The sequence below is a fragment of the Podarcis cretensis genome (genome assembly GCF_951804945.1).
Source record: "Podarcis cretensis genome assembly, chromosome: 13".
Classification (NCBI taxonomy): Eukaryota; Metazoa; Chordata; class Lepidosauria; order Squamata; family Lacertidae; genus Podarcis; species Podarcis cretensis.
This window is the reverse complement of record NC_137182.1, coordinates 28,043,926-28,115,529: the sequence shown is the minus strand read 5'-3', so window position 1 is coordinate 28,115,529 and position 71,604 is coordinate 28,043,926. Positions and strand designations below refer to the sequence as shown.

The 71,604-nt window shown below is 44.2% G+C and overlaps 2 protein-coding genes across 10 annotated transcripts in view; one reads left to right on the top strand and one right to left on the bottom strand.

Annotated features, from left to right (window-relative positions):
- The window catches only part of LOC307200345 (myelomonocytic growth factor-like), a gene marked incomplete at its 5' end in the record, with an annotated part of 13,706 nt that extends 3,708 nt beyond the window's left edge, over positions 1 to 9,998 (top strand). For 2 of the 4 annotated variants that reach the window (XM_079948908.1, XM_079948909.1), the window contains 4 exons: positions 583 to 734; positions 2,544 to 2,651; positions 5,810 to 5,956; positions 6,908 to 9,997. In XM_079948908.1, coding sequence (XP_079805034.1) covers positions 720 to 734; positions 2,544 to 2,651; positions 5,810 to 5,956; positions 6,908 to 7,060 — 423 coding nt within the window. In that variant the 3' untranslated portion in view covers positions 7,061 to 9,997. Of the gene's footprint in view, positions 1 to 548; positions 735 to 2,543; positions 2,652 to 5,809; positions 5,957 to 6,907 lie in introns of those variants that run through there. The other 2 variants (XM_079948907.1, XM_079948906.1) reach the window with 2 other exon arrangements.
- Positions 9,999 to 19,328: 9,330 nt separating this feature from the next.
- Positions 19,329 to 70,948, bottom strand: MED24 (mediator complex subunit 24). 6 transcript variants are annotated; one of them, XR_013832357.1, is made up of 27 exons: positions 70,845 to 70,948; positions 67,868 to 68,009; positions 62,770 to 62,852; positions 61,655 to 61,693; positions 58,962 to 59,035; positions 53,893 to 54,116; positions 53,212 to 53,323; positions 52,951 to 53,101; positions 51,075 to 51,188; positions 47,999 to 48,046; positions 46,632 to 46,714; positions 44,117 to 44,203; positions 42,921 to 43,032; positions 41,257 to 41,399; positions 37,789 to 37,826; positions 36,107 to 36,189; positions 35,498 to 35,676; positions 34,823 to 34,922; positions 34,205 to 34,380; positions 33,077 to 33,341; positions 31,588 to 31,769; positions 29,924 to 30,017; positions 26,732 to 26,846; positions 23,714 to 23,794; positions 22,649 to 22,797; positions 19,596 to 20,466; positions 19,329 to 19,558 (listed from the first exon to the last, which is right to left on the bottom strand). XR_013832357.1 is itself a non-coding variant. In XM_079948676.1 (26 exons), the coding sequence occupies exons 2-26, from the start codon at positions 67,998 to 68,000 to the stop codon at positions 20,350 to 20,352; spliced, it is 2,982 nt and encodes a 993-aa protein (XP_079804802.1). In that variant the 5' UTR covers positions 68,001 to 68,009; positions 70,845 to 70,948; the 3' UTR covers positions 19,329 to 20,349. The 6 variants fall into 6 exon arrangements, 5 of the variants coding, with proteins under 5 accessions (XP_079804802.1, XP_079804804.1, XP_079804805.1 ...); XM_079948676.1 differs by having other exon boundaries at positions 19,329 to 20,466; XM_079948678.1 differs by having other exon boundaries at positions 19,329 to 20,466; positions 23,714 to 23,791.
- Positions 70,949 to 71,604: the final 656 nt, after the last annotated feature.

Below are 71,604 nucleotides of genomic sequence, written 5' to 3'. Positions count from 1 at the left end.
AAGATTCCTGCGTTGCATGGGCTTGGACTAGATGACCCTCTGGGTCCCCTCCAGCTCTACAATTCTATGATCCAAATACTGTACAGGACTTCTCCCTCTCCTCCTTGCCTAGTGTGGACCAGCCCTTTGGGGACCAAACTCCAGTTAAAATAGAATGTAGGTTTGCGTTTTAATAATCTTGGAAGTATCAACCTATAGTGGGCAGGATACTTGCTGTATCACGCTAGGCCAGCCAGCAAAAGCCTTTCCTTTTGTGTCTCTTATTAAGTTGAAAGCTTAAAATTCAGGCCAGGGGTGCTTGGAACTTCTCTGAGGGCCAGGATTTATATTTTTGGGAAACAACCATGTGTTTCTAAATCATGCTTTCCTTGAGCTTGTTTGAAAGGTATTCCTTCCTGTCATGTAGGAAAGTGAAATGTCCTTAAAAGTGGGAGTGGGAGCCTGGGAGATCTGACCTGCAAGATGCAGCCCACTGGGAAGTTTTCTTGTACAACCTCATGGAGCCAGTGATACTAGTGAAACTATTCTTCCATTATTCCACTGACTATATGACCTCATTCATTCTCTCTCTCCCTTCTCCAGGTGTTATTTTCCCCCTGATCAGCATTGCACTGTGGGGGTTGTGCTCAGCTACACCCCTGCCAGAGACTTCCGGGTACCCAGACTCCGTCCTCGACAATTTGGAATTTGTGCTTAGGATTAGGAAGGATGTTGCTAAAATGAAGAATGATCTGGTGAGTTGTTGCGAGCAGAAGAGGAAAATGCTGGGCAAGGAATATTGCAGAGATGAAGGTATACAGTTTGTCTAGAGCAGCCTTTTCAACTTGGTGCCCTCCGGGTGTTTTGGAACTACAAATCCCATCAGCCCCATCCAAGTGTGGTCAGGGGTGATGGGTGCTGTAGCTGAACAACACTCAAAAGCCAACAGGTTGGATTAGGCTGCTCACGATCAAAGCCTAAATCCACAGCTTATGCACACTGGCAGAAGCTGTGGATTTAGGCAGCTATCTAAAAGGGATTCCTTGGTCAATGATATAAAAAGCTTCCTGAGACATCCTGAAGGACCAATTCCAGTTCTCCGTATTATATCCCTTATTTACCCACCTTTTAAAAAGGTGTCAACTCCTTGAAACTGCCACTGTGAATCTCAAAAGTACAAAGATCGACTGATGATCCCCCCCCAAATATTGTGCCAGGATCGGTTTGAGCAAAAGGTGGAGCCCGGTCCTGAAAAACTGCCTAATTTATCCTGTATATAACACACCTCCCCAGTAACATAACAACTTGGAAAGTGATTGTGCCCTGACAGTTATTATTTTGCAGCTCTTGGCTTTGAACCACTGTAAACTCCAGTACAAATAACTTATTCCCATCGAGCTGAGTTCTCGGATAAACAAAATAGTTGGCAAGTTGTTCTGATATGGGACTCCGTTCCCGGCATTTCCTTGAAATTGCAGCTTGCCCCGGAGACTTAACCTCATAGATGCGTAGCTTTCTCCCTTCTAGTGTTGTGGAAGTCTCTCCTGGCCCTGGCCCCATTTAATCTGAACAAATGGCATTGATCCTACCTTTCCCAGCATTTGTGAGGTTGTGCCAACCTGGAAAGGTCACCTTCCCTCAGTGACAAAAAGATAAAAATTGTTTGCAGACAGTGAATAAAGCTTTGGCATTCTCGTTGGCTTCCCTCAGAGGGCGGAGGGGCTAGTTTGACTAGATCTGTCAAATTATCGTAAAAATGCATTTAATCCTCCTCTTATCCAAGCCTAACTTAAACCGCTGTGATGAATGCCAATATTTGCTGCTCAGTCTGCCACCCTTTGGCTAGAATCAGATTCTTTGGTTTGGGTTTTGGGTGTGTGATATTTGCGTGTTGCTGCTTTCAGTAGTTTCAGTGTGGCATAATTTACTCCAATTTTGTTATGAAAAAAGGCAGAGGTTTCTGCAGGTCTCTAGAAATAGTATTCATCAGTCTCTTCCTCTGACTTCTGAGAGTTCATGCACTTGAGAGCATAACTTAGCTTCCTATCATAAGGACTGGAAACTTGGTGGTTTGCAAACGCTGCACTCATAAGTTATAACCATTCTGCACTACTGTAGTGTTCCTATAGAATTCACACCTCCCTTTATTCTATGAAATAATTTACTGCTGCATTCCAAGTGATCCCATAGATGTTGATCTGTCTATTGACATGTAGTCCTTTACTATGGACTCCTTATTCAAGTGAAGACACTAAATAACAGGGCACGTTAGGTTCTTGTGAGAGCAGGGCAGAGACAAGGTCTTGCATTAACAGAATGAGTAGATAAGGTTTCTGTACTCTTACGAACTACAAGGCTGGGTGGTGGGCAGCAAGTATTGGGGAGCCCTTGCCTTCCTGGTAGTATCACCAATTCCTTTTTAAAGTACTGTAAAATTTACAGGTGGTGGGAGCTCATGGGGTTGCCAGTAGGGAACAAGCAAGCTATATGTCTGTATTGTCTACTGGGGCCTTTGTCTCTTCTGACTTCAACTCCTTGTTTCTCCCTCTGCCTGCTGCCCACAGCGTAAAGAATTCAGGCTTGGCAGTGACAACGAACTGCAACTGGTGCAGGAAATCCTGCGCATTGAGCAAGTTGATTATTCCCATTGTCGGAAAGACCTCTGTAACAAGGTGAGTAGAAGCCACCGTCCAGTAACAAGCCCTAAGCAGTTCCTGTTAACGTGCAATTGTATTTCCCGCCTGTTCCCGCCGCCCCAGAAAGTTCCAGGTGGGAAAACAACAATTCAATAAGGTAGGAGGGAGCTTTGCAATATCTGTTTACAAATAATGCAGGCAGCAACAGATGGAAGGAAGCCAGAACCAAAAGGAGTGTTGGGTCCTCAAAGAAGTGAGCAAGCGGCTTCCTGCCCGCCTACCAGCTTTGGAAACTTCTTGCCAGGCTCCACACCTCCAGCTTCTTCCCACATTCATTTCTCATGTCTGCTATGAGAAACAGCAAGCTGTAGGGAAATGCTTAGAGAACTGAGGCCATTTCATTTGGGGGACAAAGTGATAGCACAGTTATAACATGGACAATGGCCAGTTTATGACACCCTCTGTGAGCCCCATCCTTGAGTGAGCCTGCCTCCTCGTTGCAATAGGTCTAGGGGGCTCTTGCTAATGCCCCCCACCTTGCTCTGGGTGTGGTCCTTCAGCAAATGCCTGACTGCCTCCAATGCAAGGAGATGTGTGTGTGGATGAGCAGGGTCTGTGGCAATAATTCTGTGTTTTGCATGCCTTATCCTTTATGTCAAAATCTTGGTTAAGATTGGCAGTCCACGCCTGATGTAGTAGTTGCCTGGCCGACTGCCAAAAATACACTTTTGAGGGTTAAGGGGGAATTCCTGTTGGTAACCAAACCAGATGTCATCCATTTCCCCTGGTGCTGCAATCGTGACTCGGCGCATTTGCAGGTTAAGCAATGAGCCAGCAAAGTAAAGGATTCTGAGTGGATAAGATTAGCTATGTACTTAACAGGGACGCAGGTGGCGCTGTGGGTTAAAGCCTCAGCGCCTAGGGCTTGCCGATCGAAAGGTCGGCGGTTTGAATCCCTGCGGCGGGGTGCGCTCTCGCTGCTCGGTCCCAGCGCCTGCCAACCTAGCAGTTCGAAAGCACCTCCGGGTGCAAGTAGATAAATAGGGACCGCTTACCAGCGGGAAGGTAAACGGCGTTTCCGTGTGCGGCTCTGGCTCTGGCTCTGGCCAGAGCAGCGATGTCACGCTGGCCACGTGACCCGGAAGTGTCTCCAGACAGCGCTGGCCCCTGGCCTCTTAAGTGAGATGGGCGCACAACCCCAGAGTCTGTCAAGACTGGCCCGTACGGGCAGGGGTACCTTTACCTTTACCTTTACTATGTACTTAACAAAAGGGCTTGCTCATGAGAAACAGAAGGATCTGCCTTTTCTGATTGCGAAAGGGTGGGGTTGGCGGGAACATAACTTTAGAAGAGGAAAGAATCTCAGGGGCATCTAGACAGCCATGTGAAAAACTGTAGCATTACGATTTCCAGGGGGTAGCTCTGTTTGTTGGAAGCAATAACATGAGTTTTATGGCACATTTAAAGTATGCTGTACTTGACTAATTTTGGACAAACTAGTTATGTGGAGGTGAATCTTTTTAGGTGGCAGTGTGATGCTTTGCCAGGGTGGGGGCTCCTCATTCTGGGCGTAGCACTGGACCTCGGCCCCCAAAGTCCAGCCCTGATGGCTTCACTGCATTTATAATGGCACAAACTTTTGTGGATTAGAGCCCACTGTACCAGAATATCTAGCATTAGTATGTTCACTGATATATTGGACAACTTTATTACAAATCAACTAGGAGCATTACAAATCAACTAGGAGCATTCTCTCTACTGACTTATAATAATGACTTCCCTCGCCACCCACACAATAAAATTGCTGGTTATAGGTGCAATCTTAGTTTTACACACACACACACACACACACACACACACACACCCCTCTTCCAAAATGAATGCCTATGTGCCACATGGATTCTGTTTATATTCAATACATGCTTTCTCTTTAGAACTACATATGCACATTCAGTTGAGCATGGACTATGAAATTGGTAGCCACCAGCAAATTAAAACAAATTACACTTTAAGGCTAGCTGTTAAAAATCACTGAGGCTAATATGTATCTAATCTAGAAGCCCTGCCCACTCATTACAAAGTTTGGTTATAGTTAACCAGTGGCAAAGGAAGAAGACTCCATACATGCTCAAATACCCAAATACTCTTCCCTAGGTCGCCTCCTTGCACTCAAAATGAGTTCTGAGGCTGATCACGGGCTCAAATGAAGTTTGGTGCGGGGTACCCTTTTTCAGGGGATGTTCAGGCACACCTCTGTAACATGTTGTGTATTCAACTTCACAAGAAGAGAGGAATATTACCAAATAGCCAAGTATCCCTGATAAGAGCATGCAGAGAAAAAAAATCCCCTTCATGTTTTCTTAGCACACAGCAAATATTTCTTAACAATCTTATTGCTGCCGACCTGCTCAGCGAAAGCTTGAGCAATAACATAGATGTTAGACTGCTATGCCTCTGTACATAAGGAGTGTCAATGTCTTGGCTTGCCTACTATGGGAAAACTTTTTCTCCTCTTGGCACTTCTTCTGAGGGACCCTCTTCATTTTCCCACCTTAAGTTAATATTTAAACCTGTAGCCTTTTTCTGCTTTCTTCTCTGGCAGGGGAAACTGAGCCTTTTCCTTTATACCAACTTGAATTGTTCATTTGTTCTTCTGCTCTTTCTCCCCACCACATATGATCAAACTGAGCCACTTCTACTAGCTCATCTCACACGGTTTTACTTACTCACAACACACCCTAAATTGGGTTGCTGTGTATAGTGTTTTAAGAGTTTAAACTGGTTTGAGAAGCACTGCTTTCAGTGATCCATATCAGGTGTGAAGAAATTTGTGTCCCTACTGAACTACAGTTCCCATCATCTCTGGCCATTGGCTGTGTTTGCTCGGGTTCATGGGAATTGTAGTTCCATAAAAGATCCTCATCAGCCTACCTGGAAGCACATTTCTGCCTTGCTGTAAAGATCTTGCTCTGTAGATGCAAAAATGGATTGACTGTATCTTAACTGCCCTGAGAATGAATGTCCTAAATAATTTAAACAAGCCCCCTTTTTAAAATACTGTCAACACTCTGGATGTGAAAAATGGTGGTCTCCAGCCTAAATGGGAATCAGGAAAATTTGTGTGTGCGAGCGAGAGATCTATCCAGACAAAAGCTGTAACCCTTCTTCCCCACCCTTAAATCTTGTTCTTGCAGGAAGATTGCTTCAACCAGATACAGACAGGCCTCAGCACCTACCAGCACAGCCTCTCACACGTTGCCCAGATCCTGCCAAGTTTCTCTGAGAAAGTGACTGGCCTCCAACTGGACCTCTCAAACCTCTCCACCAACATCCACCGGCAGGTGAGAAGCTGGCTTACTACTTGCTCAGCTTGGGCTGAGGGAGGGGGCAGAACAGATGGGCAGGAGGTGAGAAGAAGCCCTTGCATGCTTGCACCAAGTTCTGTGGGAGCAGGAATATCCGTAGCCATTTTAGCAGGGTCTGTTGCCTGCACTTCATAGTTGCTTCCCCTCCTGGAACAGTGGGGATGCCCCTAGTGGTGGCAGCAGCAGTTGCACCAACCCAGATGCATATTCTGGCATGGCTTGTCTTGGCTGCTATTGTATCAGTGTCTGTTCCACCAAATTCCATGGGCAACACAGAGACAGAATATGGAAGACTAACTGCAGAGATGAAGACTGTTTCTGAGACAGGCAGCTCATTCCCTCTGCTTCCCTTGGCCTCATTCCTTCTTGATTTCTTTTGGAACATATTGATTAGCATGTCAGGGTATTAATCTTAGATACCTCTAGCTGTCATTGTGTCCTTTCTTCAAGGAACACATGATTGTTAAAGGGCATAATTGTTTAGGATAATTCCTGCTCATGGAAATCGATGATCCACAATCCCCTCATCCTTAAGACACAGCCCCAGGAACTTCAGTTCTTCTCCCCTTCTCAGTGTTCCCAATTTGCAGGCATGGGGAGCTTTGTAGCCCTGAAGATGCAGTTCCCATTATCCTGGACCGCTTGCCATGCTGGCTGAGGCTGATGGGAATCCCACCCTGATCTAGAGTTCTCTATATTTAATGTTGCGAAGACTGGTACTCTGTATTTCAAGGAATGTTTGATCTCCCTTTAGAAAGCTTCTTAGCTTCTCTAAGCTCTGGGGTTGCAAGGTGCAAAAAGGGTACCAAGTTAGGCCGTCCAGCTGTCCAGAAAAAATGATCCTCTAAGCACTTAGCAAACAGCTGCATTTCAATAATGGATGTGATTTCTCTTCTCCCCACCCCACTTTCTATCTTCCTACTTCAGATACTTGAGAGTGTGGTGACCACCGTCACCTTCCCCCAGGGAGAAACCCTGGACTTGCAAAATCAGAGAGCTATCGGAAGCTATCTTGTCGTCCGCAACCTTGAGAAATTCATGGAAGCGATTGCCCGGGCATTGAGGCATTGTTATTCATAATGTGAAGGGCTAGAGGATTCTCCCATAAGACCCTGGAATGGAAGGGTCCTGTGCATCCTAAGGAGGACCTAATAGGTGATGATAAACTGAAACAAGAGGATGTACTTCTTGTGCCTGGGCCCCTCCCAAACTACAGAATTCCAGCCTCCTAACTTTTTATTATTTATTTATTGTATTTATTATAAAGTTTTAAAAGCCGCTTGTTATCATGCAAAAGCAAGAAAAACAAAAGGCACAAGAATGTTTAAAGAAGCAGCAGAACACCATACGCATCGTTTTTAAGAAGTCACTCTGTGCCCAGTTTGATGTTCTGCTGCTACCAGCAGGAAATAACTCTTGTTAACTGAACTAATCTTTATCTTTTTTATAATCAAAAGTCAAGTAGAGCCCCACGTTCTGATGTCCCTCCAAATTAATTGGACAACCTTCTCCGTGTTTCGGCATTTAGCATTTCTGTTTGTGCCAAACTAAATTCCTTGGGAGTTTTTTAAACTAGCCTTTTTAAGAGACTGATGCAGGACATCTTTAGCAATCGGGTGTTGTTGTTGTTTTTATCATAGTGTTGACATGAGACTCCTGCAACAACTCCATGGGTGAACTATTGCTATCCTCCAGATGTTGGACTCCAGTTCCCATCAGCCCTAGCTAGCATGACCAATGCTCGGGGATGATGGGAACTGGAGTCAACCCAAGACATTGGCTACTTCTGGAATTGGCTCATCTCAAGCATTTTGTAGAATTGCAATTTTGGATTCGGCTTGTAATGAAATGTACTCTTCCTGCGATGCCAACTTGACATTTGTATGGAAAGATCTTGTTTGCTTTGCTGGATTTCTAGTGAAATATCCTTAAGAGTCAATTCCTACAACTGTGCGTTTTTAATTTATTGTGCTTATTTATTTTATTTTTTTATTTATTGTATCTTAAAAACAACAAATGTTCTGCATCTTAAAATTTGCCCTCAGACCTTTAGTCATTTCTCTGGTATTAAGAGTATTTATTACTTATTTAATATTTATACCGATAACTGTCAGATTAACTGTTTGATAAGAACCTTTGTTTATCAAAGGCAAGGGAGTTTCAGCAAGTTTTACGTGTGCATCTTGCAACACTTACAGCCTTGCTGTGGCACACATGTCAAGATGTATGCAATGTTAAATCACTGTTTAATATTTAAACATTAAGAGTACTGGCTATTGGTAGTCGGACCGAACTGCAGGGGGGTGAACAATAAGAGTATCTAGTTCCCACCTCTGGCAGTCTTCTGGGTACATGCTGGGCTGTGCATCTTCTTGTACTTGTTATAGATAAGTAACACTGAATATGAACCATAAGCACACATACCTGTTGTTGGAGCAGCACCAGTAGATGATAATTCTGAAACTGCTACGAACAGTTGCTGTATAATCAGTGGATCCCTGATTTGGCCAGAGGCTGCCATCTAAATTTCCCACAATCCTCGTGTTGGCGGTATTGTGAGAAACTAAAATGGCAGCTAGACTCCGCTGCCTGGTGAATCATGTAGTACTGGGCCGTAAAATAAAGTCAACACAAACATATGTGCATCAGCCCTTGCAGTTGCATGAAGCAACCCACTTCACCCTGTTGAATGGTAGGGCTGGTCCTGCCTTCACACCACTGATGGGGAACCTGTGGCCAGTTACAGGCTGCTGGACTCCAGCTCCCATCAGCCCCAGCAACTGTAGTCAATAGTCAGGGTTGATGGGAGCTGTAGTCCATTAAACCTCTGGAGAGCCATATGTTTCCCCACTCCTGCTTTAGACAGAGAGATGTATCTAGAAACCAAAGCATTAATTGTTCGTTTGCTATGTGATTTATTCCTGTAACGTTCTATGCTAGAGGATCTTTTGTTTTTACTGAGGTTTTTAATAAATCTTAACTTATGATTGTAAACTCTTTTTGTTATTTAAATGAACTTGTTTTACACCAATGTAGATCATCGATCTGTGCAGAATTCCATTTTGTATTTTGTTTAAAATCGCTTTGCAGTTTGCTAGAGAGGTACAATGTTGCTTGTAGATTTTAGTCCGCCACCGATGCTAACTGTTTTTTCCTTGAAAACTGGACCAGAACTCTTGCTAGCTTCACATTCTTCCATTACAAGCCTCTGCAACAGAAGGCAGCTGGAATGATATGACTTGTAAATGTCATGAGGTGATAAAGAAATATCTGGAATTTGGCTAAGAGCCTAAGCTCAGCTGAAGCATTCCAAAGCATTTATTTTTGAAGCTGTTTAGATTTTCTGTCGCATCACTGTAGTTGTGCTTTCATTGTAACTGTAAACTGCACTGAACACCCCACACGATTAGAAAAGGCAGGATATAAATACCTATTTATTTGACAATGATGCTAAATGGAATGGACATGGTACTTTTAAATTTTATTTATATTTTTTATTTTAAAAGGTAGAAAAAATTGGCCACTGGGTCATTGATTAGTGCTTAATATTTCTATTTAGAGTCTCTCAATGCTTCCATTGTAATACCAATCAGGTTTTAATTCTGTTACTACTTCTTCCGAAAATGAATTTTATTTATTTTATTTATTATGATATGGTGTGTGCAATTTCTGAGTAGAAATAAAAATTAACATTTGTTCAATCAAAAATGTGGTGTTGAAGTTTATTAATGTGTTGAGACCCAACTGAAGCATGAATGAAAGCAAATGAAGTATTGAAGTAACTAATTCATACGAGGCGAGGTATAAGTTGGGGGAGCTGAGATGTCCCCGGTTAAAAAGTGACATTGTTCACATGCCAAAGACAGGTCTTATGTCTAGTTTCCCCATCTGTAACCTAGGAATAATCATAGGCCACCTTATCATGAAAACAACTGCAATGATGGATTGAATCCAAAGGCTGGAATTCTACATGCCTGTAAGCCCTACTGGATTCAATAGGATTTACATCTGAGCAGAAATGTTTTGAAATAGATAGACTTTGGAAATTGCCCACCCTGTAGCTCAAGACCACCCCAAAAAACATCATACATACATCACAGAAGGAGGCAGTCTACAGCAGGAGGCGGTCTACAGCAGAAATCCTGTCTCCCAGGATACCTGTTAATGGTCACTGATTGCTTTACCTGGGCAGTCCAGCCATTCCTTTGTGATGGGTAATAGTTTAGTTCCTGAATCCAGGTCACAGGCTCACCCTATTCATACACAAGTACGCCCTTGAGACAGGATTTGTAAGCAAACAACAATGGGGAGGCTTTCCCATTTCCTTTCTCCTTGCAGAGAAATATTTGAGGTCACCAGGAGAGTCAAAATGGCTTCAGGATTGCTCTCCTGCACTATTTCAGACATGTGGTTTATATACTTATGTATATGCTTGCCTTGTACATTTAATTTAGATCAGAGACCTTAGAATTCTTATAACACCAGAGGCAAAAGTGAGCAGAGAAACGGATGCAACTCTGACCTTTGTACCAAAGACAACATTTCAGTTACACAAAAGCAGTAAGTTTCTATGCACACCCTACACATATCTCGCTATACAGGAAACCCAGAGGCATTGTCACAGTCGAACACTTTCTAGCTAGGCAAAAGTGCCTCAGGGATGTGTAGGCATGATCCCGTGAGTGGCTGTGGCCTGAGGAGGCTGTTCTCAGGCTTTGCTGAATTGGCTTTATCCTGTGAGCTGGTGCTTCTGTGTTTTATTTTGCCCTTATATGGCTTTATTCTGGGAAGCAGTCTATAAATTTGTACACAATTAATATGAAAAATAAACAGAGAGGCCTAGAGGGCTACACTGGGCCCTCAGGTTTGAGGCGTCTTACCCCTGCCATTAAGGTCCACTTAAAGAAGATGCAAAATAGACCTCAGAGGAAGAGATTGGCACCATATGGTTAAAAGACATTTATACTACTATAGCAGTCTTGGCTGGGAACTGTAGATTAAGGGTGCTGGGGGTTGTAGCTCTTTGAGGTGTAAACTACAGTACCCGAGATCCTTGGGGGGAAAGTTATGACTGTCAAAGTTTTAAATGTATGGTGCGGATGCAGCTGATACCAAAGGAGTGGCACATAACAAGCCACGTCCCATTTTCCTCTCTGGTTTGTAGTAGTGTAGTATATATAATTCAGGCTGTGTACATGCCATAAATCCATTTATTTATTGGGTTTATATTTTCCTCCTTCCCTCTTGAAGGAGCCCAGGACCGCCAACTGATTCCAAAGCAAAAACATTCTAAAACAATTACATTTAAGGCATTAAAAACAGTGACCGCTATTCCTTCTGGTGATCCCAGGATTGCCAGGAAACCAAATTCTTCAGTTACCAAATGCCTGGGTAAATTTAAAGAGCACTGCCCCAGAAGAATTGTGGGAACTGTAGTTTGTTCCTCACAATTCCCAGCATGCTTAGAGAGAGCTACAGTTCCCAGGGTTCTTTGTGAGGGTGGCTGGGGATGTACTTTAAACATATGGTATGTACACAGCTTTATTTTGGTTCTTCAAGTTGTGTTTGGAACATACCAAATATACGAAGGGGCACTATTAAAAAGGTGTGGCTGAAGAGAAGATGGCTGCAGGGCCAAGGATGTTTATTATTGTTGTTGCTGCTGCTAAATTTATTACCCACCCTTCACAAGCAGGTCCCAAGGTGGGTAACAACAGTATAAAATTCAAAATCAAAACCAGTTAAAATAGAATTGTCAAGATTTTCCTCCCTACACATGACCCTCATTTGATGGCTAACATGAAATGTGACAGAAGAAGCAGGGCTGGCCCAAAACATTTTGCTGCCTGAAGGACGAAATGGTGCCCCCACCACCACCTAAAGAGGCTGACTGGAGCAGCAGCTGCAGCTTTACCACACCTGAGCGCAGTAAGCTAGCTTAGGGCAGGGACTCATCCCTGACCATTGGCCATGCTGGCTGGGGCTGATGGGAACTGGGAGTCCAGCAACTTTTTGAGGGTACCATGTTGGCTACTTCTGGCTAAAGAGATGCAGGGCAAGGCACTGTGGCACATGCCCCTCCCAACACCTCGCTGCCATTCCCCGTCCCCAGCACTTGCCATTTTAGGCAGCCGCCATTTTAGGCACACCACAGTTGTCCACACATAGCAATGAACACACCCACAAGCTGCCTCTGTACATGTGCAAGTAGTTGTGTGAAAGGATGTACGCCTGTTCATTTGTACCACTCGGATGTTGTGTACATTTGGTGAGTGTTACATGTGAAGATGGTACAGGCTCAATTATTTGCAGATTATACATGGATTGTGAACTAACAGTCGATTCCTCAACTGTTAATAAACTGCAGAGAGAAATCAACAGTCATGATAAGCTGTGCTGGGCCACCTTTCTGCAAACTACGGAAGAGAAAATGGGAATCCTTACACGAACACACCCTGCAACATTTTTTTAAGCTCCAGATAGTCAAGGCAAGAATAAGAAGAAACACCTTCAAGTCGCTCTCAGACATGTTCTAGACTAGCTGAACCTACTCTGAAGGCAAACAGAGTAGCACTTCCTGGGTGCTGAGTTATCAGCTGGATGGCTGCCAGGGCCATCTTGCTCCTTGAGGTGATGGGGCTGCTGTGGAATGCGTCCAGACTTAAACCTGAATTTGTCACACACCTGAAATAGATTTCCAACACCACATTTAGCACCGCATGTAGCTACGCCCCAATAACAGCAAAAGAGGAGGCGGTTCCACCCACAAACTTCTCCAGGTTTCTGATATAGTCATCTTAAAATCTTATTGACTTGATTTGAAGGGAGGAGGACCCATGACTCAGCTCTCCCACTGCTTTGTCTGCAGGCTTACAATCCCAGTTTCTGACTCTGACCACAGATCTCAAGTCACACAGACACCATACCTTTAAAGCACATCCCTCCCGCTCCCAGAATCTTGGGAACCAGGGCTGACCCAATATATTTTGCCACCTGAGGCAAATCAGCGGTGGCAGCAGTCAAGCCCCCTGCCCAGATCTGGGTGTGGCCGTGCTGGTGGCCAAGGGTGGGAGAAGGGGCAGCAGCTGGGATACTGAGAATTGTGAGGAGGTCTATATTAGATAGATAGCTAGATGATAGATAGACAGATAGATATCTTTATTGTCACTGTCCCATACAGAACAATGAAATTGAAAAACTACATAAACCATTCCAAAACCCCTAAAAACTCTGAAATCCCATTTTAAAATACACTATACTATACTATACTATACTATACTATACTATACTATACTATACTATAAAAACCCCTAAAAACTCTGAAACCCCCTTTTAAAATTCACTATTCTAAACTATAAAATACACTATGCTATAAAATATACTATACTATAGAGACCCCTTATGCTGCGTTTAGAACCAGAATTGCATTTGCATAGAAACTGTTTCTCAGGCGGCTAGTCCTGGCCTTTATAACCCTATACCTTCTTCCAGAAGGCAGAAGCTGAAAGAGATATTCCCTTCACAGAGCTACAACTGTCAGTTTCCTGTAAGGAAGGATTGATTGGTAGACCAGTCCTAGAACTGTAGCTCTGTGGGATGAATAGGGGCCTCCTAACCATAAAGAAGGCTGATCGCCGAAGAATTGATGCTTTTGAATTATGGTGCTGGAGGAGACTCTTGAGAGTCCCATGGACTGCAAGAAGATCAAACCTCTCCATTCTGAAGGAAATCAGCCCTGAGTGCTCACTGGAAGGACAGATTGTGAAGCTGAGGCTCCAGTACTTTGGCCACCTCATGAGAAGAGAAGACTCCCTGGAGAAGACCCTGATGTTGGGAAAGATGGAGGGCACAAGGAGAAGGGGGCGACAGAGGACGAGATGGTTGGATAGTGTTTTCGAGGTTACCAGCATGAGTCTGACCAAGCTGCGGGGGGCAGTGGAGGACAGGAGTGCCTGGCGTTCTCTGGTCCATGGGGTCACGAAGAGTCGGACACGACTAAACGACTAAACAACAACAACAACTCTTAGCATCCTTAACAAACTGCAGCCCCCATAATTCTTTGTGGTGAAGCCACGACTGTTGAAAGTGGTATCATACCACTTTAATTGTATGGTGTGGGAATGGCCTGGGCCTTTCAGAAGTGCAACACATTCACGTATGGTTCCTGAGGCAAAGAAACTTTTGCACTAGGATTACCCAAACTCGGTCACAAGGTCAGATCTCTGTCGAAGCTTGTTGGTTCATACCTACTTTTCCACTTCCTGGGCAGCTTGCCATGACATATCAGCCCCAGACCAGAAAGTTTTCCAAAATTGCTACATTATTCGGTGGCACTTCCTGCTTGCTGTTTGCCTAGGACCAGAGAGGTGCAGAAAACGAAAGGTTAAGAGCTTATTGTTGGAAGGTTAAGACCAAATACTGGAAAAACAGAAAGAAAGGGGGGGGGGACAATAAGGAGAGTGGGAAAGCAAACAAGGAAAAAACCCTTAAAATGCAAAGCAGAAAGGGGAGGTGGGGATGGGGAAGCTTACTTGTTTCCAAACATCAGGATTTAGCATTATGTTGAATATCCTAAGTATGTAATCCAGACAGCTGTGCAGTTATAAGCAATTTGGACTTTGGACTTAATGGTCGGGGGAGGCTCTTTACTTACGGCGGGTGCCTTTAAATGTTAACATGTACTACTTCACTCACTTCAACTGATTTTGAACCACCAAAAAAATTGCCCAAAAGGAGGATGTGTTCCGACTGTATTGGGTCTGGCATTATTCTTATTTCAAGCTGCTGGCAATCTTTTCATCCTGACAGTGGTGCTTTCCGAGTTTTGTGGTTGGTCACAAATTATTTGAAGGGGCCAGTGGAATGTTTAAACTAATTGACTGTTATGAATGAAGGAACATGACTTTGGTTGAGGAGGCAAGGAAAGCTGGATTTCACAGATATGATCCAACATACAACCACTCTAGTGGGTTAGCAGAAGTTGAAAAGTTGGGTACCGTGAAGTTGTTCACTCTCCCTCGTTCTTAGCTTCCTGCTTGAAATTTGCGCACCAAAATTTGGCACCAAAATGAGCATGACACCCCACCCTACTTTGAGGTCCCTCAGACATCTGTGGGATTCTTTGAAGTCATTCCTCATTGTTGCCAAATTCTGACTTGATGACGTATTCTGCTAGGCCAAGTTCTTAGAAAGCGAAAGGATTTCCTTCTGCTTTTCACACGTTCAGACAGATCACTGCAGAAATCACATTTTCCTAACCTCGGTTTTGACAAGCACATCAGCTTGACTTAGCTTCAACAGGCTGGGCCAAGGGAAGGAAAGTCTTGAGTTGCAAAATGTTGAGAAGTATCTGAAGCTACCAACAAAAAGGACTGAACTTCTCAACAGGAGAGGTTGGTTGTCCCACAAACCAACATTGCTTTCAGTTTGGGTCAACTGGTCAACCGGACAAGCTTGCGACTCTGACCATGAATTTGGATTAAAAAAGCAGTTTTCGAAAATGTGCAAGTTTCACACTGGCTTGGAATACTCCTTAGTTATCCATTTCTATTTGTGTTGACTATTTGTCCCAACTTCATGAAATCTTGCACAGAGAGTCTGCACAATGGCAGCTGTAAGATGGTAAAATTTGAAAATGTTTGGATTTTGAATGAGATAAGACATTTAAAGAGTTTTTGCTTGCAACTGTCACCTGTTTCTCCTCAGTTTGTGTGTGTCAGTCATCTCTAGTTTTACCTTTTGATGGCTTAGAGTGTATCCAAATGCAAGGGAAATAAAACAGCTGCTGGACTTTCATATAATTTTGCCCCTGTATCTTCAATAAAAACATGCAATACACTATAGAAAAATAGAACTCAATATAACATAGTATCAGGTGCTACTTCTGTAATCTGAAAGCATACACTGTTCTGATTACAAAACAATAAACATGTCCCTGTTTTGAGATGTAGCTATTTTGGCAGCTGTTTGGATTTTCAAATTTGCTAATTTGCTGGGGGCGCATGCAGATACAGCCCACAGGCTACGCACTTCTGCTGTTGGGCCACTGCAGTCTCTAACAGGAAGCTGGGGAGAGAGAGGGGCTGGTAGTTTGCTTCATTTGGGCTATGTTCTTTTCACATTCTTATCACACCCTGTCATGCTAGAGCCTAGCCTCTGCAGACGTACTTTCCGCATGCCAAAGGCCTCCATCATATTTCAACTCCCTAGATTTACAACTATGGCCTCTGTAGTCCCTTGGTCTACCAACGTCAATCAACTGCTGTCACAGGCAATAGACCTTGATCATCCTCTCCCTGGGCTGTGGGATTTATGGCCCACTCTTTCGTTTTGAAGAAGTCACTCCAACTCTAGGGGGTTACATAAGAATTGGACGACCACTCATGCTGCTATTTATATCTTGTTCACAGGAAATAAGAAGGGGGGGAAACAGACATAAGCACTCTCCAATACAGAGTGTAACCACTTTACTTTGAGTCACCCTGAGATTTATTTCATGCGTACTTGCTCCAGTGCAAATCCTGGCAACCAGCAGTGTTCTGGGGTCAGTTGTTGCTTCCTCATCCAGCTAAACAGGAAGGAAACATAACCCAGACTCCAAGAACAGCATCAAATCCAAATCCACAAGGGTCCCTTTTACATGTTTCACCAAGCCAACCAGGCAAAAGGCTGACCATCCTACCGAATTCAGATCACAATTCCCATTAAAATTTGTATGGACTACATATCAGCAGAGTCCAGTTTGCAGCGATTGGTTGGCAATCTCTTTCAGGCTAGCTGTGCGCTGGCTGTGTGCCTGTGTGTGATTGAGACATGGGGGTGTTGCCATGCGCCAGCCAAACAAATAGTCTAGAATCTGATTGGAAACCCTGCTCGTTTCCAGTTTTTCCTTTGCCGTCTTCTTTGTACATCACAGGCAATTCCCACAAGCATGGCTTGCAGGTGGCGAGGTTTCCTTACCTCATGCTTAGGTCCTGCTAGTGTCCAGAATGCCTCACTCTCTGCGGTTTCATGATTCATATTGGGAAACGCTTGACGCAAATGTGCAAGAGCTGCTATGACACCCAGGATATCCTGAATGAAACGGCTTTAGGAATACCTGTAAATTACACTCAGATATTACTGGATCCAATGGGAGATCAGGAAGGGCTTACTGAAGATCCTGGGAATTTCCCTACCCCTCCCTTTAAGGTATCAATAATATTTGGCTCTCATACAGAAGGACAGAGGGCGGGGTGGGGAAAAGAGAATGCATGAGTGACTCTTCTTTCCATGCCTGTGGGTTATGTCCAGTGTGATGATTTGGCATCTTAGCTGTGGGAACATGCACAAGTTTTAGATGTGCATCCAGCTCAGGCTTGGTCTACACATGCAGCACAATGAGGAAGGAATGAGATGGCAGAATGGATTGTATCACTTTAGACTGCGGGCTATATGGATGCATTCATATAGATAGGTAATATGTAGCTTTCATCGGTCCGTTTCAGGAGACAATGGAGGAATGCGCCTTTGGGGGCAGGTTGCAGTGCCTGCCATGGCTGTAGTAGAAGAAGAAGAAGAAGAAGAAGAAGAGTTTGGATTTGATATCCCGCCTTTCACTCCCCTTCAGGAGTCTCAAAGCGGCTAACAATCTCCTTTCCCTTTCTCCCCCACAACAAACACTCTGTGAGGTGAGTGGGGCTGAGAGACTTCAGAGAAGTGTGACTGGCCCAAGGTCACCCAGCAGCTGCATGTGGAGGAGCGGAGACGCGAACCCGGTTCACCAGATTACGAGACTACCGCTCTTAACCACTATACCACACTGGCTCTCCACTGGCTGTAGAGAACATAACTAAATATTAAGCCCTCTGCAACATCTTTCTGCAGGCGAAGCAGCCGGAGTCTGATGCTTTGGATGTTAGCTGGAAGTGTCGGAATAAGTTTCACAAGATACTCTTTTCGGCCCGTCTGCACTGACACTGCTTTTAGCAAACAAATATTGGCTCAGGACAGGAATGGTACTTGTGGTGGGAAGGAACTGTCACCCCATCCCTCAGGTTGGACCGTTCAGTGGGGAGGGGTTTTCATGCACCTTCACCAAGCAACTAGAGCTTCATTCACTTGCTTGAATTTCCTGCCCATATTTCTTCTGTACGCACTTAATTAACCAGTTTTGATCTGAAGGGAAAACCACTTCCTTACAGAACTGGGACAATTGAATTCCACCCCCACCAAATGAGCAAAGCCCATTCATCTCCATGAATGGATTCTGGACAACTTTTCCCTCCACCCACAAGTTGCTTGAGGCTAGATGGGAGTCTATCTGACATGGCTGCAGTTTTGCCAGGATGATGCCACCCTACAATGCGTGTGGAAGTAGGGTGGGGCCAACGTCATCACAAAGTCTTACTGTTTTCGGCTTTTGAGTTTCACCCAGCATGAATGGTTGGGTTCTAGATCAGCAACCCCACCACTTTCATGAGCAAACTGTCCCGGCTGTGTGGCATATAAGTGCATGACACGAAGTCTCTGGCAGAGTCTGTTGGTCAGGCTCTTCTTCCCCAATTTGTAAGCCACCCAGCTCTCTGACATCCCATGTCCAACTTGTTAGAACTCAAACGCAATCTGCTACACACTGGGAGGCAGGTTCAAGCCATGTCACAAATAACTCAACTGGTGGTCGCAATAATCTTTACAGCTATCTCCTTAATGATCCTCACCAAGTCTTCCATGGTATATTGCAAGGAAACAATTCCAAAGGTAATTTAAAAAAAACCCACCACTCCTTGACCTTGTCACAAGGATCAGAAGGACTGCAGGATGAACTGCCTATTACTCATGGGTGCAATAAAATAAGACAAATTGTTTACAATGAGTGATCACATTCACAAATTCTGGAATTTCCAGGAAACCATAGGCGTTAGTGGCACTTCCTCATCTATAGCAATCCTAGATCAGGACTGTAAAGGCAACCAATTTTAAGGCAAACATTTTTCCAGAAGGGTAACCAGGTTAGGCTGCTGTAGCAGAAAAATCAAAGTCTAGTGGCATCTTAAAGACTAACAAATTTAATATGGTATAAGATTTTTTCGATGGTAGGCTCCATAATAAAGCTAACACAAGACTCCCTGTTAATTTTAATGTACTGAGGGCGAAATAAAATGAGGTTGGGGGCCCTGCTCAATAGTCCAACACTATCCTATCTAACTTCCTGGGATTCCCACCAAAAACAGCCTCCTTTTCAAAGCCTATTTTTGCATCCATAATGATTAGAAATTTGCTGAGATTCCCAGGATGTTCAGCTATGTGTGCAATCCCAAACTCTCTGCTTCCAAGGTATGATCATGGAACCAGGGGATAAACATAGCTCTGTGTTTCACCATATGAATTTATTAAGAGGGGACAATAAGGATTCTCCCCAGTATTTATACAAAAAAGCAACTGAAATTGTCTAAACTTATATACACAAAGACAAGGAGGGGAAGCATATAGGATTGTCAACATTCTCCTGTTTGCAAAATTCAGCCTTTATATTCCTGAAGAGGAAAATAGTGGTATAGAATAAAGCTATTTGATAAATCAAGATTACAAGATATTTACCTCTGTGCTAGCCAATCATATAAAACACTTATTATACAAACTGGTTGCCCCAGACCAGGCTGGCTTTTTTCCATGCTGAAACATAATGGACCTAATTAGAAAATTGTTGAATGTAATTATAACGATGTCTTGATCAGAAACTTTTAAAATTTGTTTTTGTATTTTTTAGATTGAGAATACATGTTATATATTGATAAACTGCTATATTGTTGAAAATGAATAAAAACTATATATACATATACATACATATATAAAAAAGAATATAGCTGTTTTCATAATGATTTCTGTAACTTTTTTAAACATACTGCTAAAATATCAAAAACCATGGCACTTCTGAGACACCTTGTAATGGGATGTGCTGCTTGTAAATGTAGCTTTGTTCAAGTATTTGACCATTAAAGAGAAAAAGATACACCCAGGCATTTATAAAACAAGACAAACAAAAGGGGGGGGGGAGTATTAGCAAAAACTGATGGACACATTCAGACGTCACAGGTGTGAGAAGTGGAAGTGTGGCTTCAAAGACTTGGAACGCCAAGGATCCCTGGAAAAGCTGGGATGGCAACCATGAGGACTCCAAACCAATCTTGAGATGCCTTGGAAACCGACTCAGGGGTCTGCCCTGGCGTATTTTCTCATCACAGCAATGCTCACTTCTGTAGAGCATGTACACAATTCAACGCACGCCACGTGGCAGCTTCCTTGGAACAGAGAGTGTTCTCCATTATCCCATCGGTGGGATTTTGCTCTTAGGGTTCCCCGTCTCACCCGCAGCAAGGCCCACGGGATGCTCATAAGGCAGCGATGGCTTTGGCTGCCACCCTGCGTCCCAGAGGCAAGCTGAGATCCGTGATGGCCAGCACAATTCTTGGGCTAGACATGGTGGATGCTTTCACCAACTCCGACACCTGCCCAGAAGTAAAGAAGGGGAAAGAGGTCAAGGAGGACACATCAGTGGCAAGTAGATGCTAGCAGAGTGAGCTCTGGGGTGTAGTGCAGGTTCCTCTTTGAAGCAACCCATTTCCCTCCATGGCAAAGCAACAACTCAAGAGAGCTTGTGGCACTGGTCCAGATGCACTGCCTAGCCTGTGTCTCATACCGCGTGTAGGGGTGTTTATATTTATTTACTGCACTTGTAAATATTAGCAGACTTGGGCATGATTCATGGATTTGTAAGCTATAAATAGCTACAAAAGGTCAATAAAAAAACTTTATTGTCTTTCTGCCAAGGCATTCTGGGCAGTAAACAAATTTGAAATACAGGGGATAAGGAGAGTTACAAGAGAACAGCAGGCGTATCTCAGGCTACTGGAAGTTTGTTCAGGAGCTGATGACCTAAACTCCCTGGCCTGGGCTTCTTCCTTTCTGCTTTTCCTCAAGGCATGAAAAACTTTATTTGGCCTTTACACAACCCTCTTTTCCCAGAGTCTTTTGGATGCTGAGGAAGCTGGAAATTCCAGGGTGGTGAGGGAGTAGATTTCCCCATGAGATCTTTTTCCCTTTAAGAAGAGGTTGATATTGAGAATTTATACCTTCTGGCCTAGGCACTCCCAGCATAGGATTAACAGTAGCTGAGGAGATACTGGAACCTTACCTGTTATGCTCAAAGTGGAATAACAGGTAAAGCAGAATAACAAGTACAGCAGAAGTTCAGCTTGAGTCTAAACCAGGAGCAGGAACTTGTGGTCTTCTGTTGATGGATTACAAGTCCCATCATCCCCAGTTTGGCACGCTGGCTGGAGCTGATGGGAGGTGGAAGACCACAGGTTCCTGAGCCCTGGTTTAAATATTAAAAGGATGCTTTTAAATATAAAAATGACAACAGTTACTATTATTATTATGTTCCTTTCAACAATTGTTCCCTCTCAACTGTTTTTCTATACACTGAGCCCCTGACACATGATTTGGTTGGTTTTGAAAAGCCTGCAGGATTACATTCTACATCAACCCCAACATTCTGTAATGTGCAAACTCAATAAAGCTTTAAAAATATAGTTTTACATGCACACAACAGACACCATCAAAAGCTGGGGACGATTCCCACCTTCATATTTCTGCAAAACTCACATCTCTAGTGTTTCTTCAAAGAGGAAGGTATGTGCATGTACAAGTCAGAGAAAGGGATCAATTATGTTCTCTCAACCTAAGACATGTTTTTAACAGTACATTTCTATGCAAGCAGTTAAGTTCCACTATGTTCAATGGGCTTTACACCAATTAATTGTACACAGGATTGCAGCTTAGGGTGACCCTCACTTACTCCTCTGTCATTGTCTCTGGAGCTGTCAATTCCTGCCAACAGACTCCCTCTAGTGTTTGCCTTTCCTAACAACAGAGAACCAGAGACTTGAACTCTTAGGATTCATATGGATCATCTGTACCAGCCTTCCTCCATATGGTGCTCTCCAGATGTTCTATACTATGTCTCCCACCAGTCTCAGCCAACAATGCCAATGGTAAGGGAAGATAGGAGCTGCAGTCCAGCAACATCTGGAGGGCACCAAGTTGGAGAAGACTGGTCTACATGCATTGGGGAACTGCAAAGGGAAGATTTGCTTGTGCCTTTCTGGGCCAGGTCATATGACTGTTGGGTACTTAGAAGGCATCCCCACCCCCCACACCTAGCTCATAGTAACACTTTTGCTGGCATATAGTGCATCGTCACCACACACAAAACCCACATGTTTTGTACACCACTGTTTAGCCACTTTGGAAGCAAACACCCCTAACATTACGTGGTTCTCTATCTGTTAAATTCATCCAAAACTGAAGTCTGAAGTGCAAAGAACCAACTAGGACCAACTAGGTGACAGTTCTTTCCGCACGGCTCAGAAATTCAAGGGGCTAAAATAGGGCACCCAAAGGTATGGAGGTGGCTTCCCTTAATGATTCCTTACTTTCCAGGGGTCATGCTGAATTGTGACTGCTGAGTGAGCAAAACTGCAGGGAATGGGCCTTTACTCAGGTCACATGGAAGAAGTCTGCCTGCAACCCCCTATAAGCCAAAAAGCTTTCCTAGAGAGCAGCAATGGACCAAGAGCCCAAAGAGAGACTACAGAAATCTTCAAGAGGAAAATGGGAGTCGCTCACCATGGTGAAGGGCATGAACTGGAGGATGCTGCCACGGCTTCCTTGCTCCAAGCAGTCTACGCACTCCTCCATGAACCACTGAACAAACTGTGTGTGTGTCCCGGCTGTCTTGGCTCCCAAGATGGAAGAAATCAGCAAGAAGAGGTTGGCTGGGGAGCAGAAGAGGGAGAAACTAAGCATTGTCTCCTCTAAACCCCTATTTTGAGGTCTTTTCAGTTTTTAAAAATACAGTCATACTCTGGTTTTCGAACACCCTACTTCTCAAACATTTTGGCTCCTGAATGATCGAAACCCGGAAGTGACTGTTCCGGTTTCCAAACGTTCTTTTGGAAGCTGAATGTCCAATGGGGCTTCTGTGGCTTCCGATTGGCTGCAGGAGCTTCCTGCAGCCTATCAGAAGCTGCGCTTTGGAAGTTGAATGCTTTGAAAGTCGAACGGACTTCCGGAACGAATTCCATTCGACTTCCAAGATACGACTGTAATAATGTTAATATCAATATTCACCATACATACATGCATCTATATCTATAGAAAGAATTTCAAGTGAATCTTTTCTCTGTGATCCTTACAAGAACCCCACAAAGTGCTATGGTTGCAGTTATATCTCCAACAGGTTTTCGTTTGGCAGCCACAAGATCCCAGATTCAGTTTATGCCAACATCAGTAACCGCACGCCGGCAGGCTGTGGCTTGCCCAAGGCCACCAAGCAGGGAGTTCATGGTACTGGAGAGATTTAACATAGTGCTGCCTGACAGTGGAACAGACTGCCTCAGGAGGGGATAGGTTCCCCTGCTTTGATTTAAGCGAAGTCTAGATGACCACCTGGCAGGGATGTCGTCGTTTTATTCTACACCACAGATCATGCATTGATAAAGGAGGGGTTGGACTAGATGACTTCAAAGACCCCTTCCATGAAACGTTCAAAAGCAGGTTTCACAGCTGAGCCCCTAGTGATCATCAAATGAAGCCCCACATAAACTGAGCTACATTTCAACCAGGCCAGCTGGGTGCCTGGCCTGCTTCTATAACTTTCCCCTCCACTTAGGTAGGACTGAAGAGGCTTACCTAGAACTCTGTTGAGAGGATCTCTCATGCTGACTGTGTGCAGCTGCGAGGCGGACAGCGAAGTGCTCATCGTGCGGTCTGCTGAAAGTAGAGAAAATACCAGAGTTTGGTGAATGGTACCTCAGCATGCAAGGTTAACTACTTGGGTCCCAAACAGGAAATGCCTTTGAATTGGACCTTCCTTCCCTTTTCTAATGGTTGCCTGAGGGGCTTGGGATGGCAAGAGGGCAGCAGCAGCAGGTTTCTGGCAAGTCACTTTGATCATGTTGGATCACCATCCTAAGGTTCAACAACATTACACTAAACTAACAGCACCACAATTTAGTATTTCCAAGTGTTACCTCTACAAGGCCTCAAGCCATTTTCTCTCGGGCAATAGCCCCGGATCTGCAATATGGGGATAACAGCACTGACCTACTATGCACGACTACTGGAAGGATTACAACATAGAAGTGTAAGTGAAAGAATCTGGGCGTATGAAAGCAGTCTGTCAGGGTTGGGGAAGCTCCAGCCTGCAGGCATAATTAGGCTTTGCCAGCCCACTGCCCCCAATTTGTTCTGTGAGGCCGTTTTGGACAAGCCCTGCACACCTGCCCTATGCCTGATGTCAGGTATGGGATGCATAAAGACCTGGCTCAAGCCAAATGGGGGTTTGCAGGATTGGCAATCAGCCGATTGGTGGCACCAGCAAAGCCCTGCGCACAGGGCTTTGCAACATTCAAGAATCAACTGATCATCGAGTCCTGTGAAGAGTTTGTCAAGAACCAGCAAGATCATCTGGTCTTCCAGAGCAGTTTGCAAGGGGATTCCCAAGATCCGAAGATCAGTTAATCACTGGCACTTTGAAGGCTATCCCTCTGCCAGCACATTGATTTCAAACCATGTGGGCAAATAAGGGTCACTTGATGTCATTGTGTGATGTCAGATGAATGACAGGTGGTGGCCCTGCCCACTTGTCAAATGTGGACCTGGCTGTTGGTAGAGAGAGGGAGAATGATCTGGCCCGCTAGTTATAACCAGTTCCCCACCCCTGCACTATATAAATGTAAAGATTTAATTTCATCTTACCACATTGCATGTTAGAACACTAAAAAATGAACAAGGTGTGATTGAGTACCTACTGCAAATATCCCAAGAGGATTAGAAACTTCTTCTTTTTTTAAGAAGAAATGAACACAGAGATTGGTCAACTGTTAAATCCAGTGCCAATTGAGCCCAGATCTTCTTCTACATGGCATAACTGAGGAATGTACAAAGATATGCTACAAAATCAACTGCACCACCAAGTGTTTAAAAGCTAAGCAGTCCAGCCTTGGATGGTGGGTTTCACAGACCTTCTCTATCCATTTCCACAATTCTGCCATGGAATTGCCCTGAGAGTGGAATCAGATGCAATGATGCTGCAAGAAAGGAAGTTAAATTCCAACACTCCCTCTGATTCATAGCTGGATCAAGGATAGAGGCTTGGTTGTAAATAATCTCGTATGCAAATCAGAAAGGAAACACGGGTGTGCCAAATCACTGCTATGACAGGAGGAATTAGAGAGAGAAAACTCCCCAATTGCATTGTTATGTAGACAAAAGTAAAACCACAACAAAAGGATAACGAAATAAAGGGAAATCACAGGCCGCGAGAGCAATGGAAATATACAAAAACAAGATTGCTGAATCACCGGGCAAGAATCCAAGGTGATGAGCAGTGATGTTCTCCATATGCATAAACAAGAGGACACCAGTTTCCCCTACTGACAAAGTTACTGATCATTTGATCTCCTGGTTCTCACCTGTGAGCTGATAACTGGAGCTGCATAGGAAAGTGGCCTTTCTCTTTGCATGTGGCTCTTGGTCCCCCAGAACACAGAAAGCCCAAATGGTATTTGTGGCATGAAGCACCTTTTCCTAGCTTTTACAGCTCCTACTGGACACAGCCCACCCAGGTCTCAGTTCTTTCTAAGTAGTTTTTACTTTTAAAAAAATATTTAGTTTTTCAGTTTAAAGTATTACATTCCAGCAACCAACATAAAAACAAGATTCCAAAGAAATTCCTGAACTTCCTTCCTCCCCTTTGTGGGTCCTTGTGTTAACCATTTCCTCCTGCATCTTTTATAATAACCCAAACCTTTTACATCTCCATTATATCCAAAACTCAACATTAAACTACAAGTGCTATTCCATCCTACTAATGATTTTAGCTGCTTACACAATTTCAGATAAATTATACATTGTCCCCATTCCTTATTGAAATTTTGGTCTTCCTGATTTCTGATTTCTTCCGGTCATTTTTGCCATTTCAGCATAATCCATCAACGTAACCTGCCATTCTTCTCTGGTAGGGACTTTTGTCTTCCTTCCATCTAGTAGTTTTGGGTTTTTATTTCCTGCGCCATGTCTTCCTTCATATCAAGAGATTCTTCCATCCGAGTTGGAGGCCTACGCTGAGCCAGACTCCGTTTTGGACACTTCCACTGCCGACAGTGTTCTGTGCCGCGCCGCTATCCTTAACTTTTTAAAAGTCAGCAAGGTAGGAAACTTTACCTTTACTTGCTTCTGGTAGCATACCCTCCCGGGGGCACAGTTACAAATCAAAATGATGTGTAGAAGCCTCCAATAAGGGCCAGAATTGCTAGATAGCTGAAGAGCTGCATTGGCACGTGATCTACATTGAGCTCTGACGCCTCCACCCATTCCAAACAGCACACCTAAATTTCCCCCAAAGCAAACAAAGTAACCCCCACATTCATTCCCTGCGGCTTATACCTATTTACTTATTATCTTGGAGGAAGCACAGTTCACAATAAATAACTTTTTTTAAAAAAAGCAAAATATTAAATGTTTTAAATAGATCCATCTAATCTGAATCCTCCTAGATGGAGAGACGTTGTTGTTTTGATGCGATTAAAAGGAGAGAGAGAGGAAGTGGAATGAGCTTTAGTCAGGTTTAGAATGGATTCAAGATTGGCCAGTCTTTTCCAGGGAGCCTGTTTGGACTCATATTAATTCCAGGAAAAGCTTTCTCACCATGATTCCACTTACTGGGGCTAGACAGGATGCTGGTGTCTTCCTCATTGGAGCTGAGCAGGCGCATCAGTTTGGAAGGCTGGGTATCATCCAACGGGAAGAGACTGGTGTAATCCTGGAAGAGGAACCGAAAGGACAGAAAAGAGTCCATCACGGTTACTGATATACACAACCATGAATAAGGCAGGCAGTCTGGTCCTGATTTTGTCATTCATGTATGGACTTGTACTGTCTCACCTTTGCCTCTCTCAAAAAAAAGGATGATTCACATACTCTATTTCTCATCAACATATTTAAAAGAAGGAAGTAGAGGTGCCAGAGAGCCATTGTAGTCTGATGCCTGAGACTGAACTGTGACCCACAAGCCCCCAATTCAAACTCCAGTTCTAACCTACCTCACAGGGCTAAGCTACTCCACAATGGATGTGACACACTGCAGAAATGAAATGCTATCCCTCCTCTTGTTTGTAAAATGTCTGTTCCATTTGCAAATGTGACAAGCTGCTTTTGCACACTGATCTCACGGAAACAGGAATAATAATAGTAGTAGTAGTAATAATTTAATTAATTTATACTCCACCCATCTGGCAGGGTTTCCCCAGCCACTCTGGGCGGCTCCCAATAGAATAATAATAATAATAAAGCGATAAAACATCAAACATTAAAAACTTCCCTAAACAGGATTGCCTTCAGGTGTCTTCTAAAAGTCAGATAGTTGTTTATTTCCTTGACATCTAATGGGAGGGCATTCCACAGGGTGGGTGCCACCACCGAGAAGGCCCTCTGCCTGGTTCCCTGTAGCTTCATTTCTCGCAGTGAGGGAACCACCAAAAGGCCCTCAGAGCTGGACCTCAGTGTCTAGGCTGAAGGGTGGGGGGTGGAGATGCTCCTTCAGGTATACTGGGCCGAGGCTGTTTAGGGCTTTAAAGGTCAGCACCAACACTTTGTGCTCGGAAAAGTGCTGGGAGCCAATGTAGGTCTCTCAGGACTGCTGTTATATGGTCTCAGCAGCCACTCCCAGTCACCAGCCTGGAAGCTTGCTTTGTACCAAGGTCAGACTGTTGGTCCGCCTAGCAGAGTATTTTCTACCCTGACTTGCTGTGTCTCTTCAAGGATTCAGGGAGAAGCCTTTCGCAGCCCAACCAGCAGATGCTGAAGACTGAAATTGGGGCCTCCTGTAACCCAAGTATATACTCTTACTGAACTATGGTTTATCTCCTTCACTGGATCAGCTGAAGAAGAACCCAGGGAGAAAGTGAGGGATAGAATGAGGAAAAAAAGACTTTCCTGTTTCCCTGTGCGCCACAACACTTGTTTTCATACAGAACTTTTATTCTCTGTGTGTACTCACTTAATAATGATTGTTTTTGGAATTTCTGACACTGCAGAGCCACGTTATCTGATGCATGGACTCTAGTGAAGTTCCCAAGAGCAGGCATAGGTAAACTCGACCCTCCAGATGTTTTGGGACTACAACTCCCATCATCCCTAGCTAACAGGACCAGTGGTCAGGGATGATGGGAGTCGTAGGCCCAAAACATCTGGAGGGCCAAGTTTGCCTATGCCTGCCCAAGAGCTTAGCGAACATAGGAAGTCACTTTGGTATCAATAAAAAGTTTCATATCTCAGGGGTCTGCATATTTTTTTTTTAATGCAAGCAAGTAAGGAAAACTGAAGTCCGAAATTGTTTCAGACAGGGTTGCATGCAGTCTGAGATGCTACACAAACAGTCTGCATGTGCAAAACATTTCAGCTTCCATTTTTACAAAGGCAACAAGTTTCTAACGCATATGGCTTGAAAGTGAGCTGGCTGGGCCTTGTGAAATCTCAGAAAAGGAGAGCTGGGTAGCACTTACATGATAAGGGAGTTGCCTGTTGATCCTTCACATAAGGAAACAGAAAGCAGACCAAACTAGCAATATAAGTCAACAGGCACACACCACACAGTGTGTTATTTAGTAAGTCAAGGAAGTTGTGAGCTGAGCAAAAAGATAGCTAACCACAGAATGGCAGAATAAACTGATGGACTATGTAGAAATGGCAGAAATGGCCAGAAGAATTAGGAATCAAGAAGACCAAAATGTCAATAAGGAATGGGGAAAATACATACCATAATTTACCTAAAAAATCATTGCAAACAATTAAAACCATTAGTAGGACTGGAATGACGCTGTACTTTTCCTTGTATAAGACAAGTTTTTTTACTCTAAAATAATGCTGAAATAATCTTATACGTGGATAGTGCACAGGGGGGACGGTTGATTGTTTGCAGCTGCGAGCTGCAGCTTGTCAGGAGCGATTTTGTGGGTGATTGTTGGCTGGTGCTGTGGTAATTGGGTGGGTGATCGGTTACTGCGTCAAGGGCTGCTGTTGACTGGCTGCCGCTGTGGCAACTGGGCATGCGATTTCTGGCTGCTATTGACAAGCGATTGTCAGGATAGTGATTTACTGCATCCCCCCCCCCAAAAAAAAGCTCAACAACATTGAGAAATCTTCCCCCCAAAAAGCTCAACAACTCCACGCCATCACCCTCCATTTTATTAATTTTGAGTCCCCCAAAATAGGGGGCATCTTATACATAGGGGTGTGTTATACACGGAACAATACGGTATATATAGTGTCATCATCATGAATAAAGCCAATATGGCAATATCAGAAGGGGGGTGGGGGGAGATAGCTAACCACGATCAGACCACCTTATTGAAGGATTGACAAATTCATGAAGGACACGTCTATCAACAGCTGTTAGTCATGGTAGTGAAAAAGAACCTCAATACCAGTTTGATTTTGGGAACATAAGTTGAGGGAAGGTTGCCACTTCCATGCCCTGTTTCTGAGCCTCTCGGAGGCAACTGACTGACTGTTTCTGGAAACGAAACGCTAGTTGATTTGAATCCTTGGTCTGATCTAACAAGGTGTTGCTGGTTTCTAATGTTCTTAGAGGTCAAGAAAAGACAATTCCTTTGCTACAATCTCAAAGCTTACAATTTAAAACTGTGATTAAATTTTTTTAAATGAAAAATCATAATTAAATTTTACAACTGAAAATTGTACAAGTTTGCATTTTTGCATAATTCTCCTTCCCCCATTCATTCCTCTCGCCTCTTCAAATCCAGCCACTCCCATTGCACTTATCAATCCACTGCGGCCTGTTTTCCTTTTCCCAACATCCTTGTGGGAACAACAGTTTACCTCTATATCTTCTCGGTGCCTCTTGCGCTGCCAAGCCGAAGTCTGCCCCTTGTTGTGGGAGGAGTAAGAGCTGGAGGCACACCACACAGACAGCCTAATGGAAAAAGAAACATACATCAGCTCCAAAGAAGGACAAGTGATTTTTAATTTATTTATTGCTTTTTCCTACATGGTTTTCATGAACCACGACATTCTCATACCGTATAAGGAGTACAGGGAAACTAGCATCATATTTGGAGGAGATCAGTAATCAGAGAATGTCTCCTTAAGTTTACATCAATAAATGCATTCTTCCACTCCCACTCCACTCCCTGGACCCCATCATCCCTGGTACCCCAGCACACAAGATGTCACGCTAAGCTTGTAAGGCGGCCTCAGTGGGGGGGAAACAACATATTGCTGGGGCAATATGAGAAAAGCCAAGCTTGTGTTTAATAGAGTGAACCCTAGAAGCTTGCATTTGGGTTGTGAAACTGTGCCGTTTTTACTGCCTTCATGCATAAAGATATGTTTCTTGTTAGTGTTTGTGGGAATTCAGCTTTGAAGTTCTAGGAGGGCCTTGGAGATGGGCTGGGAGGACTCCCATGTTTCATTCCTAAAGCTTGCCTCTAACAGCATTTGCAATTTGTGGTCATTTTTTAACTTCCCATGTCTTATTGCTTCTAGCTTTCAGCTATCATTATTTGACATGTTTTAAGGTGCTCAGCAAAATGTTTTCACAAGAAAGAAAGAAAGAAAGAAAGAAAGAAAGAAAGAAAGAAAGAAAGGGAGGGAGGGAGGAAGGGAGGAAGGGAGGAAGGGAGGAAGGGAGGGAGGAAGGAAGGAAGGAAGGACTCTAGTTTTCATGGCTTGAAAGGGTACAGGGCAATAATAATAATTTATTACTTATACCCCGCACATCTGGCTGGGACGTGGGTGGCGCTGTGGGTTAAACCATAGAGCCTAGGACTTGCCGATCAGAAGGTCGGTGGTTCAAATCCCCACGTCAGGGTGAGCTCCCATTGCTCGGTCCCAGCTCCTACTAACCTAGCAGTTCGAAAGCACGTCAAAGTGTAAGTAGATAAATAGGTACCGCTCCGGCGGGAAGGTAAACGGCGTTTCCGTGCGCTGCTCTTGTTCGCCAGAAGCAGCTTAGTCATGCTGGCCACATGACCCGGAAGCTGTACGCTGGCTCCCTCAGCCAATAAAGTGAGATGAACGCCGCAACTCCAGAGTCGGTCACGACTGGACCTAATGGTCTGGGGTCCCTATACCTTTACCTTTACCATCTGGCTGGGTTTCCCCAGCCACTCTGGGAGGCTCCCAAATGAATATTAAAAACTTCCCTGCCTTCAGATGTCTTTTAAAAGTAAGATAGTTGCTTATTTCCATGAAATCTGATGGGAGGGCATTCCACAGGTCAGGTGCCACTACTGAGAAGGCCCTCTGTCTGGTTCCCTATAACCTCACTGGTACCTGGTAACTACGGAATGCAGGATTCCCAGGAAGCTGGAGACAGAGCTTCATCACTCAATATTTTTCCCTTTCTCATGGCAACCAGAAACTGAATAAACTCTGCAAAAAAAATGGCACCGGTGTCCTTAACATTACATCAAGTTTTGGCTTGTGGATTTCATACCGGCACAGAATTGGGGCTCATTAACACCTGTCTGCTCATCTCTTACTTGGCAAGAGCCTTGCCCGGAGGATCCATCAGCATATGCCACTTGGAGGAGTCTGTGAGCAGATTGGGCAGGATGTGTCCCAGGAGCGTGAGCGTCAGCTGCTGCATGTCCAGGCAGAAAATGGAGTAGAGCAACTCCACAGCCCGCATTGCGTGCTCTTTCCGTGTCTCTTTCAGCAGCTCCTGGGAGGGAAGAGAGGACAACAGAAAGTGACAAGAGGATAGGGGCAACGAGCAGCGACATTTGCTCCTCACTTAATGCCATGAGTGCCAAACTACTCTGGGAGCCTATGGCAGAAACTCACACAGACTCTCTCTCGCCCACGCTTTGTCAGTGGTCAGAAACAGCTCCACAGAAAAGCACTGTACAGCTAAACACAGCAGAAGAAACATTCCTCTTGCAGTATCCCCAACAGAAAGAAGTGGAGGGGGTAGGTAGAGAGAGAGGCATAATTTTGACCCACATAAGCCCACCTCCCAGATGGTTAGGAGCAGGGAATATACTTAGGAGGCATTCAGTTCACTACATGCAGCTACAAATACCTCCAGGGCTGTGTCTGTCATGGTCCTGAACCTTTGGAAACTGTCTGCTCTGCAGTTCCACCTGAGTCCATCACTGTCGACATTTAGTCTCTGTCTCCATCGTTCAGCCTGGACAATGAGGTCCAGTTCCGAGGCCTGTCTGGAAGCTTCCTCATTGCGAAATGTGAAGCTACAGGGAACCAGGCAGAGGGCCTTCTCGGTAGTGGCACCTGCCCTATGGAACGCCCTCCCATCAGATGTTCTGAAGACATCTGAACACAGCCCTGTACTGGGAAGTTTTTAATATTTGATGTTCCTCTTTGCTTTTTTATATTCTGTTAGAAGCTGTTCACAGTGGCTGAGGCAACCCAGTCATATGGGTGGGGTGTAAGTAAATAATAATAATAATAATAATAATAATAATAATAATAATAGGCAATGTAATGGGGGGAAGTGAGCTTAGAATTATGTGACTTGACTATTCCTAATTAGCTCACAGGTCTTTCTCAAATATGCATATAGGAAGGCATGCAGCTGAGGCCAGGCATCAAGAGACTGCAATTCCGAGTAGCCTCATCTAGGCTGAATGTAGCTGCTAATGAGCTACGGTAAGGCCAAGAATGCAAATCATGGCGTCATTGTGAAAATCCCTTGGGTGACTTAGAGGCAAGCCACTCTCTCTCTGCTTCAGTCTTGCCTCACCCAACTGGGAATGCAGAAAGAAAACTTTTCTGCCTCGTAGGAGAGTGGGTGAGGGTTTTCAGAACATATTCAGAGCCTTTTGACCACCTGTTTTATGAAAAGCAAAGCTATTCCACTTATTTATTAAGCATTTACAACCCACATCTTCTACTAAAGCATGGCACCCACAACAATTTCAGGAAAACCATTTACAACGTAATGCCTCCAATAGGTGAAGTCTTTTTTCTAGCTGTTGGAAAAGTACAGTACTCGCATGTGCCCTATACCTTGACAAGGTTGTTGCAGAACCAGTAGACTCCGCCCATGTGCAGAAGGGTGTCGAAGATGTGGATGGAGCGGCTGTCCACCCAGCCTTTCTCCAGCACTTTGGAGAAGATGCCCATCAGCACCTCTTTGATTGGCTTCTTGGCAGGAAGGAAGTTCCAGTAGGGCATAGTGACGACCCCTGTGGCTGAGAACTTGATATTCGCAGCTGTCTGCTGCAGGACATCAGCACACATGTGCTCAAGGATTGAACTCATGATCACCACTCTGGATGGGGGGCAGGGGAGAGAAAAAAGGGTAAAGTATGACCACCCTAAACCTGCATCCTTATCAAGGCTTCTTCGGCCGCTCCAAGTTGCTGATGCCCCCAAATTCCAAGCAACGTAACTAAAGGCATTGAGTTGAGGCTCTAAGGAATGTGCTGAAGCAGTCTTTGACCAGAGCTTAATATTTGCAAAATGACCCTTCATAGCAGCAGTGATTGAGGAATAACAGAATTATCTTAGCGCTGCTGTGTAAATCTAACACTCGCACTGGGACAGGAAACCATTGTCTCCATTCAGACCCAGATGAATGAGTGGCAATTCAGGCAGCTTCACATTGCAGGTTCCCTCTGATGCTCTTTTTGTCCCAGGATGGCCACCTTAAGAACAGTGGCAGTGCAGCCTGGTAGCCAGAGTAGCCAGAGTAGCCTGATCAACTGCTCACTGCCTGTACTGCCTGTGAAGCCATAGAATCACAGAATGGTAGAGTTGGAAGGGACCCTGAGGATCATCTAGTCCAACCCCCTTCATTGCAGGAATATGTAGCTGTTCCATAAGGGGATCAAACCTGCAACCTTGGCGTTAGCAGCACCATGCTTTAACCAAAGAGTATTCAAACTTTTTTTTTCATGCAGCAAAAAGCCTGGGCCGCCTCCCAGTTATATCTGATCTTTCACGATGCTTAAGTCAGTGTTTTTTATGAGACACATGATATCAGCATGGAAATCATACAAAAAAGCAGAACACACACCAGGGGCACAAAGCAGAATACAAGCAGGTAAACCTGCCCTGCAGATGCAGCCTTTACCCCACATTTTAAACCCTTAGCTTAACACCCTGTTTTCTGCTACCCAGACTCTTACTTGCCTCTCACTGTAGAACTGCAGGGTGTTTTCAGCATACAGGGGAGTTGCCAACTGCCGGATCATCTGCAATGACTTCTCTCTCTCGTCCAAGCCCAGCATACGGACGTGAGCTACGAGCCAGGCCACAGCGCACACGGCCATGCTGCACACCTTCCCCTTGATGTTGTCTGTGATTTTCTGGGGAAGGGAGGAGGAGAAGAAGGAGGGAAAGTAAGGCAAGAAGACAGCTGTTGAGACTCTAGAATTTTTACTTTTCATTCATTGAGGGATGGTTTGGATACCAAACATACTGCAACTGCAGCAGTAGTTCTAAGATCACTTCCAACTCTCAATTCTATGCATCCCATATGTACCAACGCAAGAGAAAGAACAAGCCTAAAGCACCAAATCATCAGGACTGTGCAATGAGTTTGTTGCTACAGTTTTCTCTTTTCAGAGAGGTTTTCTATAAAAGGAGAAACACGCAGCCTCCCTGTTGCATGGCACAGCCCAGAATGTTTTTGCACCAATCCCAATTTGGATTTTTGCTTCTGAATGGTGGTGGGCTTTTAAAAGGTGAATAGCAACACATCTCCTTTGTATACAAGGCTTACTAGAAAAGCCTGCTCTCTGTCATTACCTGGACGGACTCAAAGGTGAGAACCCCGTTCTCCCAAGCGTTCAGGATCTCCAAGATAGCAGCAGAGATGCTCAGACATGCTTCTTGCCATTTCATCTGCCTGTTCAGATGCAAAGATATATAGGGAGGGAAAGAATTAAGGAGGAAACTTGTCAGGATTATAGGAGATCATTAGCCATTCCCTCCCTCCATTCCAAACCCGCCACCTTTTCTCTTGAAAGTGTATTAGCGATACCTGCTAAAAGCTCAAAAGCGAGGGCTGAGCAAAGATTTCTAAGTGGCAGAGGGCTGAGCGCCAGTCTCTCCCTCCCCCAGTAAACAGAATTATGCACCATTTGCAGGTTTTGTTGGCACCAAACTTAAATGTTGGTGAAACCATGTATACAGGATAAGGAAGGAGGCAGGAGTAGCATGGGATGCACAGAAAGTCCACATCTTAACTATCAGAGAGCTCTGTTGAGACTGCCTGCTCTGTGTTCAACCATGAGGACTAGAAACCTGCTTTAAGAAATCGAGAGCCACGAGGTTCAGGAATCCGCTCTACAGCATGGACAGAGAAAACAACGAATAGCCCTGCAGCATGAAGAAAGCAACTGGCGCTCAGGAGAGAAGGGAACCTTCAGCCCGCTATTTTTATGACACCAATTCCTCAGCTATTCTAGTATAGTTACTTACACCAACTTCATTTCTGACGAATTGTTGAGCAAAGCAACTAGAGACTCCACCTTGGTGGAATCGGGCCGGAAGCAAGGGTGGTCAGGGTTGAGGATCTTCCCTTCCTCTGGCATGCAGGTCTGCATCCAGGTCTCAAAGAAAGGCACTTCCCCAGGTGGACCAGCTTCAGAAAGGATCACCTGAAAGAGAGACGGCCAAAGGAGTTGGGCAAGGTAGAGACATCATGAAGCCCTCGACCACAGCAACAGCGCCACCTAGTGAGTGAGAGGTTAGGGACAACACATGCAGGCCATGAACATGGGGCCTGGTTTCCCGTGCCTGGAATAAGCTCTCGCTTTCAGGATTCTGGCCACCCCATTTGTTTATTTATGGCATTTTCATGGCACCCTGTTGCCAAGTTCTCAGGGTGGCTTACGACAAAACTCAAAGCAAATTAAAAATATTCCTCACAGGTGGAGGGGAGAAGAGAGTGGAAAGCTCAGAACGTACACTGCACGTGTTCAGAGAAGAACCCCATTTTACTTACATCTCTGTGCCTATGCAGACAACCTCTCCACCACCATTACCTCTCCCTTGCCCCCGTATTGTACAGCGTAGAGAAGACCCTACCTCAGAGCCGTAGGTCTGGGCGACATGGCACAGCATGAGGAAGGAAATGTCGAAGAGAAGCGCTCTGACTGACGCCGCTTTGGCTAGAGAAGTGGGAGGAAACCCACAATGATAAGTTCACACAACAACAACAAGAGATATATCAGTAATTTATGATGACCATTAACGACATCTGGTGCATAAGAAGTGCCCTGCAACTACATTCTCGTTCGTTGTATTGACAAAAGAGGAGTTCTCTCGCTCTGTGTTTTTTCGTTTCTTTCCATTCCTGAGTCCTTACGTCCCACATGGATCACTGACAGCCTCTGATGGGGCGCTTCTGGCAGTCCCTCCTCCCATATGCCTTCGCTGCGCCTTTAGCCTGGGGCTGGCCCTGTGGAACTTCTTGCCAAGAGAAGTCCGGCAGGACACGACCTTACTTTCTTTTAGACATCTTTTGAAAATGGTGCTGTTGACTAGGCTTTTGGTACATGCATCTTTCTTCTCTGCCTTTCCTCCAAACATGCATATATAAATGACACCCCCCCCAAAAAAAAACATGTATCTATCTATTCATTTAAAAAGGACCCCCTGGACGGGTAAGTCCAGTCAAATTCGACTATGGGGTTGCGGTGTTCATCTCGCTTTCAGGCTGAGGGAGCCAGCGTTTGTCCACAGGCAGCTTTACGGGTCATGTGGCTGGCATGACTAAAATGCTTCTGGCGAAATGGAACACCGTGACGGAAACCAGAGCACATGGAAATGCCGTTTACCTTCCCACCGCAGCGGTACCTATTTATCTATTTGCACAGGTGTGCTTTCGAACTGCTAGGTTCGCAGGAGCTGGGACAGAGCAACAAGAACTCACCCTGTCGCAGGGATTCGAACCGCCAACCTTCTGATCGGCAAGCCCAAGGGGCTCAGTGGTTTAGACCACAGCGCCACCTGCATCCCTATCTATTTATTGGCCTTATAGTAATCATAGAAAGCAGCAAGAACAGAGCAATGGACATCCCTAATGAAAATCGGACTCAGGCCCCTCTTTCCAGCTCCTCACTTTTTATCAAACCCTTTTGAGGGTGTGACCAAGATTAACAGTTTCAAAGCACTCCAAACATCTTGAAAAATGAACAAAGAGGAAACAAAAACTGCCAATGGCTAAAGAGAGCTCCCTTTCCCATCAGTCCAGTGGAAGGTCAGAGGGTCTTTTGTGCATTTAATCACATGCAAAACGCATTCAGAATCCTTATCTTGGGTTAAGTGGGATTCACACACATCACTCCATCCAAAGGACTTGAGCTGTATGGGCGCTCAGAGGACTGTGGGGAGGAAAGGAAGGGGAGAGGAGAGGAGAGGGAGGGCAAGCTCACAGCTGCAAGTTAACCCTTCCCCTCCCAGGGCCGAGGTCCCCCACCAAGCAGCACAAAGTGACTATTCTCAGGGGTGGTGGGGAAACGGGAGGATGCACGTGGTAGCCCAAAAGACAAAGAGACCCCAGTCATAACTTGAATGCCCCCCTTGTTGCATCAGGAATGCTGCGCTGACACTGCCTACGCTGCCAGGCACCATGGCTCACTTTCAACTCTTCCCCACCCCCTCCAGACTTTTCAGTTAACACGCAAAAAAATCTAGAGCCTCAGGAAGGAGCTGCAGTAACATCAGACTGAAAAGAAAAGAAATAAAGCAAGACAACTGGGACTTACAGCCTTCTCCGCTGATGTGCTTGGTAAGTTCATTAAGCCTAAAATGAGAGGTGAAGGAACAGAAAAGGGCAAAAAATGAGCTAAGGCTGCATTTATTTTGTAAGGGACCAAACCAAGTATCGTATCTGCCCCCACGTATTTATTATTTGCTTTCTAAAATGTTGATCACCTTGCTGCGTGAAACACAATGCGAACTTAAAAAGTAGGTCACAATCATTCCCATTGGCAAGACTAAATGCACATCTCAAGTGGGACTTGAATTTGGGTGCTGCCCCATCCTTTCTTCTTTTTACCAATCTAATCAAGGTGAAACCTTCTTAGCCATTCCCCACCTCTAATTCTTCTCCTCTTAGGCTGTGCACACACTATACATTTAATTGACATTTCTTCTCACAAAGAATCCTGGGAGCTAAAGTTTGTAAAGGGTGCTGGGAACTGTAGCTCTGCTGTGGGTAAGCTACAGTTCCCATATTGGTGGGGGGGAGGCTTGCTTTAGATACGCTCTGAGAATACAGTGGTATCTCGGGTTAAGAACTTAATTAATTCTGGAGGTCCGTTCTTAACCTGAAACTGTTCTTAACCTGAGGTACCACTTTAAATAATGGGGCCTCCCGCTGCCGCCGTGCTGCCACTGCGCGATTTCTGTTCTCATCCTGAGGTAAAGTTCTTACCCCGAGGTACTATTTCTGGGTTAGTGGAGTCTGTAACCTGAAGCGTCTGTAACCTGAGGTACCACTGTATATAGTGTGGATGCAGCCTTAGTCTGCCTTTACTCTTTTGGAAAAGATTCAGGCCTTTCCCACCCAGATGTGGCTCATCTAACAAGCCAAGTTCCCATAATGCAAACATGTTGACATTCTGGCAGGGCTTTTTTTCTAGATAAATGAGGTGCCGGAACTTGTTTAGGTGGAGCACCCAAGTTGTTGAGCTTTTGTTAGGGGTGGGATCGCCTAAGGAAGGTTCACTTCTTCGCCCATTGGCCTCACCACCAGTTCCGGAGCCTTATGCCACCACCCTCTGCCGCATAGATGTGCCGCCCACAGCCTCTGCCACATACTACCATGCCACAATGCTACAGAGCTGCCAGAACACGCCAGATAGGTGACAGAACCCACCAACTCAGACACACTCAGTTCCGGTGAGTTTTGGCTGAAAGAAAGCCCTGCTTTCTGGTATGGCACAGCCTTTCGCTTTCAACCTCACATAGGATGCCGAATTACATACTCGGTATCATATTCCACACTTGTGTGGACTACACATGGCCACAGCAGCAATACTGCAGCGCTAGAGCTCGCACGCTTGAGGCTTATACGTGAAGGAGTGGAGTAGATTTATTCAGACAGGAGTCTTGTGACAGAAATATACCATCACATGGCTCGAAAGATAGTCCAGCCCCACCTCCCGGTTCCCCCTCCTGGCAGCAACATCAAAAACAAATGTGTCTTTACCCTGCAGGAGAATTGTTTGCTTCTAATAATGGGTGGGAGAAGACCCTCACCCCACCCCACAATCTTGCTTGATTTGCTCAAGTACAGAAAAGCCTGAGTGTGCTTGTAAGATAGCCACTTGTGGGAGGTTTAACAGCCTCGTGAGCGGCTACCTAATAGCCCTTCAGCTAAGACACAAATGGGTTCAGAAAAAAATGCAGCAGCCTTACATGGAATTGGGGATGGGCTGTGGAATAAAAGAAGAGGAATGGAGACAGGGGGTTGATCTCTTGTCATTGGCAGGAATTCAGAAAAGCAAAACGGCCTTACAGCTAAAATACATATGGTGCCTGTGTTCTGTTAGGATAGATTGGCTTACAGGCTTGAAGGCTTAGATCCAAGGCCAGTGCTAAACATTAGGGAAGCCACCTGGGTGCCATTGAAAGCAGCAGATCTGTATTGGGCTGCTCCAACAACACCCAAGTCAGTATGTCAACACGTATTTCCAGTTTCCCAACTCCCAGGGCAGAGGAACACAACATGCAATGATGTCATGTCATGAGTAGTGTTTCACAAGATGTCTGGGGAGAGAAACATTAACGGGAACTGCTGATTTGACACTGTTCACGCTGCTCTTGCTGTGGGATAGGTCAGCCTACCATGCCACCGAGGCTTCGGCCACCACCTCAGTTTCCCATCTATGTGAAATGGGAATTCTAAGAATCTGCCTCATTGTTTCTGCAGGGGGAGGAAGGGGAAGAACGCACTCCAGATCGAGAGTGATTTGTACTGGGGGCGCTTTACTCCGACACCTTGTGCAATGGTTCCCCCACTGAACTGTGCCTGGAAGTGCTGATGCGGATCTAAAAACAGCCTGAATCCTATGTAGACAGAAGCCAGGTAGGGTACAGCTGCCAACACACTCAACCAATGGATGCTCAACTGCATTTTAGCCATTGCACATCAGCCTTGCAAGCTCCTTTTGAATGACATCAGCACAATATTTCATTCTCCCAAGTTCAGGACTGGAAGTGCAAGGCTGGGTGAGACTATAGCCTTGGAGCATATTGTTTATCTGTTCTGTTCTATTTTATTTTGCTACTTTTCTTTTTACTATTTTACTTCACATTATTTTTACCTCCCCTCCCCCAATAATTTTTATTAGCTTTCAATTACAATAATCCAATGGTAGCCTCATTATAACAATGCCAAATCAGAGTACAGTTATTAATCCCAATCATTCAAATGTCAAATTATAAAATTTGGGTGGCCTCCCGCATGTGGTAGAACTAATGGTTTGATGATTTACTTTGTTTCTGCGTTCCAAAATCTTATTCATCTCAATTACATTCCATCCAAAATAACTATCCGTTATACAACAACTGTAATATTAACAACATCCACTTGTCTTAAAACATTAAATGATTTATAAATCTATTGGTGAAGTATTCAAACTATATCCTTATTCCTCCTGTGTGTGACAATTATTCTGTTGGTGGTGTTCCTTCCTGTCCTTGTAAAATGTTATGTCTATCTTTTCCCAGCCATTGCTGCTCCCCATCATGCCTTGGGCAGAGCTAATACCCCACTGTTTATTTTTACTATTTTACTTTACTTTATTTTACTATTTTTATTTTACTATTAATAAAGACCACTGTATTTTTTGCTCTATAAGACTCACTTTTTCCCTCCTAAAAAGGGGAAATGTGTGTGCGTCTTATGGAGCGAATGCAGGCTGCGCAGCTATCCCAGAAGCCAGAACAGCAAGAGGGATTGTTGTTCTGGCTTCTGAGATTCAGAATATTATTTTTCTTGTTTTCCTCCTCCAAAAACTAGGTGCGTCTTATGGTCTGGTGCATCTTATAGAGTGAAAAATACAGGTAATATTTTTTTTAAAAAAATAATTGGCCAGAGAACAGCAGAAGCTCAACCGAGCTGTGGGTGGGTGTTTTAGCACTTGCACGCTCTGTGACCGTAGTGACAGACTCCAGCTCCCCAACTTGAAAGGAGGCAGTGGCCAATCATATCCAGACCCACTCACTTGATAAATTTCCGGGCAAAGACTTTCAGCTTCCCTGTAGCTGCTGCAGCTGCCAACAACAGATCCAAGCTCTTCCCAGACAGCATATGTCCCAAGACACCCAGCAGCCCTTCTGGGGTTTTCGAGTGATCTGAATCCATTGTCTGGAGTAGCAGAGATATAAATAAAGAAGGTAATTGAGTCGACGAAGGTTCCCGATTGGTAGCCGGCAGGGAACAAACTACAGAGAATTGTGTAAAGAGAAATCAGTTCTTAGCAACTTAACTACATGCCCGTGGGTATTCATCACCATTTCACAGAATTCAAATTGTAAAACAAAAAAAAAATGCAATATGAGAAATAAAAATACAATTAAAAATCAAGATGAATGTGGACATGCCGTGGTCCAGTTGAATGAAGCCAGCAGACCACTGGTGGTCCGCAGATCACAGTTTGGGAATCCCTGAACTAAAGAAAGTTGAAAATTTTTCAATTGCTAAAAGGAATGTGAAGGCTTTGTCCAATATTAGAAAGAGAATTAACACAGAAATGTCTCCAGTTCCATTCTTTTAAAAAGAAAAAAATATGACTAAGTCACAATCAATCAACACACATTAACAAAGCACCAACTAAGAGGGGGGAAACACAGAATGCGTAACTTACCATAGATTGTCTTGATTGTCTTTACAAGCAGTATCAAGACATACAAGAAGGTAACAAGATACATAGAGAAGTCTTCAGAGAATTAACAGATATATCTGGATTGCATTTCCAAGACTAGTTCTTGGATGTCTTTTCAGAGGCATTTGTATACTTCAGATGAGGGTCTACCCATTGTTTCTTTGGTTACATGTTCAATAAAGGTTTGTCAGGCCTTGTAAAAATGTGCCTTGCTGTACTTAACCTTCAGAGTAGCAAAACTAGTAGTTGTTTCTCCAATAAACCATACTTTCAGATACCTTATGTCTGGGGTCACGCTGTTTGCTAACTTGGTAAATGTTGGTGTGCCACCCCCAATTCCTGTGTCACTTTGTCCCAGAGGGCAAAGCCACCACAGATTTATGCGTGCCAGCCCAATGGGTGTGACATAACAATAAAATAGTGTGTGTTTTGCTGTGTTCTCTCTAATACAAGCACAGACAAACGATACTCAAGTGGCTTTTTGTGCCAAATAGCTGACCACTGTCCCAGGATATTTTGGATCCTGTCCCTTTCCCCAAAATGCCTTGAAATCATTTGATACGCGTTGATATGCAAGGCGTAGGTTCAAATCCCCAGTCGTGAAGCTCTGCTATCAGCCAGAGACAAGACACTTTCTTTCAACCTAATTTACAGTGCTATTCAAACCATAGGCCATGGGCCGGTCCATTGTCCCTCAGACCTTGTGGGGGGCCGGACTATATTTTTTGGGGGGGAAAGAACAAATTCCTATGCCCCACAAATAACCCAGAGATGCATTTTAAATAAAAGCACACATTCTACTCATGTAAAAACACGCTGATTCCTGGACAGTCTGTGGACCGGATTGAGAAGGCGACTGGGCCACATCCAGCCCACGGGCCTTAGTTTGCCTACCCCTGGTCTAGACTTCAGTAGCACCAAAGACTACTACAGCAGTAGTACTAAAAATAATAAAGGTAATCCAGTTTCTGTGTTCAAGATGCCATCACAAGTTTAGTGCCTACTTTCAGGATGTTGGTGACGGTGGGCTCCGCTCGCAGGATGAGGCCTGGGTTGGGTTGAATGTTAGCATTCTCAGGAGACTTTAAACGTGGCGCATGTTCCCGATCGGCGGTCCTGGGTGAGGTCAGAAGAAAAATACTCAGAGTTGAAATAAGAGGGTAAAGAGCTCTTTAATGAAAGTGGAATACTCTGTTATAAGGGCCACCCCACCAGTACAAAATTCACATATCTATAAACTTCTGATGAAAATTCAGGGCAATGAACTTATAATTTCTGAGAGTTTGACTCAGGTTAACATATTTAACCTGTGGGGTCTCAGAAACACGACTTCCTAGTCCCCATGGGCTCAAAGCAGATGACAAACTGACTGAGTGGTAAAGTTTTCTACCATGGTTTTGCTTTGTCTATACCCTTTAACCCTTTGGAAGCTTTTGGACTCCAACTCCTATCAGATTCAGCCAGCGTGGCCAATAGTCAGGAGGTGATGTAAATGGTTGTCCAACATCTGGAAAACCATAGGTATCCCATCCCCAGTCTGTATTTAGGAAAATGTGGTGGGATTCCCCCATCATTTTAATGTGTGCTGAAGTTTGAAGACCTTATCATGTGGCTAGGCTCCCCCACATTTACAGCTTATTTATTTGAAACATTTTTGTTCTAAAAAAGTAAAGGTAAAGGGACCCCTGACCATTAGGTTCAGTCGTGACCGACTTTGGGGTTGCGGTGCTCATCTCGCTATGTCGGTGACAGGACAGTCCCTGTCTCCAGGCTCACAATCTAAAAAAGACATGGCACAAAAGGAAATGCAACTGAGAGGGTGGTGGAGGGGTTGGGTGGGGAAGCAAGCTCGGGAACTATTATTTCTTAGCTACAGAATTCTTGCAATGACAAGCTAGAAGGATTTCAAGGAGAGGAGGAGCAAAAAGTTTCGGGGCTTTTGGAAGAACAGATGAAGAAGGCCTACAGTCCCAACTTAATAAACTAGTCATCTGTATTAGTAATCTGTGGCAGGCAAATATGACCTGGAGTAAGGACGACAGCCCCTGAGTTATAGCATGTCACAGCTACGGCTGTCTTTCAAAGCAAGATTTTTGTCTCCCCTGCTTTTTTGCCAAGATATGCTGAAGCAACCACTACATGCGTCTTTGCCCCTGCATCTAGCCTATCGCCCCTTTTGCGCAAAGCTAGATAAGCCTACCGTTTGGCTATGAGGTTGTTCATGTTGGCTTCGGAGAGCAGACCCTGCTTGCCACATTCTTGAAAGAGAAGGCTCGTGCAGTCACAGCTGGAAGAACCACCACCAAAAGAGGGAAAAAATGTGTAAAAATGTCTGAACAAACATGGTCCATAATGGAGACAGACTGTTCTGTTGCTGGACCTTTTGGGGAAGGACACTAGATGGCACAAGGTGAATTATGGAAGAGATGGTGGGAATATAACTGAAGGTGAAAGAATATAACTGGGAGGCAAAGAAAGAATCCCGATAAAATGCCTCTCTTTGTGTCCTTGTGTTTCGGTTGTCATAAAATTTGTAGAGTTTTTATTGAGCACCATTTTTGACGTTGCAAATATAGTAACAATCACGGAAAGGAGGAATACAAAGGAGGATACCAGGATTCAACCTTCTAGTCTTCTCAGCGTTAAGGAAAGGACAAACCTTGAGTGGAAGCAACCGCTGCTCAAAGGCTCAAAAGGTCAAAAAGGATGCGTGTGGTTTCGGTGACTGACACCTGCATGCTCTAAATTTCGCTTTGAGCCCAGTAAGGAAATTGCTCAACCTGCCCTGAAGGGGCTTGTGCTCCCCACTCAAGGATTGGTTGGCATTTTGAGAATGGCCACAGATCCAGCTTTGTCTCTAGAGGCCTAAGTGGCCTGCTGCAGTATGTTTTGCATTTCTATCTGTGCTACTCCCAAGTTTTGCTTTCATGGGGAATATGCCATTTTAGCCACACCAACGCCTTCCGGGTAGAGACAGAAGCTTGCTCAATGCAGCCCAGTCAGCTTCCTAGTTGAGGAGCAGGGAAATGAACCCTGGTCTCCTCCATCCAAGCTCAATGCTCTTCCCATTACTACACAGCTACCTACAAGACCAACCAAATTGGTTGGCTCAATTCTGTAAACAAAGCACATTTGCATGTGTACACTCACTTCCTTTGCATAATCTATTGAGTTTTTCTGCCAGCCATGAGAGAGAGGTCACTAATTACTGAACGTTTCTGAGCCTCTATCCACTCATTTTCAAGGCTGCTTTAAAGGCATGACACCTCAAAAAAAAACAAAAAACCAACAACCAGAAACCCACCAGAAACGCAAAACAAACACCTGGATTCTCAGGGTGCTGAATTATGCAATTCTGCACTTGCAAGTTGAGACCACAGGAGTACAGAATGATCAGAACCCAGGAGTTGCCCATTCTACCCTACAGCTCCTTGGCAATTTATCATGTATCATGCACAGAGCGCATCCAGCCCAGGCTGAAGGATTAAGCGTAAGAAAGAACCACCTCAAGTTTGTGCTTATGTCTTCATAACAGAACAAAGCGTTCAAGAGCTGGGCACAAGAAAATTGGACCAAACTGATTCAAAATACTACTTTATGCAAGAGCGACACCGACTGCTTCACACATTGGGGAGTTTGGGTCTTAATCTATCATGCAGAACAAACAGTTCTAATTGCGACATCAGCAGCAAGCCTATGCATGGCGAATTCTGTTTACAAGGCTGTCCGCTTTCCCTGGCCCTTCCCCCAGTTCTAATCTCCTGTTATATCCCACTCAGCAGGGGAAAAACAGGGAATTTTCCTTGAAAAATTCCCATTTCAGATTAAACTGTGCTAGCTTCTAGTTTTCTGTTGTCAGTGCTATTGTTCTGTATTTTGTATATCTGTATTTCCAACACTCTCTTTCGATGCTTTCAATGCTTGGTGTAAGCCGCTTTGGACACAGCGGCATGGAAGTAAACACAGTCAACCAATCAACATCTGGAATGTTACTGTGTTAAGAAAACAGGGAGTAGGCTTGAGCAGTGAAGAAGAGGCCCAGTCCTCCCACAGGCCCCTTCTACTAACCAAACCAGTTTCTGTGACCGGTGACAGAGAGCTTATACCAGGTTCTGGTTTGAGTAACAAACACACCTCCCTCACGAGTTGGTCCATTTAACTTCCTCTGGATGACAACCACCTCAGCAATTTCTCCCACTATCTAACCCTGCTCAACTCTGCCGTGTCTATCAGGCTGTTCTCATCTCAACCTTGACTGTTCTCCCACCTTGCTTGCCCCTACTCCAAATAGAAAACTGGTTTTGGCCAAAATATCCCTCCAACCTAGTCTTCAATGCTCACTATTCAACTTGGTTCAATGGGGGGGGGGGGAATAATGATGAGTTTATGTCCTGTCTCTAGTCACTTGCTGTATTTTTTTGCATTCAATTAAATATATCAAACAACAACAACAACATTAAATTTAAAAAGCAGCCTTCCCCCTGACAGTAGGACTAGGGTTGCCAAGCTCCCTAAGAGTTAGACCCTGAGATTCAAGGAGTGGAGCTTTGGAGGACAAAGGATGGTGGCTGGCAGCTAAGAGAGCGGCATCTCATGGGAGCAGAGACCCTGATAAACATGGGAGTGAAACTGAGAGAAGAACTCCCAGGCCAAGCAGGAAAAGCCCTAGGGCTCTGTCCCCTCTACTTGAAGAGCCACGAAGAAGGGGAACTTACTTGCAGCGTTGGTCGGCCTTGTCCAGAAGGGGCGTCAGCTTCAGGAGGAACTCAAAGGCACAATTCACATCTTCGGTGAAGTCCTGCAATTGCACTATTATTATTTTCTTCCTTTCATCTAAAAGGTCTGCCAATGCTGTACTGGAATCCCCACCCATAATCCCCTATAAAAACAGGCCAAGGCAGTGCATCCCAATAAGCCCACTGAGAACATTAGCTCCTGGTAATTTCTTTTCGGCAAGCTTCATGCTACAGAATTTGCCATTGAGCGAGCTAGGGAAAAAATTCCAGCAAACTTAAAGGATTGGTTGTTTTGTTTCTCTCCACGCCCCCCTTTTGTGGTGTAGAAGCTTGAACCACTTGATTAAGTAAACTGAAGCCATGCAGACACACTGGTGAAGAATTACTTCTTTTGAACTGCTCTTTGCAAGTGGTACATTGCAGTTGGGGGTTTTATAGAGTAAGGGAGAATATGATAAATGTGTGTGGAACTGATTTTTTGTCTCCCCCAGATTTCATGTGGCATGGAATTTAGAAAGAAAAAGAAAACTTATGGTGAGGTTTGAAAGGGGAAATCTGAATAGCAGGTGATTTTTTTTATTTGTATTTTTTAAAGGAAGCAGTCTCAAAAGTTAAGCTTTGAGGCTAATTTGTTTCCATCGGCCTCTCTTAAAGACCACATTAGATGACCTCTATGACTGGGAAGACAGGTTCGATTCCCACTTTAGCCATAAACTCACTCAGTGGCAGAAGAACTACTTTTTAACCAAAAGCTCCATTTAGCCCAGCATTCTGTCTAGGACTGCAGACAGCAGTCAAATGCCTCTGTGAAGCTCACAAAGAGGGTATGATGGAAATGCCTTTCTTCTTTGACCTAAAGCATGATAATCATAGAAATTCTGGCTCTTCATCCTTACCCATCATGGCTAGAGTCACTGATGGAACTTGTTCTCACTGAAAATCCCATCTTTAACCTAAGCATTCTTAATTGCAAAACTAAAATCATGATGACTTGCTTCCATTTTTCTTCCCAAATAATTTTTAGCAGTTCTAAACAAATACAGTGGTACCTCAGGTTACGAACTTAATTCGTTCCGGAGGTCCGTTCTTAACCCAAAACCGTTCTTAACCTGAGGTGCACTTTTGCTAATGGGGCCTCCTGCTGCCACCACACCGCCGCCACGCGATTTCCGTTCTCATCCTGGGGCAAAGTTCGCAACCCGGAGCAACTACTTCCGGGTTAGCGGAGTTTGTAACCCAAAGCGTTTGTAACCCAAAGCGTTTGTAGCCTGAGGTACCACTGTAAATAGAACACTGACGTAGCTGTTGTGAAGATGATGTTTTGCTTTTCAAAAAGCAACCTTTACCTTTTCTCCTTGAGGATATTTTTTCAGTTTTACGAGTACTTGTGGAATCTGAAAAAGAGCAAAGTAAGAATTTAATAAGGGACCTCAAAACTATCGCCCCCCCCCCCATCTCCCTGTGAATTTTCCTCCCTGGCTCACATGTCTTGAGACTGCCCAAAAACTCCTTTGCCTTTTCACTCCCTTCCCCCTTTTCACAGCCTCTCCTCCTCCTCCTCCTCCTCCTAGACCCTGCAAGACAGTTGTTCTTGACTTCTGTTCCACTCAGTCCCATTGCCCTTTAACAATCCTCTGGCCCTCCAGATGTTGCTGAACTACAACTCCCATCACCCCCAGCAAGCACGGCCAAGGATGGTTCAGCCATATCAGGAGCGTCCAAAGTTTTCCACAGCTGCTTGTAGTCCTCTTTCCCAAAACACCTTCCTACCTCTATTCTCCCATGAACCCTAACTGCACAAAGACCCTGTGCAAACTGGCCTTCGCTTTCCTCATAAATGCCAAGCTGTTTTTCAACTTCCTATTACTATTATCTTCACACTTCGATGTTAGAACATTTCATGTTCCATCTACGAACATTCCATGACATGAAACTAGCCTAACTAATGCTCAGAAAAGGTTCGAAGTCAGTCTGGTTGCCGCTTCCGGTCTCCTTATCAACCAAGTCAAAGTCGCAAACTGGCTTAATTACGTCCAGTGACAAATCTGGGGTGGATATTAATGTGGTCGAGGGCGCTAAATATTGAATCAGAAGGTTTCAAATCTCAACTCGGCTATGAAACTGATTTCTCCCTTGTTTTTGAAGATAAGAAAGCATTTTGCACATGAAACTGGAAATAAATATTCAAAAAACCAATGAACTAAATGTAGAATTAGACGGGTGGCGCTGTGGGTAAAAGCCTCAGCGCCTAGGGCTTGCCGATCGAAAGGTCGGCGGTTCGAATCCCCGCGGCGGGGTGCGCTCCCGCTGCTCGGTCCCAGCGCCTGCCAACCTAGCAGTTCGAAAGCACCCCCGGGTGCAAGTAGATAAATAGGGACCACTTACTGGTGGGAAGGTAAACGGCGTTTCCGTGTGCTGCGCTGGCTCGCCAGATGCAGCTTTGTCACGCTGGCCACGTGACCCGGAAGTGTCTCCGGACAGCGCTGGCCCCTGGCCTCTTAAGTGAGATGGGCGCACAACCCCAGAGTCTGTCAAGACTGGCCCGTACGGGCAGGGGTACCTTTACCTTTACCTTTAATCTGATCTTCATGCTATCATATGGCAACAAGCTCCAGAGATTAACTGTTTGTTATTTCTTTTGCTTTCCAGTTTGTTCAGGAGTGTGTGTGTGTGTGTGTGTGTATGTTTGTCGCTTTCATACTTCTTAATTTATTCCTCTTTGCATGGCTGATAAGTTACATGATGTACTTGAGTTGCAATGGAGATTTACTGAGCAGGCAGGGAATGCTAAGTTGCAATTTGCTGGATCTCTTTGGGGGAATCTAGCAGCGTCACAAGTGTGTTTACCAAGAAAGCCAGGGAGAAGGAAGACAGAGCCATCTGGCTTATGTTTACATTGCAAAAAAAATAAAAATAAAAGAAGTATATAGCTAAATACAGATACTCCTCCAGGCTCTACCAAGGATGACAGCCCAGAAAGAGCATAAGAAGAGATTGGTGTTTCCACTCACTATAATAGTGAATGGCATCCAAGACCCCGGCTGCCAGTAGATCTGAGAACCTGCATTGATGCAGATGGGGGAAACTATGATTACAAAGGGCAAGAATTATCATGGCAGAGATTACAGTGTGAGAGTAAAAGTATTTGACCAAGACCCTAGAGGACTTTGGTATTTCTTCCTTTTCCTTCCTAATCCCTAATGTTGCAGCTGCGTTGTGCCAGGACTGATACAGGGGCAGCCATACTTGATCCTGATCAGCAGCGTGTTTTACCAACCCAGGGTGTTCCTGAAGCCAGAGGTGAGGACTGGAGTAGAGTTGGCAGAAGTTACTCTTCTGCTGACCAGTCAAAAGCAAAAGGCTGGGCTCCAAAGTGCTCACAAGACTGGCCAATCCAGAGGTCTCGTGCTGCCTGCCAATTGCAGAGGTCGAGGTTGGACACACCTATCCATGCCTTCTATACCTGAAGAGAACTCCGGGGCCCAAGGATACACAGCCCCAGGTACTCAAAGCAGAGATTGAGAATATGTAGCTTTCCAGATGTCGTTCAATTACAGTTCCCAATTCCTGACCCGCTGGCCAAACTGACTCAGGCTGTTGGGAGTCTGAGTCCAATGACACCTGAAGGCCACAGGTTTAGATTCCTTGGTTGAGAACCTAGAAAGGAGCACTAGAGTGGTCAGGTTACTGAGACCTTGCAGTTGCAGAAAACAACCACAGCCTTGAACATAAAACTCACAGTTTCTGCTAAAAGTTTGGAATCATTGTCCAGATACATGTTTCCAAAGGTGTCCCTATCAAAAAATGAAGCAGGGGGCAGGGGGCTGCAGGTAGACCCCCAAAGCTAATTGGGGGGGTGCAACCAGGCTGGAAAAACAGGAATATCAACCAGATATTTGGGAGAGTCTATTAAGCATGTAAAGTCAGAAAATAGAAGCAGAAAGAAGCCTGATGCAGGGGGGAGAAAACTGTTTAATTACAGAGAAGCGAGGTAGGTGAGGGATAACGTGAAACCCGTTCACTTCACCTAGGTCAGCCACACAGCTCAGGAGGAAACATGGGCTAAGGCAATGTATCAGGAATGCAGGGAACTGCTTTATATCAAGTCAGACTATGGGTCCCTCTAGTACTGTCTGCACCAACTGGGAGTGACCAACTGTCTCCAGGATTTCAGGCAAGGGATGTTCCCCAGCCCTAACATGGAGATACCAAAGACTGGACTTTGGGCATGCAACGCATGAGCTCTACCACTGAGTTACTGCCCTCTCTCTTGTACCTGATGCCCTAAAACGACTACGAATTTATCCAACTTCCCATAACCCTTTTGGTCTCTGTTGCTTGGTAAGCTGGGAAACTCAGATGGCAACAAAAGAACTTTACAAAAGGCTGAGCCCCAGGTATTTGGGCCTAAGGGCACCTTACCTTGAGGAATGTGAAGGCTGTCCATTTGAGTTCCTCTGTCCCTTCAGGAGACTCAATCAGCCCCACAAAGCAGGCTTTCCAGATTTCCAGAATGAAAAGCGGGGACGGAATGCGCTAGCAGGGAGAAGAGACACAGGGAGAGAAGGCCTCAGGATCTTCCTCAGGGAACACAGTTTGGATTCAGAGTGGCGCAGTACTGACAAAAAAAAAAGGCTGGATGCAAGATTTCTAGCACACTTGGACTATCCAGCAGTCCCATTCCACCATTACCCCAACTTCTCACGCAAAGCAGACTTCCCACACTCTGAAGAGTGTTGTGCATCATGATCCTTCAGCCAAGAGTCCACAAACTGCAGCTGGGCTTGATAACCTAGCCAACAAGAATAAGTGCCTATAAGCACCGACAGTGCCTCTTTCCACTAAGCGAATGCAGCGCCCCCCCTTCCTCCTCCCCCACCCACAAATGAATGAGAAGAGCTTAGAGGACAGATGGCATGGCTCCTGTGTACTTCTCTTATTAGAAAGCAGATACGGCCCCCACCTCCCTTGCAAGTATAACATATGCTACTAAATAACAGAGCCTCCCTCTCCCAAAGTCTAGTCCTGGTTTTTCCCAACCCCTGTCTGACAGCTCTTCACAAAAATACAGCCTCTCTCTCAGCTCTCCAAACTCTCTCGACTCAAATAGGTTCTTCCCTGTTCTTTGCACCCACTTCTACACAGATTCATTTATGCCCATACCCAGCAAGGTAGGACTCCAATTTCAATAACAAGGGGCAAACGGCCAGTTAATGTATCCTTTCCTATCATAGACACCCACTCCATGTTTTGCTCTCTTCCCTGCAGCAACACACACACACACAACCACACACAAGCACATTTTTCTTTTCCTAGGGGCTGCACCCCTGCTCACCAACCCCCCTGCCATTCCTCCGTTAACCCCCTAGAGCTTCCTTCCCCTTCCCACCCCATACAATTACTAAGCTTGTTTTCCACCTTCCCAAGCCATTTCTGAAGCCACTTCTCTTTTGCATTCTGCAGCCCAACCACGTACCTGTTTTCACCTTTACCCTCATGTCCATTCCTCCCTCCTTTACCGCAAGCTCCCCTATACACCACCTCTGTGGGTAACTTCCTGCATCTTCCCCCTCCTACACATTTCAACTACTAAGCACCCTTATGTCCAGTTATGAAACCACCATCCACTCCTGCACTTCAGAGAGAAAGAGAGAAGCATCACAAGAAAACTTGGGCCTTGGTCATCAGCCTGCTAAGTGAATAACGGCGGGAGAAATTATCCTGAAGCATTCTCTCCAGAGACTAGAAGCTCCCAGCTCTCCCAGGTTTCCAGCCAAAAGCACAGAAAGTTTGCTTAAAAAGCTACATCTGCCTTTTTCCTCTTTCCACCCCCAAACTTATAGGGCAAAGCCAGCACTATACAGTCAGTATAGGTCTCCTACTGTCATCTTAACTCTCTTTAATTTTCCATTGTTTTAATTTGTATTTCAAAAGAGAGGTACAACAAGATGCCCAGACTAGATAAACAGTTTGCCTCATGGTAAAACTGATCCTGGACAATACCATTTCGGAATGCATAGGAGGGACCACAGGACTGAACTCACTGCTGTACAAGCACATTATTTATATGGAAAACTCTGTGCCAGGGGGAAGGGATCTAGTCCAGTCTTCCTACGACATGCTAGCTACCAAAGTGCTGGATGTTCTTCTTTATTCATGGAAGAAAATTCAAATATGCAAGCCCCCAGCTGCAGTCTGAAGTGGAGCATTTCTACCATGCGATGGGACTGCGCAGCCCAGTCCAATGGGAGTCACAGACGCAGTGAGACAAAGCATTCTTCCTATGGTCCAGACATACCTGCATCCTTTTGACCATCATGAGTTGCTCCACCAGCGGCTGCGGCTCTCCAGTCAGGTTCATTGTCCCCTCTAGCAGCACCACGGCATGGATCGTGGGGAAGCCAGTTTTGTTCAGCTGTTCCGCGTGCACGGAGAGCATAGTGGGGATGCTGTGTGGAAAATTGGGACAGGGAGGAAGAAGAGGTATTAGAAGTTCGGTTCCGTTTGTGTATGGAGAGGAAAAAGCTCGCTCCTCACCGTGCAGCTGCCATCTGCCCACCTCTTGACAAGGCCGACGCACTCCTCTGCTTGGCTTTGTAACTGGCTGTTGCTGATGTGTCCTAAATTGTCTCCCAGCTTGGAAAGAGATTGTTCAATCGCGCTCCAGGAAGCTAGAAAGGAAAAGCAGCATTTTAAATTCCAATCAAGTCTTAGTCCTTGGTAACAGATTTTCCCCAGTTCTGCTGCCTTGGGAGATGCTAGGGGTTGACCCCAGGACCTTCTAAGCGAAACCGTTTCCTCAAACTGAGGCTTTTATCGTGACCAGGTAAATTTATTAATGTTTGGGATCACACCTCGAATGCTGAAGATACTGCTTCCATGTTGAACTTTTTAAAAAGGCAATGGAGACTCTGAAGTTTAAAAACAGGCATCAGAGTATTTCCAAATATTATTTTTTTTTGAGGGAAAGCTGTGAAACAGCAGGCTTGCCCAATAGGGAAGCAGCAGTGCAATCTCCATGTAGGCAAAGGAGAAGAAACAAGGCCCGTTAATAAAGAAGACTGGGGTGCTGCTACTTCAGATCTTGTAAAGGGCCCTTGTGATTTTCGGGGGGGGGGGGAATCCATACCAAAACTACAGGAGAGTTCTGTAGTTGGCACTGGAATCTTGGATTCAAATCAAGCCCTACAGTGCTCAATGTAAATATTTTGCCTCTCCCACAAGACCACCAGCCACGTACGTGTCTCTTCCAACTTGGCTATATGAATCAGGGCCCGGTTCTTGGTGCTGCCCAGGATCTTTGCCAGCCGCTCTAGGCACATTGTGAGCTGGTTCTCAGCAGACCCCTGCTCCAGAGGCTCCTTCATCTTCTCTGTGTAGAAGGCAGCGCAGCGCAGCATCCAATTGAGGACACTCATCAAGGCACGGCAGAGGCCAATGCATTCTTCTGCCTTGCCGTGGCAGCTGCACAAAAAGCAAAAAAGAGAGGGCAAATTCAGTCACATGACTTCGGTGGCCCTAAGAACTTCACTTTGGGACACCTGCATCATTTTCCAGGTCTCATTCTCCCCCCCCCCCCCGCCCCAAGCTCCACTCAGATGTGCATGGGAACTTGGGAGACAATGAAAGAACCACCAAAAGAAAAGTGTGTTGAGGACCATCCAGTAACTTCTCAGGGGGAGGGGAAGCAGGACAGAGATGGGAGCAGAAAAGACAACTTGAATGTGAACACAACTGGGGAAGGTCTTTTTCTATTTGTGTTCTGCTTTACTGTGCCAAATGACAGAGGCGGGACAGGAGGCCTGAACTAGTAGAAAAACAGTGACTGGCCACCTAAATAACTTTTCATGCCCCCACCTTCATCTTCAACTCCATTCCCATGCCTCACACTCCCTCCTTTTGTGCAGTCCCCTTTGCCCTCTCATTTTCACCTTCATTCCCCTTTTTCTTACCCCCTCCTTACTTTTCTGAACTCTCTCTTGCACACAGATAACCCTCGTTTCCTTGCCTTATCCCCTCTCCTTCTGTTTACCCCCAGCTCTATTTCTCCTCATTAAAACTAGTTTGCTTGCTTTTTTAAAAAAAGAACAGTCCCTCAGTGTCTCTCCATCCTTGCTCTACTCAAATTTCTGCTGTTGTTTGAGTACAGCAAGAAGGGAGGAACACTGAAAGGGGTCGGAAATTGTTGTTGGAAATTTTCCTCTTCCTCAGCTGCCTCATGTGAGTTTCACAGTACAGTGATACCTCAGGTTAAGTACTTAATTCGTTCTGGAGGTCCATTCTTAACCTGAAACTGTTCTTAACCTGAAGCACCACTTTAGCTAATGGGGCATCCTGCTGCTGATGCACCGCCAGAGCACGATTTCTGTTCTCATCCTGAAGCAAAGTTCTTAACCTGAAGCACTATTTCTGGGTTAGCGGAGTCTGTAACCTGAAGCATATGTAACATGAAGCGTGTGTAACCTGAGGTATCACTGTAACTGGTTTTTCCACAGTGATGTCTGAGCACTCTAACTGCCCTTACTGAAGAGATACAGTAGCCTCATTCCTGAGAGTCCCAATGGTCTGGCAAGTCTAGGCATATTTACTATGTGAAGATGCTGAATGCAATAGACAAGGGAGGTGGAGGCAGATGCATTTATGACATATGGTGTGTGCCTTCACTTCATCCACAGGAAGTAGTGAATAAAAGCTGTAAAGCTGTGTGTGGTTCAGTGAAAAGAAGACTAAGTACATTTTCAGGGACTCTGTGCAGCCTATTAAGAGAATAAACTGCAAACCAGGAAGTTCCTGGTTCAAATCATATCTTCAACAGGAACCTGCCAGGGTACTCAGGCAAGCCATTATCTCAGCTTCAACCCTCCATCTGCGATATAAGCGTAACAACACTCAGGTACCTACCTCACGGGACTATTTTAAGAATCACTGAGATAATATGTACGTAAAGCTATTCACAAGGGACGTGGGTGGCGCTGTGGTCTAAACCACAGAGCCTAGGACTTGCCGATCAGAAGGTCAGCAGTTCGAATCCCTGCGACGGGGTGAGCTCCCGTTGCTCGGTCCCTGCTCCTGCCCACCTAGCAATTCGAAGGCACGTCAAAGTGCAAGTAGATAAATAGGTACCGTTCTGGTGGGAAGGTAAACGGTGTTTCCGTGCGCTGCTCTGGTTCGCTAGAAGCGGCTTAGTCATGCTGGCCACATGACCCGGAAGCTGTACGACGGCTCCCTCAGCCAATAAAGCAAGATGAGCGCCGCAACCCCAGAGTCAGCCACACCTGGACCTAATGGTCAGGGGTCCCTTTACCTTTTAAAAGCTATTCACAATAATGTGACGTATCATTACTGCCACCACACAGCAGTACTTGGGGAATGTAGGGGCTCAGAGAATGGCTCAAGTCGCAAAACTCTGTTGCCCAACCTCCTTAAGCTTGCAAGCATCTCTGCCCAATACTGTTTTACTGGGGCTTCACAGCAACCCCAGGAAGGGAGAGGATAATGGGGGATTTCTCCTACCATCCTGGGATGCCAGAATCGATGACTGGAAGAAATCAAGCATCTGGAGCTTGCACCCTGTGGCACTGCTGGGTACACTGTCACATTCACCATCGCCACAGTACTTGCCTTTGTTTAAACAAATTAAAAAGGGGAAAGGAAAATTATCCAAGCCTATGATTAAAGTGGCCTGGCTCAGAAAGCGAACGAGGATTGAAGAAGAAACCCTCTCAACGGGACAAGCACTACTGCAATAGGAACAAATAATCCCAGACCTGAAGGGTTTTGATCAAATTGAAAAACAGAAGATTGAATTAACCAGGGAGAGGATTAAGTCGTCGGCTTTGTATATGGCTGAGAACAGCTGTTTATCACCATTCTGGTGACAGGTTAATATTCATTGTTTCTGTTTTCTTGTAGGAAGGGAGAGTTCCTGCTTCCTCCTGTTTCAGTCTGCTCCAGTGTACTCACCTGTTAGCTCTAAATAAACCAAGGGCTCTTACAGAAAAAATATCACAGGCTTTGTCAAGATTTTAGAAAGGCAGGGGTTTTATTCTTTGATAAAAACAAAGATATGAGAGTTTCATAAAAAACTGTGGTTCTCCTGTACAGAGGGCAGAACTGGGTTTCCTGACAATTCTTGTGTTCTTTTACTGATACATCATTCTGCACATTTTAAAAAGCGCATTTCTAGTTCCCACGGTTGCGAATATAACATTTGCAATATCAGTCACTGCATGCAACTCAGGGGGTTTAAGCACATATTGCTGCCAATTTAGGTATTTTCATTGTAAGGGCTCTTCATCCGCCAAACTCCAATGCTCTGTATTTTGTGTGCATACATATGTGTGTCCTGTACAAACTCTGTCCCTAGCTACTTACGGCCACTGGACAAGGCACTTGATGAATCTATATTTAAAAAGTAGCACGTTGTCACATTTAATACTGTCATACAGCATGTTAAATAGGCTTAAAAGCTTTCCTGTGGCTCCCCATTGCTTTACATCACAAGTCTAGTAGCTGATTTTGAGCTACAAGGACTTCTGTGGCTTGGGCCAACCTACCTAAGAAAGCACCTCCACTCTAGTATGCCGTCATAGGGTGGTATCCAATGCTGGTCATACTCAGAATAGACCCACTGAAGTTAATGGACATGATGAACTTCGATTCATTATTTTCTTTTTTCTCCCCCACCACCCCCATCTTTGGTTCATTATTTTCAATAGGTCTGCTCTGAGTAGGACTAGCATAGCACACAGCCCCATTGTTTCCAAGTATCAAGAACATACTCTAAAGACAATCTGGACTAGCCAGGCCTTGGTCTGATCTAGCTGTACACTTTCATGTTCTTTTTTTTTCTTTTTTTTGAAATTGTTTTTTATTTTACGGATATAAATTTATACACAACCATATAAAGAGATTACTCTGAATCGTAAGACTTCTCCCTATCCCCTCCATGGGTCCTATTGTTAACATTTTCAACTGCATATTATTTCGTAATCTGTATTTTATACCTATCCATATTGTCCATAGTATCTGTTACATTACAAGGGAGATTAAAACTCTGCCAATGTTTTCATCAGCTTACAGTGGTCTCCTAAATAAATTATAAACTTTTTCCATTCTTTCTTGAATTTCTTCTCTTCTTGGTCCTTGAACTTTCTGGTCAGTTTTGCCATTTCAGCATAGTCTTCCCCTTCTCTAATCTTTTTCTGGTAAGCATTTTGTTGGGTGAAGAAACCTCTCATTACACTTTCATGTTCTTACACGGGCAAGTATACTGTATATCCAATGCAAATTAGTTCTGCTTTAATTATTAGAAGATGTAGTTGGTGGCTGTTAGTTGTTGTTTATGTCTGCTGTGGGTCAATTTCAGTCTTGTAGGAGCTTTATTTAAAAAGCTAGAATTACCATGATCCAATTAAAACGCAGGAGTGCATACATAGGATCGCCTAACAGTCAAGGCACAAAATAAAAAAAAACTTTTCAGTAGCACCTTAGAGACCAACTAAGTTTGTTCTTGGTATGAGCTTTCGAGCACACGAAAGCTCATACCAAGAACAAACTTAGTTGGTCTCTAAGGTGCTACTGGAAGGATTTTTTTTATTTTGTTTCGACTACGGCAGACCAACATGGCTACCTACCAGTAACTAGAGTCAAGGCACAGTTCAGCAAAACAGAATACTGTACTTTCCCCTGTATAAGACGCCCCCATCTATAAGACTATAAGACCCCATCTATAAATTTTGAGGGACTCAAATTTAAGAAAATGGGGGGAGATGGCACAGAGTTGTTTAACTGTGGGGGGGGGGTTACCCAGGGCTGCTGAGCTTTTTTTAGGGGGAATTGCTGAAAATCACTCATCTGCACACGTCGCAAAGTCTGCTTCTCGTCTGTCCCCTCACTGCAGAAGCTGCCAATCACCCGCCCAACTGCCACAGCGTCAACCAATCAACACCAACCACTGACACAGCAACCAATAACACGCACAATAGCTGTTAACAGCTGCGGCAGCAACCAATCAAACATCCACCCTTATACCCATGTATAAGACGACCCCCGTTTTTTAGCATGATTTTAAAAGAAAAAAACCTAGTCTTATACACGGAAAAGTACAGTACGTGCTCTTATTCAAGAACCTAAGGAGTCCCTTGCCAAATCAGATGAAGGCCCACCTACTCAGTAATTCTTTTTCAACAATCCCAACAACCAGCAGGTACCAGGTGGTCCATTAGCTGATTACTGTTTAGCTTCTGCCCACGCAGGATTATGGCGCACTACATACGTGTGTACTGGAAAGTATCCCTCACTCCCTACCTGAGCCGGTCACAGAACATATCCATGATTTCCAGCAATGACTGGACACAGAGGTCTCGGGAGAAGTCATCAAACTGAAACAGGTAAAACAAAAGCAAGAGCTGGTGTCAAAAGAAAAGCATGCAAAACACGAACTTGGGACAGCTTCAAAAGAGAATGAAGACAAATTCACAGCATGTAAAGCTACCAGCCATGATGGCTGGGTACTGCCACTTGCTTGGAATCACAAGTTGGGAGTGCCATTGTGCTCAGGTCTTGTGTGCAGGCTTCCCATAGGCACCTAGCTAGCCACTCCAATAATAAGATACCGGGCTATATGGGCTTTTGGTCTGATTTATAAGGCTCTTCATACATTCTATGAGAAGAGAGAAATCAAAGTGTGAAAAGAAAGGAAAGAACTGTGAGGTGGAAGTGCACACCTGGTCTTATAAACACAGCTGGGTGATATCTGGTTTTCAAACATTGCAATATATCACCAGGTAAATATCGCAATGTCTGAAATATGGATGGAACTATGTAGGGGCGAACAGTAGGGCTGGGCAATGTCTGGTTTTCAGCTTTGTGATATATCACCAGCTAAACACTGTGTTATATTGATATATCACAATGTCCGAAATAAAGATGGAGCTATGTAGAGATTTTGGCTGGCTTCATGGTTTCTCCCACATTTAGATTTTTGCATAGCGCGCGCACACACAATTTGCAATATATTGTCAGGTCAAAAATTATGAAACCGATATCACGATACGAACTACAAACTGTTTTGGAAGCTATAGACCAGGCCTAGGTCAACAGAATGGTGAAACGTGCGAGTTTAAGGAATCTAATGTGGTAGGTGGGGAAGAGGAGATATGATCAGCCCCAAGACTGTGGTCATGCAGAGATTTCAGTCCTCAGTAGTCTAAGCAGAACACTTGTACACTGGTTTCCAGTTTCCAGTTCTCATTTTGCCTTGTAGATCCTTGTAAGACTGCTAACCTTGTGATTTTATAGTCCGTGACACAGCGGCCATTCATGTATACATTCTCAGCAAAACCACTTAGTAGATTGTTCCAAAGACTGTACTACTCGAGAGTAGAGTTGTGGGACAGTGTTTTTAAATACTTCATGTAAAAATTGCATCAGTCTCACACTTTACATAGAAAACTGACACACTGAGGAGATGGCTAGGATAGGACCTTGAGATCCTCGTTTTCTTCCTACACAAGTTTTTGTTAATTCCCTTCCATCTGAAGTGGTGCAGTCCAAAAATACAGTACAGGTTTTTTTTCCTTACAATCAAGTGCCATACAATTTTTTTTGAAATAAATAAAATAAATAAGTAGCACAGTTAAGCTCAGTTCCCTCGAATCGAGTCCAGCAGTACACCAGTACCAGCACATTTTTTTAGAATCAGTAGTGGAGTTTCAGAATTATTTAACTCCAGTGATGTTCTGAACCAGCTGAAGCACCTCATATAGTCTAGCCTGGTTGTTACAAGAGCAATGATAATTGCACCAAGGCCATCTCTGCCTAGAAGGGGCCATAATTAGTAAGCCTAGCTGATGAAAAGGCGCTTTGTCCCATGTATGCAACTCAAGCGTCTAAGGAGGGTGCTGGATGTAACAGAACACCCCCATCCCCAAGTTATAAACCTGCTCCTTAAGTGAGAGTGCAACTCAATCCAGAATGGGCAAAACATCAACTCCCCAATCCACTGAATCATCAACTATCAGCACCTTGGTTTTGGTTTGGATTGCATTTTGCCCTGGCTATCCATTAAAGAAATCCAGAAGTGATTTGGAGTCTTCCTGGTGCAAAACGAGGGGAGAGGGGGCAAGAGGGGGTCCACGGCAAACACCCTCTGGGGCGTACATTTTTAAACTAGGCCCACTTTGCAAATACTTTAGTAACTGACGAAAGAAACTCTGCAAAGAAACACTAAAGGAAAAGTATTGTGTATTCCATTTGTGTACCATTTGGATTTCTGTTGGCTTTTGTCTGCTAACCTCTACTCAGCCTACACTTATACAGGGTTGGAAGCCCAGCAGTGAAGAGGATGTTTTTATATATGAGAGTTTAAGTTCAACTCCTGGTAGCTGCATTTAATGGATCTCAAGTAGGTGAGCAAGACTACCATGTGAGAGGCTCAGGAGGGCAGGATTCAGATCTGCTGCCTGTGTAAACATCATGATCTCTTTTTTCCAGTTTAGCAAGGGCTTTGTAAGTCTTTTAAAATCTCAAATTCTGTAAAGAACCCAGGATTCTGAAATAGCGACAAACTATGCCGTTTCTATTTTATTTTCTACCATATTGTGAAGCATATACTGATTCACTTGTGAAGGACTAGGAAAGAAGGGAAAGGTACATGTCTGAAAAAGAAGGCAGGGATAAACTCGGAGAATGGTAGAATGCAAACAAGACTCATCTCCTCTCAAAACTTCAGTTTAGCAAAACCTGCAACGTATATTCTGACAGCTTTCAGCCATCAATAGTAACTACATTTGTACATAACGATGAGGGCTAGAAACATGCCATTGCTGTGCTTCTCTCCTGAGCTTACAAAAGCTGCTGGTTGTATATCATACACAATGCTGCAGTGAAGTTCCCACAATCCCTCAGTATTCACTGATGCCTTCTATCAAGGGATATCAGGAAAGAAAGCGGTGCTCAGGATTTAGGTAAAGGTGGAGAAAGAAATGCTTGAATGCTACCTTGCTGATGGCCATCAGAACTGAAGAATAGGACACCATCTGTAAACAATACAGAGAGAGAGAGAGAGAGAGAGAGAGAGAGAGAGAGAGAGAGAGAGAGAGATGGTTACAAGCCAAAGATAACATTTAAACAAACCAATCCACAAACAAGCCTTGCCATTTCGACCGCCGAGGGGGGGCGACAAGGTCACTTAACAGGGACGCAGCTTGTTGTTTAAGCACTGGTCTGGCACAAATTTAAACAGACATTTTTAGGTGATGGCATATTTGCTTCACATCAACTTTACAGTGAGCAAGTAGAGAGGAGGAAAGAAGTTAAAAAGCAACTGAAAAGCTTCTCTCTGTGGCGAGGGGTCTCGCAAGCATCTTGTATGCACACAGCCAAGCACCTCTTGTAGTAAGAGGAAGAGAGAGGAAAGGCCATTTGTCATTTTCATCTTGGGAAAGTTGCTATGTGGGAAAACGCACTGTCAATATCAACTTGGCGTAAGGTGAACAAAATATCCCAAGATTCTCTTTCAGACCCACAGGTCCTTTAGTAGCAACTGCTTAGTAAACATTCACTTATTTTTCTTTCTAATTGGTCCAACGGCTTGTAACAACCCTTGAACTCCTAAACCAAAAATATAACATTCAAGACTACATTGGCACACAATTCTGCTTCTTCAGATGCACATGTTTTGTTTTTGAAAAAAGCAAGTGTCTAGCACTTGTGGTTGCAAAGATGTGCCCGAAAGTGTGTGGGTAACTTATTTTGAAATTTCAGAATCCAGAAAAGGCAGTGGTTTGGGCTGGAGCTTCAATGCCCCTGCATTCCCTACAATTTAGCAAAACCAGAATAAATTATGCAAACGAGTAAGAACTACAGAATCATGCAAAATAAATAAATATTTGTTTATTTATTTCATTAAAATTATGCATTGTTAAAAAAAAAGTGGTCAAGTACTTCAGAAAGGAAAAAAGCAGGAAAACTTTGTCGAGTTACTTAGGTCATGGTTCTGTCAAAAAAAATCAATTTTTTTTAAAAAAAACATACAGATTTCCTAACTAAATAATTCACCCATTAATGTGTTTACACACTCTGAAGATGAAAGGGTCTACGATGGGATTATTACCTGGGAACTAATGGCATACTTCAGATAGGACAGGAGCAGTGGGTTTGGCGATGGGCCAATCATGGCTTGCTCAAGAAGTGCTTCTGCAATTAAAAAAAGAAGGAAAAAAGGAAAGAAATTCAATCTTGGAAATGTATATACATGCTCATGAAGAATAAAGACCATTATGGCAAAGGCCTCTCACAAAACGTGGGGAACTCTCAGGAATTGCAAGGATGCTATAATATTGCATTCTCTGGCAGCGGCAGCAGAGTAAATAATTCAAGGAAGAAAAGAGGCAGTTGGTGGCATTCTGGATAGGAAATGGACACCGTGGCCACACACTCTCCCCATGTGCAGAAATTGCTGCAGTCAATGCAATGACCTCTGCCTGACCTCTGCGGCCTCAGATGGAAAAGGACACGTACACAGACTCTTCTCAGACCTCACCTCTGCTCGCTGGCAGCATCAGCGTTTGCAGGTGCTTTTTCCTAAGACTGAAGGTGGTATGGAGGGAAGGGGCTGTGGAGAGATGGCAGGCAAGATCTCTCAGCAGAATGAGCACCAACTGCTGGCATGCGCTTCCCAGTGGCAGCCTGCCAACATGCCAGATTTGGCAAGGCTGAAAGGGGCAGCATATCTTATCTGCTCAGTCAAGCTTTTGATTAACCATCTGAATAACTACAGGGGTGTAGGGGGGGATTTTCCAAGTCAAACCCATTTTACTGTGTGCCCTTTAACTATTACTTCCCGCTCCCTTTTCGAATCAGACCCCAAAAAAGGCCACAATCCCCCATTGCATGGTTGGCCCTCTTTGCCTACCGGTGTATAAAGGACACACCCCGCCCATCAGTGCCGGATTTACTTATAAGATAAACAAGAACTTTGAATTTTATTGTTATTCATGTTTTTATACTGTATTTTATGCTGCTTCTACAATTAAGTGTTTTAAATTTGTTGTTAGCCGCCCTGAGCCCGGTTTTCTGAACGGGGAAGGGCGGGGTATAAATAAAAATTTATTATTATTATATTAGGGCCCCACTCTCTTGGGGGCCCAATTTTTTTTTAAAAGGAAACAAAAAACCAGGATGTACATTTCCAAAATATAAGATAAAAAACAAATAAAATAAAACCTACATACAGCAACAGTGTTTTGTGTTGTGTATGGACCTATTAGGACCACAAATTACCATATAGCATATATTAAAAAAAAAAAAAGACAATTTGTTGTTGACAAAGTACAGCTGGACATATAGAGCGCCCCATTAACTTCAGTCGCTTAGGGCCTCATAAAACCTAAATCCGGCCGTGCCTCGCATCAACATCCACAGTGTACTCAAAAGGTCGCCAACCACAACTAGAGAGACTATGCCAAAGGCAAACTAACAATTCAGGCAATGCACACCTTCACAGTGAACAACACTCCTATCAACAATTTAGGCCCAGTAGGGGTCTACCCCAAACAGCAATCTCAGCCATTAAGTTGTTCCAGTGTCAGCAATTGCTAGGCCTAGCCAGTGGTGCTGCAGCCTATGTCTAATGCTATTGCCAATAATAATAATAATAATAATAATAATAATAATAATAATTTATTTATATCCCGCCCTCCCCAGCCGAAGCCGGGCTCAGAGCGGCTAACAACAATAAAAGTAACACAGCATTCTAAAATCAATTCATTTCTCAGTTATCTGTATTTTGAAGTTGCCCATAGCAACAGCTACAGCCACCACGGGTGTGCCCTTTTAAGGATGACCAGCCCACTCAAGGCTCAGTTTACTACAGTCCTTCCTAAGGTACCCTTCACAGTGTTGCCTTAGCAACCGCTAGGCCTACTCACAGTTCCATCTACCCAAAGCAGTTCACAACATGAGGACTTCCCTCCAATTGGCATATCCTTCATATCCATCTCCTATGACCTTTGGAGAGTTATCAATGTCAACACCGTGATTATTCCTCCTCCAACTACTACAGCTACTCACAAAAGGACCCATCTTTACAGTCCATCCATGGCCTTCATGTGGAGGAGAGTTTCCACAGCTTACGCAGACATAAAGTTGTCACGTCCAAACAAAGAACCCAAACCTTCTGTGGTTCAGCTGGAAAACTCCAGAAGTCACGCAGGAGTATTAATGATGATCACTGCAGTTTATAGTTCATCATTAATCCACATGGTATGTTACAAAATTAAAAAAAAAACAGATCCCAGCCATAAAATCTTTGCCGCCTTAAAAAAAAAAGTGTTGTGCAAACTTAATTCCAAAGCTTGTACCGTACAAGAAAAGTTAACTAAAATGACCATAAAAGTGTCATCTGGGTTTTGAAAAGAAAAGAAATTATTAAAACAGAAGAGGAATGCAAGCAACAGCCAAAAGAGAGGGAAGCCCAGAAAACTACAGGGAAGTGGTAACACAAAATTCAGTAATATAGAAGAATTCCAAATATCACATATATAATATTTCCCTAAAAAGCAAGCTTTTAGTCCTTAATGTTATGAAACCAAGTATGACAACCTGTGGACAGTGTCTACTTAGGTCTCAGGTTTCAGGATCTAGAGGGCAACATTGTCTGAAGGTGTACCTGTATTAGAAAATTAAATCTGAAACAAGTTTAATTTTCACTGTGGTCCCATTCAGATGGAACAGCGAACTATGGTTTATCATTATGTGAACAAGCCAAGTAGAATCTGGGGCTTGCATGTCGTCTTCATCCTCTGGTGTGCCCATGAAGAGGGGCTCAGACACTTCCACTTCTGTTTGTAATTTACTACAGATTAGCATTATGTTCTAATCCAGACAAACAACAGATAAACTATGGTTTAACCATAGTTCTCTACTTGAGAACTGCCAACCTAGCAGTTTGAAAGCACACCAGTGCAAGTAGATAAATAAATACTGCTACGGCAGGAAGGTATACGGTGTTTCTGTGCACTCTGATTTCCATCACGGTGCTCCGTTGCACCAAAAGCAGTTTAGTCATGCTGGCCACATGACCCAGAAAGCTGTCTGTGGGCAAATACCAGCTCCCTCAGCCTGAAAGCAAGATAAGCACTGCAACCCCATAGTCACCTTTGACTGGACTTAACCATCCAGAGGTCCTTTATCTTTACAGCATGATTTTAAAATAGGCTTGCTCCAAAGTTTAAACAGGACATAAGATTTGAACTCTGTACTACTCATTCTTGCTCCAAGAAGACAACCAGGAGTTTTGCTCTCTTAACTCCACCCATTACTTCTTCTCAATCACTCCAGTTCTAGCAATCAGAACATTAAGAGACCCCAGAACAGTTGAGTCGGTCTGACTTCCCTTAGATCCCTCCTTCTGCTTTTCTTCTTTAATTTTCAATGCACACAATGTGAAAGTGATGCTTCTAATTATTATAACTATGTGCTTTTTAATTCATTCCTATCCCACCTTTTGGGCTGTGTCAGAACCACACATCAGCCCAACGATCAAAAAACCCCAAATTTAAACTTTCCAAAGCCAACTTAAAACATTGCATAAGTTTTTAGATTCGTTTTCAATGACTGCGAGATGCGCAATAAAATTGAAGAACCGGTAAGGAGATAGACCTGCTAAAGTTACAGCTCATCAAAAGGCCTTCCAGAAACAGATGAGTCTTAACAAAATGTTTGAAGGCCACTGCAAGCCAGTCTGACCAACCTCAGTTTAATTGGTTGATTAATCAACAAAAACTTTAGTTAATACACTGGCAAGAGCCTAAGCAAAGACAAATTTTAACAGAGTTGAGAATGGTCTGGCTTGCTCATAACACTAAGCCGAACTATGGCTTAGCATGAACACAGGCGTGAGGGTACCCAGAGAGGAACTTGCAGCTGCTTTATTCCTTCTCTGGGCCTGCTGCTGCGAGCTAATCCATGGTTTGGCTTAGCATGTCATCTAAACCCAGGCCTTTTAGTTTGTCTTGCTCCACACAAATCACAAGCTGTAACCAAGGTTTGTTCCTGGTTTTCCAGCCCATGGCTTCTCTGAAGCAAGGCAAACCACCATGCAACATCAGATGGCTGAGAGGTGGACGGCCCCACCCACCCACCTGCCAGTGTGGCCTGCAGAGAGTTGAGGGATTTTTGGATCTGGCCCACCAGCCAAATTCAGTCCCCACCCCGTAATAAATCATTGTTTGTTGAACACAAACCGTAATTTGCCTGCGAACTAGGCTGGCCATCATGCTAAACCCTGGTTTGGTATTATGTTTGGAAAATGGTACTGGTGTATAGCAAAAAAAAAAGTGGATATACATCCTTTATGTGGGCAAATGGTGAGACACAAGTCAAGGCACACACAGATCTGGCAAATCGGTCTCTGTCTAATTATCTGCATTTATCTTCATAACAGGAGCAGGCAGAGGCAATGTCAGTAGCAGCCTCTCTCAAAACTGCCCACAACTTGAGTCTTAAAATACAAAATATAAAACAATTGATGAATCCAGAATATTCAGTTGCATGGTGCCTATTCAGCTTAACTAATTGTCTTTTGCAGCACCAAAATGTACAACTACATTGTGAATTAGTCATGTTTACTGCCTTGTATTCTGACACAATACACATGAAATGTATTTTTCCCCCATTTATTAAATTTCTATTCTATTCCTGGTGGAGCACAGGGTGGTACACATCAAAACAGAAAAACAATTTAAAGCATCTGAAAGCAAACAAACTACACACACCTTCTTACATATGTGCAAGTAGCATAGCATAAGAGGGAAGAGATGGGGCATTTGAAAAAGCCGAAAGACTCGAATAATACTTTTTTTATCCATTTTGTAATTTGTAGCTGTCAGCTTTCTAAAGTTCTTTAGGCAGCACCCAAACTACAGAAAATATATTTTCTTTTCAGGAGGAGAAAGTTAGTTACTCCAAACCTGCAGCACCACCTGCATCATCTCTAACATGATGAACCTCCCTGTAGCGACTAAATTTAATATAATGCAGAGCTATAAAGAACTAGAAACCACCACAGTGGCTGGGGCATTTTCAGTCAAGTGTTAATATCTATGCTGTCAAAACAGTAGGCAACTGCAGTTTATTGCTTATAGGTCACAAAGTTAACTTTAGGAAAAACAAACTCAACACTTATGATTTGTACGAACTTTGAACCAGACCTGCTAAATTCAGGATGTCCCATGTAGTCCCCCGGGGAAAGAACTTCTTCATGTTTATGGCCCACTGGTAATCACTCCACCGCTCCTTCCAAGCCTGGAGGATGGCCTGTTTGAGGTTGACCACTTTCATCATCTTCCTGTCCTAAAGGAAACAGAAAAACATGACAAAGCAACTCTGCCATATATCCCTGTCGAGTTTCCAGCACTCCAGTTATTATTAAACAAGCCTATAACATTTTCCAGTGTGGACAGAGTAACCCCTACATCCTTTAGGCTAAGAGAACCCTTTCTCGGTGCCTTCCATGTACTTCCTGTACACAAAGATTTGAACCTGTGTTTCCCAAGCCCATACTCTTATCCCTCCCACCTCCCGTATGCCATATAAAGGCCCCATTTTGCTTAAGACATTTGGCTTATGACAAGCTGTCTCCCTCAAAGAACAGTACTTGACATTCTAATGTGAGAGGCAGCCAGATCCTGTCCTCTATTTCCACTTCCAAAAAATACATTTGAAAAGCAGGTAGTGCCATACGGTGCTAGGTGAGTTAGGGAAGGAAGCATTCACAATCGTTCATATAGCTTGTGCACATACATAAGCATGTCCAGGTTTTAGACAGGTCATTATTCTACAGGAGCACCTCTGACCAGCCCACTGGTTTTAAACAATGCAATCCTATACATGTTTTTAATCAGGATGTAAGTCCCTCTGTGTTCAAAAGAACCAATTCTCTAATTATGTTTATGACTGCAGCCTGAGTGACTATGTCAGACATCCCATTTAATTACTGATGACCAAAGGCATAAATTCCTTTACTTAAAATATAGCGCGATTTTGCAATTTAATGTTGCAAATGATCAAAAACAAGTCTCTGAACCTTGCTTCAAATGTTGCATGCCTATACAAATGCAGCAAATATGAAATGGCACTGGTAGGTCTTGCAAATTGGGTGGTAGAAAAAGTGGGAAACCTGAATTCCTGGTTTATACTCCCAGGCCTAGGGAGGAAATCATTTTCGCATGTCAAATTCTAATGCTTTTTTCTAAGAAACAGAAGGGCTGAGCTACAGAAAGCAGAAGATATTTGGTAAATCCCACCATTCTATCTGGTTTGCCTGACCCAGAACCAAAATTAAATGAATGAGATCAGCAGGACAGGTAGACCACATCTGCACATCACTCTAATCCATCCCCCGTTTGCTGCAGGTAGGAGAGAGAAGAATCAGGTCTGCTGGATCAGGCCCAGTTCAGGTCTCCCTACCCCTGTGACATACATTCTGTTAAGCTCATCTCAAGAAGGATATGTAGCTGGAAAAGGTGCAGAAAGAGGCAACCCAAATGATCAAGTGGTTAGAGTACTTTTCCCAGAAGGAATAAATCACTTAGGTGGGGGTTTTTTAGGAAAGAAAGAAAATGAAGAGTGGACATGAAGTGGAGAAAATGGCGACCCATAGTACTAGAACGTAGTCACACAATGAACTTGATTTGTAGATGATTCTTATCAGACTTAAGTCCTTCATCACCACAATGTATAATTTATTTATTCTCGCTGTCACAAGATGTGGTGATAGTTTTTAAAAGGGATTAGACAAATTTAAGGAGGAAAGAAATATATGAATGCCTATCAGCCATGATGCCTATATGGACCTTCCATATTCTTGCTGTAAACCACTGAATAACAGTTGGAAGGTGGTAACAGCTGGGAAGGGCCACTATCTTCAAACCAAGCTTGTAGGCATCCTAGAGGTGTCTATTGGCCACTGTGGGAAAGCAGATGCTGAATTAGATGGACCTTTCATCTGATCCAGCAGACCTCTTCTTACGCTTCTTTTGGGAAAATCTCAGTTTACTAGTAAACCAGCAGAGATGGCTGTTCCTATGTTTACAAGACCAGCAGAACAAGCACACCTATGCAGATTCTCACACACAGAACAGGTGAGAAGCAGGCATGCACACCAGCTTACATCTGCTCAGAAAACAAGGGCTTTTTCACAAGCCAGTATTTGCTGTTATATACACACTCACAGAGCCATTACTAACCATCGCTCCTGAATGAGCATATGTTTATGAGACACGTTTTAGGCTGTAAACTCCTCAGCGAATAAACCTGTCCTCTTTAAAGTACAATGAACACTGGATGATGCACTCTGAAGATACAACAACATATCATAATCCCCACTTTACAGTTGTACTTGCAAAACATGTTGAGAATCCATTCCTGTGCATCATGCTTATTTGGAAGTTCCACTGAGTCTAACAGTGTCAACCTTAGGCTACATTACAAAAAAAGGAGTAATCCATGAAGTGGTTGTTAACCAACGCATGAGACAAGTAAAACGATATGAAATATCTTCATCTCACATTTGAATAACTACATCCAGCTACTCCTCATCTATTAGGGAGGTCTGAGAACCCAGGTCAAAGACACTAGTCCTTAAAAAAAAATCCTAGGAAAATAATGTAGACTAGAAAAGAGATTGGGAGAAGGCAGATCATAGCAAACCGCTAGCTAATTTATGTTGGACCACCTGGCACTTGCTAAGATTCTTACAAATAAATAAATGATGCTGGACCTTGGTCTAAGCCAGCAAGACGCTTTTCATACTTTGAAACAAGAACAAGTACTCAAGATTACTTAATACACACCATTTAGGCCTGATTTGGAGATCCTGAGTTATCTGGATTCTGGATTTGCCCGTAGCAACATGCTTAATTGGGAGTAAATCTCGTTAAATTCAGAGGGACTTTATTCCATATGCACACATATGGGATTCCCTGTTAAATTCTGAACACATCGGACCTGGTGCATTCATTCAACAAATACAGTGATCGCGAAAAGCTGAAGATAGTTTGCACCGGAATTAAAACAAAGGCGGGAGATTGGGGTGCCCGGGTGCTATAACTAGCTCTGGCAAGGAGAACTGGTTGGCCAATGTGGGATTTGGCCGCTAAAAGGGGAGAATGCGCTGCCAACACTTACCGATTTCCTTTCCTGTACAAAAGAAACACAATTTTCTTAGTTCCTGGGCTCCGCCATCTTTGCACCTAACAAATAACCTTTTCCGGATTGGCTGGGATCCACCCGTAAGCCGCACGGGCTTCTGGGAAGTGTAGTTTTTAGGCTGCGAGACTGAGCACGCTTGCAAAGGCGAAAAGGCTGTTGAATAGACCTTGTTAATAGGTTTACTTTAGCGTGATTATTTAAGAGTCTGGGCTATAATTTCCGTATAATCTGTAAATCAACACTGCATATAAACAAATGAGGACGAGTGGATTTTCAGTTATGTTTTCCCTCTTACTTATCAGGATTTTTTTCCCTTTATTTAATGTCATTAGCCAGTTGAAACTTACGAGCTGAAATGCAAATGCTATAAAAGCTACACCTGCTGAATTTATGGTTGTCATCATGAGCATGTAATCCTCTACATGAGAGAGTGCTGCCAGGGAGGAAGGTGTTGTTTGCCTCAAGTCTCTGGCAAGTGAAGCCTCCATTTAACTATTATGACTAATAGCCATTGACTGAACAGTTCAAGTCTGCAGCTTGATAAGCAGACATTGGAAATTGATCAAGCTTATCTCTGTTGCCATCAAGCCGACTGAAAAACAGTCTAGGCTGCTTTTTCCTGGTCAGTTGGCAACTGAGAAGCTCCTGTACACTACTTTGGGTTCTAGGATAGAATAAAGGCAGGATATAAATGAAAACAGCAACAGCGCACATGAAAATATTTTAACGGTCATAT

Coding starts and splice junctions, on each gene's coding strand:
- MED24 (XM_079948676.1), bottom strand. CDS start 68,000: ATGATGAAAGTGGTCAACCTCAAACAGGCCATCCTCCAGGCTTGGAAG. Junction 53,102..53,211: donor TGCGTCGGCCTTGTCAAGAG/GTGGGCAGATGG, acceptor TTTTCCACACAG/CATCCCCACTATGCTCTCCG. Junction 23,795..26,731: donor CCCCAGTAAGTGGAATCATG/GTGAGAAAGCTT, acceptor CTCTACTTTCAG/CAGACCGCACGATGAGCACT.